At 42.8% G+C, this 72,089-nt stretch overlaps 1 long non-coding RNA gene across 1 annotated transcript; it reads left to right on the top strand.

Annotated features, from left to right (window-relative positions):
• Positions 1-22,641: 22,641 nt before the first annotated feature.
• Positions 22,642-57,951, top strand: LOC123372941. Its single transcript, XR_006580489.1, has 5 exons — positions 22,642-22,741; positions 25,408-25,506; positions 32,289-32,384; positions 32,683-32,840; positions 57,834-57,951. It is a non-coding gene; the product is annotated as an uncharacterized LOC123372941 (long non-coding RNA).
• The last annotated feature ends 14,138 nt before the right edge of the window (positions 57,952-72,089 follow it).

Raw genomic sequence — 72,089 nt, 5'->3', positions numbered from 1 at the left:
CCAGAGGTCCCTTCTCCGCTTTCAAGGTCCGGGAGCCCACCTTGGGTGGGTTGAGAAGGTACTGGCTCCAGGGTGATAAACAGTTCCTGGCTGTCTGGGAAAACAGTTTCTCCGCTTGCTTGTAGTGTGCTATCTTCAACCTCCTTCTCCTCATCATCTTCCTTGTCCCCAAAATCTGCATCCCTGTGGCGTGAGAATCCATTGACAGAGTCCACACACAGGGGTGGGGTAGTTGTAGGGGCACCCCCTAGAATGGCATGCAGCTCATCATAGAAGCGGCATATCTGGGGCTCTGACCCGGAGCGGCCGTTTGCCTATCTGGTTCTTTGGTAGGCTTGCCTGAGCTCCTTAATTTTCACGTGGCACTGCTGCGGGTCCCTGTTATAGCCTCTGTCCTTCATGCCCTTGGAGATTTTTTCAAATATTCCGGCATTTTGTCTTTTGGAACAGAGTTCTGATAGCACAGATTCCTCTCCCCATACAGCGATCAGACCCAGTACCTCCTGTTTGGTCCAGGGTGGAGCTCTTTTGCGATTCTGGGACTCCATGGTCACCTGTGCTGATCAGCTCATCACACTGGCCAAACAGGAAATGAAATTCAAAAGTTTGCAAGACTTTTCCTGTCTACCTGGCCAGTGCATCTGAGTTGAGAGCGCTCTCCAGAGCAGTCACAATGGAGCACTCTGGGATAGCTCCTGGAGGCCAATACTGTCGAATTGCATCCACACTACCCCAAATTCAACCCAGGAGGATCGATTTCAGCGTTAATCCCCTCATCGGAGAGGAGTACAGAAATCGATTTTAAGAGCTCTTTAAGTCAACAAAAATGGCTTCGTCATGTGGATGGGTGCAGGGTTAAATTGATCTAACGCTGCTAAATTCAACATAAACGCGTAGTATAGACCAGGGCTGAGTAATCTCCATCTGAGGAGAAACAAGCTGGGCTGGACTTATAAAGACAGGAAGCAGACGGGGCTTCAGGGAAGTAGTCTGCAGTCACTCACTGGGAGAAGGGAGGTATGTTTGGGGCTATAGTGATAGGTAGCCTACAGTTACTTCCTGGGAGGAGAGAGTTTAGGCTGGCAAACCTGGGGAGGAAAGCCAGGAAAATAGGAAAGGCTCAGGGGAAAAGCCGCAAAGTGTGGGGTAGGGTCAGGAGTGAAAGTAAGATGGCATGGGCCGGTACGGTGTACCGGTAAAAAGTAGCTGCCAGTACCATCAGTGCCGTAACAAGGGTGAGGTGAGTGAGGCACTTGCCTCAGGCGTGCAAAGCGGAGGGGCGCAGCTTTACCGTGATCAGCGATGCTTCAGCGGCAGCTCTACTGTCGCCGCTTCTTTGGCAGCAATTCAGTGGTGGGTTCCTGAGTCCCTCTCGGAGGGAAGGACCTGCCAGCGAATTGCCGCCGCTGCTTCATTCATTCTTCGGCGGCAATTTGGCGGTGGGTCCTTCTCGCCAAGAGGGACTCAGGGACCTGCTGCCAAATTGCCGCCAAAGAAGCGGCAGCGCTAGAGCTGCCGCCGAAGCGCCGCCAAATGCATTAAAGCTGCGCCCCTCCGCTTTGCGTGCCCGAGGCAAGGGACACGCCGCTGAATTACCGCCGAAGAATGAACGAAGCGGCGGCAGCAATTTGGCGGCAGGTCTTTCCCTCTGACAAGGACTCAGGGACCCGCTGCCAAATTGTTGCCGAAGAGCCTGGAGCTGACCCTTGCCTTTGGCACAAAAATTCCTTGTTACAGCTCTAAGTACCAGCCGTACCGCTTTAACATCACTGCCCCTTTTGCGCCCCCCATCGGCGGCCCTGCTTGGTACGTATCGGCAGGGCCGCTGATAGGGAGGCACAAAAAGGGCAGCGATGATCTAGCAGGGCCGCCGATGGGGGGCGCAAAAGGGACAGCGCTTTAAAGTCAGGGGGAAAAAGTAGCTGGGGGGGAGGGGGGAAAAGTAGCTGTCCCGGGGCCATGATTTCAAAGGGCCCAGGGCTCTGGCTGCCACTACTGTGATCCCTTTAAATCGCTGCTGGAGCCCTGGACGGTGCGGTCCAGGCACATGTGGCCCTTCCCCTTCGGAGGGGGAGGGAGCTAGAGCTGGCCCTGTACCGGTAAGAGCTCCATTTTACTTTCACCCCTGGGTAGGATAGAAATTGGCTGCTGAAGTGAGGGCCCCTGAGCTGGAACCCAGAGTAGAGGGTGGGCCTGGGTTCCCCTACTAGCCACTGGGGAAATGGTGTGGACCAGACAGCGAAGAATGGACTGCCTGGGACAGTTTGCCATGGAAGACTTTGATAACCTGGAAGGAGAGGACCATAGAGACCCAGCCAGAGGGCCAAGGTGCAAAGAGTAAACTGCAGCTCCTGGAGTGGGGTGGGGAGGGGAGAAAGAGGACCAGGGTAGAGGTTCACCAGAGGAGGGTGCAGCATCTGGAAGGAAGGAACTAATCCTCAGAGTGGTTAGGAAGAAGTGCCCCTGGCGGTGAGTGGACTCTGTTGACAGTGTATTATGATTATTTTCTTAATTTATACTGCAAAGATATATTAAAATATCTAAAATTAAATTAAGAAGGTGACTTTCAAGACCATTTTATATATTTGTTTCTTGGTGTCTCTTAAATCAAACAGATGTATTGTATATTCTTCTATCTGAAAAGAGAGTTTACTGAAAGGGAGACAATTGCTTCAGTTTTAATATATAGCACAATTAAAATACAAAATCCCCACTTCAGGCTATGAGATAAAAAAAACTATGTGGCACACATGTTGCAGAGACTATGTAGAAATTGGGGAATTCCTTATAAATGACCCAGATAATCACCAGATGGATCAAATTATTTGGTTGCTTCAGGAAGGAATGATCAAAATATTATCTTCTGACTTTTCTTCCGTCATTTATCCATGGATCACTGATGATCACGTAAGTTACACATCTGAGTTGTTGCTTTAAGGTTCAGATCCAAAACACATGGCCCTGAATGGGTTTTGTATCAGGCCTTAAATATTTTACAGAAAGTATGTATTTTCTTTATGCTTATGGGTCAGGTTTGCCTAAGGATTATAGTTATTGACAAATACATTTTGGTTTTTCTTCTTTTACTGCTTATACTGTTATATCCATGTCTTTTTACAATGGGTATAATAATCTACATTTCCTTTTTCTTTTCAATGAAGAAACTTTATTGAGAATGTGAGGAATTGAAGAACTTTTAATGAACTTGTGATATTAAAGCTGTAATGATGAATTTGTCCTTTTCACTCTTTTTTGTAATTTATTTACAGTTGAACCCTGTTATGTCGCCGGCCTAGGGGTTTGCCAAAAAGCGTCGAGATAACCGATGATCGAGATAAACCCCTATCCACCCCCCCACCCCTGAACTCCCCTGCCCTCTCTCCAACACCCCCTCCCTGCCCCCTTACCGCGGTGCCTGCACGTGGCAGGATCCAGCGCAGCGGGACGGGGAAGCGGGGCCGGGCGGCCGTGGACGGGGACCCGGAGCCGGGCAGCCAAAGAAGCGGGACCCGGTAAGCGGGCCGGGCGGCAGGCGAAGTGGGACCGGGTAAGCGGGCCGGGCGGGCGGGCGGCAGGCGAAGCGGGGACCAGGTATGCGGGGCCGGGCGGGCGGGCGGGCGGGGACGGGCAGGGACCGGGTATGCCGGGCGGGCGGCGAAGCGGAGCCGGGCGGACGGGCGGGCGGCGAAGCGGGGACCGGCGAAGTGGAGCCGGGCGGGCGGGCGGCAGGCGAAGCGGGGACCAGGTATGCGGGGCCGGGCGGTGACGGGCAGGGACTGGGTATGCGGGCCGGGCGGGCGGGGACGGGCAGGGACCGGGTATGCGGGCCGGGCGGGCGGCGAAGCGGAGCCGGGCGGGCGGGCGGCGAAGCGGGGACCGGCGAAGCGGAGCCGGGCGGACGGGCGGGCGGCGAAGCGGGGACCGGCGAAGCGGAGCCGGGCGGGCGGGCGGCAGGCGAAGCGGGGACCAGGTATGCGGGGCCGGGCGGGGACGGGCAGGGACCGGGTATGCAGGGCCGGGCGGCTGGGGACACGGTGGGTCGGGGACGCGGGGAGCCGGGGGGCTGGGGACGCGGGGAGCGGGCGGCTGGGGAACCGCGCGGCTGGAGAGCCGGGGAGCGGGCGGCTGGGGACACGGTGGGTCGGGGACGCGGGGAGCCGGGCTCGAGATATTAGGGTTCGGCGAATCGACATAACGGATGAGAAACCCATAAGACAAAGAGGGAGTTTGGCGGTTCCACTTGTAAAACGTCGACTTAATAGGATTGGCAAGTTAACCGAGGTCGAGATAAATGGGTTCGACTGTATTTTGATGTAATGGGATGTTATAGTTTGTTTTTCAATAAACTGAAACTACAACATATATGACAGTTGTTGTCTGTTTACATCATCTTCTTCAACATATTGTCATGTGTTGGACTGTATAATGTATTAGTTTGTTACAACTTCAAGAGTAATAAATGTATTGTCAACTTGTACCAGAACATCTTTATTTGGATATTCAAGCCAGAAGAGGGCAATGTTAATCTTAATAAAAAATTATGCTTTGATTTCATTTGTATCTTTTTTTCCCCTTGAACATTTACATTTGTTGCCTAAAAGTCTGTGATAACTTTAGGACAATCCTACAAATATATAAGGATGTGACTGATGTCATTTGCGTGAGTTCAATGGAACTACTCACTGAAGCATGTTAGTATCTTTACTCATGCAGGATTGGGCCCTTTTAACTGGATTTTTAGAGATTTGACGTGTAATAAAATATTTTATTACAGGTTTAAATTGAAAATTGCAATGTTGGGTTTCAAACAATATAAACAATTTTAAAAAAATGGCCTCGTGGGAATTGTGATTTTTTTTCTTCTAGAAACCTGACTTTGAAAGTTATGTATGCATGTATTGGAAATTATACATTCAAAAACTGGGGGTGAAATCCTGGCCTCCATTGATTTCAATGAGTGTTGCCATTGATTTCAGTGGGGCCAGGAGTTTGCCCCAGATTAACATCCAGAAATCAGGCATTTAAGGGCACATACACACTGAATGGAGTTTAATTGTTCGTTCTGACTGGGGGGGGAAGGGAGCCCTAGGAATTGTGTGCACTCATTTTATAGTATTTGTGTATGCAAAGATATGCATACAGTTGCCCATGTCTAAATGAAAATCTGTCCCTACCTTAAAATAATTCATATCAATGTCAGCCCTGTTACTCACTTTCCTTTCTACTGGAAGTCCACAAGCACTTAAGTATCTAGCTGCATCAAGGCCTTTAGTAGTTTTCATTCTAGCAATAATGTAGGTTCAAGGTGGAAAAGATTGTCACACTAAGTTTTCTAAAAGGAGATGCAATGTTACAGGAAGAGATTGTGTAACACCATAGCAAAATTCTGTACTTGAAGATCACACAATACAACAAAAAAACCTCCTTATTTAAATACTGTATATTAACTTTACTACTTACGATGCTCCTGGGAATAAAGGCTGCATATTTGGGCTGCCAGTTTGAGCCTACTTGTCTGAGGAAGGAACAAGTTAATATTTTTGACATTGTAATCTGGAATATACTGAAAATAGATGCTGAAAAAAGAGCTCTGCCCACCCATGCAAACTACAGATGGATTAGTGAAGATATAACTGCTTCAGCCTTCTGTTTAGGACAGTTGCTTCATCTCTCTTATTTTAATTTAAATTATTTTACTGTAAATACTCATGCTAATAGTTATTTCCATAATCTGGTATTATATTTTTATCCCACTGTAGGTTAATTGTAGAACTTCAGCCAAAAGAGATTTATACATAATAAACTCTGTGGGCACAATAAAATAAAAATAAAGAATATATTGCATCTTCCACCAAGGTTCCCAAAATGCTTTGCAAGCACTAAGAAGCTGAGCCTGTAACACCCCTGTCAGATAGTTAGGTAAGTATTTACATTCTTTCCCAAACACACACAGCAACACTGTGGCAGAGTCAGGAAACCAAAGGTAAAACTTGACTCTACTGCATTAAATGGGAATTTTGTCATTGGCTTCAGTGGGGTCAGGATTTCATCCTACATCTCTTGACTCCTGCCTTAAACACCGAGCAGGCCATTCTTCCTTCCAGTTGGATTTAAAATCATATAAAAACAGGACATTCAAAGATGAGGCTGCCTCACTCTTACAATCTTCCTTTCTTTCATGCCCTCCTAGGCTATTTCTACACTTACAGTGGTCTGTAGAGAACATACACTGCATATCTCTATAGTGTACATATAAAAAGCTTTGTAGACAGTGAGGAACTGCTTAGGACAGTAGAGTTAAAAACATGCCCAAACCTTCAGGTGTATATACGCTACATGTGTCTCTCTACTTGCCCAAGCCATGCCTTCTATGTCTGCACTGCTATTTTTAGCAGTGTAATTTCCTGCTGTCTCCCTGATGCTGGCCCTTATTCCCACTGGAAAGAGTCCAGCAGTGGGTGAAAGGCTCCAGCAGCTCCTCACTGCTGGAACCTCTCCCTGCTGCATGGAGCCTCTCCCTGCTGCATGGAGCTGCCAGAGCTTTCACTGTCACATATAACTACACACTACAGCATGGATTCAACCCCCTGTTCACTGCGGCATGTAGCAACATCTATACTACATGCTGCTGCCAGTGTAGAGAAGGCCATATTCTGTTATCCATCCCACTTATCTAGGTTTTTCATCTCAATTTATTACTACCTGATGTAAGCAGAGTCTGAATGAACTCTCCCAAACAGCTATCTGAGAGTGGGAGAGATTTCAGGAGCAAACTGTATTTACATGAACACACTTACTCTGATTAGATAGCCAGGAGATAGAGCAGTGTTGCTTAAAAATAATTAACTTTGGCTGGTGTTGGGTTTACAAATCACTTTAGTACTGAACTTAGGGGTAGTGAAATGCTGTTATCAATGTTGTCTTTATTGTATGAATAAAGGGGAGAAGAATTGTGCTTAACTTATCTCAAATGAGGGGGTCACCCTCATCTGAAAGGACCTCATTAAGCCAGGGGCTCGAATGCCAGACCCCTGTGAAAGTAAGAGGAGTGGAGACAAGTGTCCCAGCCAGGAGGTGTGGACTTTCCCTAAGGGTCCCTGATTTGGTTTAGCTTGTTCCTCCCCACTGTTCAAAGAGCGGCTCCTAATGAAGCCTGTCCAGCTTTTTTTGTTATGTTAAATACTCAGCGAGAGCTGAAATCACTGTGGTGGGACAGTGTTTCTGCCCAGCCTGCTGAGAGCTAAAAATCACTAAGAGACTGACCTACAGAAGTCATAGCAGAAGGACAGGTGGCAGCAGGAGATGACTGACGTGGCTGGCAGAAGCGACCAGTGAAAGTGGCGAGCAGTCAGCTGGCAGGGCGGCTAGGCAGCAAGGAACAGTGGCTGGCAGGGTGGCCAACAGAGAGGAACAGCGGCTGGTGAGGCAGCTAGCCAGAACTAGTGCTCAAATGGCAGAGTAAGCCAGGTGTCTTCTTCCCTGGATGGGAGCTGAACTCACACAGATGCACTTCTGAAACCTGGGTCTTCACTAACTAAGGACAACCACTATGAGTGGGGTATGGTGAGGAAGCGAGGGTGGGCACAGTAAAGGAATTTTTGGTTGTAGAACTCAAGAACATGAGGCAGAAGACTCTGCCCCATGCACTCCGGGGTGTGTGTCCTGCTCACAGTTTTAAGTTTATGAATCCTGCTTGTGGCATTTTACCTAATTAATGTCAGTTGACTTCTCTCCTTTCATTAAAAGTTTATTTTCTACACTCAGACTCTGTGTTTGTGCGTGGGGATGTATTTCTTCTCAGAGGTGCCCAGGAGTGGTGTATAACTTTCCCAGGGTGATGGTTCAAGCTGGTTCTATATTGTATTTTTGAAAAGGAACTCCTAGATATTGAACCCAGCCCTGGTTGCTGCCAGGTGGGGGTTACACTCATATTACTTTGTAGACCTTTTGTGATGTCAAAAATGATATGAAGATGTATTAGCAGACCAGTGTCCCCACCAAGATCTCTGCTCTAATCCAAAGAGTATATGGTGGTAGAGATCCTGATCCTTTTGGCAGAGTATTTAATGGAGCTATACCATATAGCTGAAATCAGAATTAAGTGCAATAAGTAGGAAAAGTGGGATAACAAAGTGAAAGTTATTGTCAGATGCGTGTGAGGTGGGGAGGACTTAATCAAAGACATTAAATTGGTTCATTTTTAGTGTTTAACCTTAGCAAAAAAATCTGGTAATATCCACAAAAATTGTCTCATGTAAGGACCTATTTAAATAATGGTATGGATGTGGAAAAATGCTAGAGGTGTAAATACATCTTCATTGCTTTCATTGAAATGATATTTGTATGCCATGCTTCCTGAATCTTGACCCTTAAATTTCTCTGCACAAGAGAAGGTAAAATCTTTTCTTATCCTTTCAGAAAATAGTGTCTTCCTTTTTTCTGGTATGTCTCTGTTTCAAACAACTATGATAACGAATTACAGAACCAGTTGCTTTTTCTAACACTGAATGAGATAATTTACTAGAGTAAGGAAAACAATATTATCCGTACAGCTTCTCTTTTCATGCTTCACTGTAGAACATCTGGCCAGAACTGTCTTTTGCCTGGCCTTCTGCCACTTTTAAATAAATAGCAGATATCCTTACAAGTTTCTTCTCCCCCACCCCTTGAAAACTTCTGCAGCTTCTCCTATGCATATTCCATTAGTACTGCAACCATTTTAGAAAAGTGCTTGCTTCTGAGTGAATGCAGTAAGGATTATTCTAGCATAGCCCTGTTTGGATTTGAGTAGGGGAAGCCAAATACTGTAGGATATGAAGAGGATGCAGTGGCAGTGGTGGGGAATGAAAGGGAGGAAATATGAAGTGTACATAGTATAGTCTTGGATGACAGACTCCTGCAGAGGCACGAACTTAAGGTTTAAATTATCAAGAGAAGGGACCACCACACTTGCAGGCACCCTTTTTGATTTTTCTCCACAGAGGAAGCAAGTACCATGGCTGTTTCTGAAGCTACAATATGCATATCTTTCACTGGGGAGAGCCTAGTTCAGCACGGCTATCAGGTCAAAAATGTTTCCAACTTATCTTATGTTTGCTTGTGTAGTATCCTCTTTATAGATAGGCATATGATCAACACCAGTATTCGAAGAGGTTGCTGTCAGATGTATTCTGATCCATTTTATGGTTAGTTCATTCCAATCATGGCCAATCCTGTCCACATCTAATTCTTTTGGTCTTGTCTTTTTCTTTAGCTTGTTCTTATTCAAACAGTTGAAGACAGTGCTCTGATTCTAGCATCTTCAGTCTTTGCTAAAATCCATATTAAATTTTAAAATGATAACTGTTATTAACCTTATGAGTGACTACAAATCAGATAGAAATCTGTGTAATAGTTGGATTCCAAAACCAAACTAGAATCTCTAAAGGAACTGAAGTTTATCACAGAGCTGTAGAAACCCTAGTTAAGAGTGTTATTTTCTTTAGCTAAAGGTTTAAGATGGGTGATTGAATAAACCATTTTACAATGAGATGCAATAAGATGACTTCTGTGACATCTCTTCCATGCAATTTCAGCCTCTGCAACCTAGAACTAATTGAAAAAAGAAAATCTTTATCTTGCAGGGCTTCTTTCATAAAGCATGGCAATCTGTGTATACAATTAAGTCAATCATTTTTAAACCTATAAATAATTTGTGGTCATTACAATGAAAAGCCCATGTCTACTTTGCATATGAAAAACCGTCTGTCATTGTAGAGATTTCTAATGGAGATGAATAATGGCCTGTTAAAATAATTGTGAAAAAAACTTTAATGTAATGTTGCAATGAAGCAAAGAAATACTAAAGTCATTTCATTTTCCTTTGAATAGCTATCCTGCATCCGTTCCCTTCTCAAGGTATATGCACTCTACAAACAAAAAAATCCTTCAGTTTGTTTCCAGAACCTGTAACTCTCAGTAGAATCAATAGCCAAATCATGGCTAACTTTGTATTAATGATCTTCCTCTGCTGACTAGGGACTTGTAGAGCTAGTGGTCACATAGCTTCTCTTAAAAGCAGTTTCAAGAGTACTATCGACCTTATGTGGCAGAGTTCCAGAGATAATTACAGTCATGTAATCTGCCCTATTACTAATGCAGAAATATCGTCTGTAAAATATTTTATAGTCCTTCGCACAATCAAAAAATATAGCTCCCACCACATCCCTTGAAAGACTATTCTGCATAAATCTAATAAATCGCTATACCAATTGCTGATTCCCCCATCAGGAATGGGAAAACTCAGCTGCCCCTTCAGGCACGGGGTAGATTCTGTCTTACTTATCGTTCATGTATCTTAAATTACATGGCTGCCATAGATTTCATTTTGAACCATCATAAACTGTTTTACAAATCGTTATACAAACTATGCAGAGGAAGCACTTTATCCACCAGTGAAATAAAACATTTTGATGGTAAAGTAAAGCATCTATTTAACGGGGGTCCTCTACATTTGCTGACAGTTTAGGTTAGGAATTAATCCAATCCAGCTGAAATTGCACACAAATTTGGGCAAGCAAAATATAAAGACCCCAATTGGAATTTAATCCAGGTAACGTGACTATTACCTCTATTGCAAAAAACTTCCCTACTTGTATGTCATATCTGACAGGCAGCACTTCCTGCAGCACAGTTCCCACTCCTAACTCCACGATGGGGCATTGTTTCAGTAGTGACCCAAGGGCAATTTGGTGCTGACTGAATCACCATGAAGGATCCAAAACCGAGCCCCATCTAATGCCATATGTGATTATGATATGTGACTGGATTACAGCACAAGTTGTGTTGGCTGCAAGTATCTAGGAGTACTGGCGGAGGGCAGGCACTAGGACCCTGCACCCTAATCCTCAACCCCAGCCAGAGCCCTCATCCCCCCACACCCTAATCCTCTAGCCCTGAGCGCCCCCACATCATGAACCCCTCATCCCCCTGCACCCTAATCCTCTCCCATAGCGCTTCCCTCCCCCCCCCCCCCCGCCCGGCCCGGCGGGTCCCGCTTTCCCCCCCCGGGAAGAGCTCCGCGGGCCGCATGTTTGAGACCCCTGATCTAGGCATTTGAAAACATTTCAAGTAATGATGGTGTGACAGAGGGCCTGTCAGTAATGTATTTTTCCTGACAAAGGAAAATTTGTGAGATTTAAAGTGAATCAAAATCCTGTTCCTGTTGTGATTAGCTAAAATAGAAACAGGATATGTACAGCATAAACCTGGCACATAAACCAAGGAACAAACCTCTGTGTAGACACCTTTAAAAGGAGTTGTAAACTGGCAATATCAGTTTAGCTTGCCCTTCTAAATGTAAACAGTTTAAAAGCATACCTGTAGTTAAAATGGTGACATTTGTGTACTGACCAAACCTAAGATCTTAAAAATAATAGAATTAGAGACAGAAATGTGAGAGAACCTCCCAGATGTCATGAGGGGGCAGTAGTCCCTGTGGAGAAATTTTTTTTTGATGTTTACTTGAGGAGGTACTTCTGATCAAACACACCTTTATGGAATTGTTGATGTAACCTGCCCCTGATATGAGGGGATGTTAAGGAGGGGCTGCCCCACATAGGATTGAAAGGGGTTAAGGTTGCTAAGCAGGCCAATTAGCTCCATCAGGTGCACCTGGAGAATGAGCCAGGCAGCATGCCACTAATTAGAATTAGGCTCAGCTGGGCAGGAACAGGCAGGGCCAGAATAAAGCCCAGAAGCAGCAATGAGGCTAGAGGAAGGCAGGGAAGTAGGCTGTAGTAACTCTCTGAGTGGAGAGAGTTAGGACGCTGGCAAGCCAGAGTAGGATGAAGCCCAGGGAAACAGCAGCAAGGGGATAGACCATGCAGAGACTTCGGCTGCTTGTTATACGGGTCCCTAGAATCTAGTGTAGAGCGTGGGCCTGAGTTCTCCTGCCAGCCACTGGGAAGTGGCAAGGACATTGGAGATGCCAGACAGTGGGTCTGGAGGGACTTTGAGTTCTCTGGAAGGGGAGGACCTCTGTGACCTAGTTGGAGGGCCAACCCACAAAGAGGAGACATATCTGAGAGTGAGCAGGGCTACAAAGTGAGACAGGATGGGGGAAGATACCACTGGAGGAAAAGCACAAGTCTGCCAGATCTAATTCCTAGGGTGGCCAGCAAGAGGCATCGCTGGCAGTTGTACCCCATGACTGGGGATATATGGAGACACTATGTAAGTTCTGATCAGGAAATGATCAGCTAGAACTGATTTTCAGACATGCAAGATCTTTTCTCTGTAACTAAGCCAAAAGAAGCTGCAATAATGCACTGGTCCTGGATCACATGTATATCACATTGTGCCTGTGCTAAGGCTGGCTGTGGCAGGGCAGCCTGTTATATCTTTGCCTCTTCCATGAATATACACCACTTTTAGAATTTCTTGTTTGTCCACACCATTGTGTAGTTTATTTATAATATTTTAATCCCTCCACCAATACATGTCAGTGTTTCCCCCCTTTCACACTGTATCTTGGCTTTCTAACCTCTTCTTCAAAAGTGGAGGGTAAGGTGTCTCTACTCAGAACTCCTATTGTCAGGCTTTCCTTCTCTCCCCTCTTACCCACCCTCCCCGAAATGTGCCTTGTCCCCTTTTATACACTTCTCTCTGAATAGGCTAATTGGTTCATTGACTCCCTAGCCTAAACCTGGTCTAGTGGTGTTGGGGCATTTAATTAGTACCAATAGTGACCAGGGTGCTGGTTCAAGTGCTAGCCCTTACCACTCTGTCACAATGGCCCTTTAAGGAATTCACTTCCAAATTGAGGTGTAAGAAGGAACAGGACAGTCATGTGACTAAGTAGACAGGCCTGCTGGGAGGTATAAAGGAAACCTGTGATAGATTTGAGAAAAGCACTAGACAGGTCAGGGTTGATACAATTTTCCATACATTTAGGGAAAGAAACCTGCAAGGAGAAGGAGCATGTTGGAGGAAAACCTGTCTGTAAGACCTGTAGGAAGGAGGCCCAGAGAGGAACAAGTCTTATCTGTGAAGAGCTTTAAAGGACTGGGAAGCTATGGAAGGAGGATGAAATCCTGGTAAAGGACTGAGGGTGATTTGGGTGGTGTTGGATGATGCCAGTGACCTCAGAAAGGGAGTGACCCATTCTGATTTGCAAGGAATTTCTGAGGAGGAGTTCCAAGGGGGAGGAACAAGCCTGTTCAGCCACCGTCTTCAAAAAATGAAGAAAAAGAAGTTTTGCTGCCGGCTTCAAACCATTGCTTTCCTGTCGTGGCTGTTGGCTTCTGGCCTCTAGCCATGCAATGCTTGACAAAGATGTCCATAGTTCTTCCAGCCTCCTGGTGATGACAAGGGATAGGAGTCCATTATTATGCAATGTCTAAGAGTCTGCATCTATAAGCAAGTGACCTCCAATCAAGCAAGTCCGTTGATGTTAAAACAATGAAACTACCAACTAATCTTTTCAAGCATGCCCCTTTTCCTGAGGCTGAATGAATGAGGTAACTATACTGAATAAGCATCAATCTCTTTGATTTCTATTTTTTTAAAAATGTTTATTATAGAGACACCTTTACCTCAGCATTCTTGCAATTGTTTTTAACTCCAGCAGATCATTGGTAGTAAGCCTGTATGTGTGTGCGTGCAAACGCACAGGAGTGTGTGTGGATAGAATCCACAGAATTTGAGAACTGTGCCTATAGAATAGTTCCTCAAATACCTAAAACAGCCTTAGGCTAAACAATTTTGCTGTCTGATATAACACACCCCCAGCCACACATGCATATTTCAAGGTTTAGGAGTTGTATATTTAATCCTGAGAAATCGTGCGTGTTTTTTTTTTCCATCTAGATTGTCATTTGAATATTAAATGTAACAAGCAGTGTCATCTTGAAAGGTATTTGAATGTTTCATGTAACCCTATGCTGAGGGTGGAGGGGAAGAGATTGGTTATTGCCTAGCAACCACTAATTTGGGCAGGCAGCCTTGATTGGCATCAAACTTGTAGTTTTAACATTAGCCTCAACCAAATCTGACCCTCCATGTATCAGCTATTTGGCTGGAACATAAATAAATCAGTTGATGCTGAGATTGATAATGCCCTGTTACTTTAAGGGCAGATAACTAAATGAGCCTGCTGCCTTCTCAAGTATTACACAGAGCTTATAAGGAATTTTTGGTCTATTTGATATGGTTTAATCTACCTTATAATATCAAATTAATCTAATTACATTAAAAGAAAGTGGGTTACATATTTTATGCTTTTGCTTAGATGTTCAGTTTAGTTAATAAAACTGGAAATGTGTGTGGTTCAGAGATTTCTTCCCCAGATGTTGGGGTTCCAGACCTGAGTCCCCAGGAAAATAAAATGCAATTATATGACCCACCTAGTAACACTCCAAAGACCTTCTCATAACTGGTGCCCAAACAGGAGCAGCTTTAAGAGTTAGCTTTAGAGGAAAGTTGATTAATGTGTTGATCATTTCTTTCAATAAGCAACATAGACTCCAGAACCTTTGAGGGCCTGGGGTGATACATACCAGCCAGTCAATCAACAGGCTGACCAGTTCCCAATACTAAGCTTATATTCTTCACATGTGTTATGCTGTGAATAGGACCATTGAAGTGCCTAATATGACATATGACAGCCCTAAATTGAACACTCGCTCATCTAACCGGTAAATAAACTAAATGAATGTGTGTCAAAGTGGTGGCAGGAAGGTCTCACCTCATGCATCTGGGTCTGTCTTAAACAATTGTCTTATACTCTAGATCATCTACAAGTGTTGCAATTGTGGCATGCACAAGCACATTCTTACTGTCAAGTACAATGCTGGAGGAAAAACTGTAACTCTCTTCCTCTGGGTACAGCCCTCCTTAGTATCATTGCCCTGGGCTACTGGATTGTATACACTTAGCAGCCCTTTCCCTGGACTGCTGAGATAGAGTATAGTAAACCCAATGGCTAAAAGACCAAGGTGTCTGTATTGGGGAGAAAAACCAGCACTGGCCAGCTTCATTTACATGAATTATGCTTATCCAAAATTCAGACTATTGATTTTTGTTGTTTGGTATGGAATTTCTTTTCATGTGCAAATGCTTTAATAGGTTATCATTCCTACACTCAAGAAAGGGCATAGAATTGTGCAGGAGATGCAATAGATGAGGTGTCATTATCCATTTATGAGAAATGGTCTTTGGCTCGGTAAAAAAGCTCAGGCTCAGCAGCCAGGTGTAATGGATTCTGTCTTGAAAAATGAAGAGCTCTATCACAGGGAGTTTGTCCAATGGTCTGGTCCTGTTCTGGGCTTCCCGTCTGGAGAGTCTGCACCTTGTGTGGTGAAATCTATAGAACTGGACTGGCAGGAGCAGAACTGATTCTCCAAAGCTGAGGACTGACAGATGGAATAGAGTGGGACCTGATAAAGCAGTTCTCTCAGGACTTGAGCAGACCACTGGAGGAGAGTCACTTGATTATGACTCGGACCAACTTGACTTGTAGGTTAGGTTTGTAGTGAGACAGTTTTGGATCTCCATTTGAATCTTTTGTTATAGGGGACTTGAGGGTTGACCAAGCTCTTCACATAGCAATTTGGGTGCTGGTGTCTTATATGCAAATATATATGGGGTTTTCATGTATATTTTGACTGTTTTCCCCAAATAAAAATATTTCCCGTGTTCATGTTCCCAAAAGATTCTTAGGTGCTTGTGAGAGTGTGTGTGGGAAAATGCCTGCAAAAGTGATGAGAGAGGTTTTAGTTACATTTCCTTGTCAGAAATGAGTGATTCTGGGTGGGGGCTCAAGTCATAGTTTGGAAAACAACTGCTAGACGTATTGGACCCAGCCCTAGTTGTTTCTGCTGTTGACACCTAGAAGAAGTTACTTATAGAAGCGTGACTCAGTCTCCCTCCCTGCTGTATTGCCTTTACATGTGATCTGATCAGGAGGGCAAACATGTGGACTGCTTGCTCTCCCTGACTTTCCAAGCATGCATGGGCTAAGTCCATCCCACTACCTCTCTCAGGCACAAAGGATCCTTGAGAACAACAATGCAACCTCTCTAGGACATTTGACTTGACATTCCAGAACACACAGAGGATAATCTACACAGATTGTCCAGGGGTGGTGGGGTGGTATCAGCCTGGGTCTATGCCTCAGAGTTATTCAAACACTTGCTGGACCAGAGAACCTGTAACAATGGAAAGCGGCAGGTTCCTATAAGGGATAGAGGAACAGGAGTGCACTGTTATGTGGACTGGTTATTGGCATGGAAGATATAGCAATGGAGAAGTATATGAAAACTGCATTCCATGTGGGGTATTTTTATTTATAGGAATTTGGGGATAAGCTTCTTGCAGAGACCAGCTGCAACTCTGGGCTTGGAGGCAATATTTTTTCCTCTTAAAAAGAGAAGATAAGAGAAATCTGCCTCCTTTCTGATCAGTGATGAGTGGGTTTGAGATTGAAGCATCTCTAGTTTATATAGAGACCAATACATACCTAAGCCTTGCCTCAGGTTTTAAAATGTAAGCACCCACCTCACTGGGTGAGAAGTCTTTCCTGGCCAGTCAGGCAGGAGGAAGAAAATGCTAATGAAGTGACATCAGACACTCATTACCAAAATTGGATAGTGGTATGTAAAATAAATATATGAAAATTAGCCTTTTCAGCAGACCCATTCTGTCCATATCTCAGCAATGATCAAAATGGCAACATCCAGGTCTGAATGTGCTCTGTCAGCAGCAGGGTGCTAGAGGAAATGGGGGCAGGCTCACAACAGGGAAATTCTTGCTAACACTAGGAGATGGTTATTAGTGATTTTATGCATGAGCATGCCTCTATCTTAATGGTGCCAGAATAAATTGCCTGTCTTTTGCAGGACAGGAGCTGGGAGAAACTGGCTGATGAGGGTTAATGCTGTGGCTGGGCATGGATGTGGACTACAAGACACAAAGTGGAGAGTGCCGGGAGAATCAGAAAAGAGGATGTTGCCTGAAATTTCACTGGGGAAGGAGAGAGGAGTTATGAGTGAGACGCATGGATAGTGCAGCTTCCTCTGCAATGAAAGACAGCAAGGCTACTAGTTCTGGCAGAATCATTATGGGTGAAAAAAGCCTGAACACTTCCGATATGTGGAGAAAACCAAACAATAAGTTAAATCTGCAGTATGTACTGCACAAGCGAACACAATGGGTATACAAAATTAACATAGTTTAATATTACTGCACACATTCACTTGAGTCAGGTTTTATTATTAGGTACAAAAATCAGTTATAAGACTTCTTGCATGCTGTCTGAAGTTTTTTTGTTTTTGGATTTTAGTCTAAACTGTTGCAGTCATATCATTTAAACAATCCAGTCACTACTCTCAGGCCCATCCACTCCCTGTCCTATGAGAGCAGTGTGAAAGAAGTTATGTTGCCTGCTACTCCACAAGACTCAAGTGCAGGTCCAGAGATTTACTTAAAGGATCCGAGGCTCAGATCCAGTAGTACTGGGTGTAAGATCATACAGGTAGATTAATAGTATTTTTTTTTCATACTTAGGCCAAAGCCCAAGAAAATACTCATCTCCTGATGGAGTTCTGAGAACAGTAGTGCTGAAAGACCAAGTGCAGCAGAAGACTTCGGGAGGAGGATGGATACCATGACCAGCCTGGTACTTCCTCCTCCAGTTATAGCTGCTTACTACCAGCACACCATCTACCTGTGCACATAGTGCAGGGCAACAACTCAACACAAGACAGCTGGTACCTCCAAGAAATTCTCCCCAATAACAGCCCTGTTGGGCTTCTCTTGAAAGACTTGGCATGCCTGTCCCACTTTCTAGGCCTGAGAGGCCCATTGAGCCTCTGCCTCTTGCATCTGGATCATATGAAAGTAAACAATGTACCACCTAGGCAGAAAGAATTAATGCAGGTCCAGGTTACCCCAAATGAGCCTATAGTGCAGGAGTCATCACAACTAAGATGGGAGTATGAAAAAAGTAGCTGGCTGTATGGATAATTCCAATATGAGCTGCACATGATGTGCTGAGCTGAGTAGGGTAAAATCAATTTCTGCTTTGAGAAGCAGGACAGGCAGTTGTGACTGAAATAGCAGATTGCAGTAATGCAAGAGTAAAACACTCATGTTACTATTCATGAGGGTTAATGTGTCACTTGGAGGGGCACTGTCGTGGCATGAGCTATAATTATTGTAGAATACGGAGTGTAGCTACATGGGTTCTTCTGACTGAGGAAGAAGATGCACTTCTTACCTAGTAGCCAGCCCTGTGATGAAATGACTGGGAAGGTCAGGTACTGATCAGATGGAGGAGGCATGAAGTGTCCTTGGACACAGCAGACAATTATCATGTTCACTGAGTAGGTCCAGTGTCTGTTGATGTAGGTGCTTGGCTATCTGCCTGGGTCCTGGAAGTCAATATGCATACCTGCCACAGCTCCCAGGACTGATGGGAAATTTGCTATTTGATACATTCACTCAGAAGAACAGGAGGGATTTCTGTCAATGGGGAAACATATGTAGTTACCTTTCCTCTTCTAATTCTACATACCTGCAAAAAAAAGTGTGCTGTGCGTCAACATGGATGTTCCTAAAAATACATTTCTAAAAGAAACTTTGGAACAAGAAACAAGATAAAGTTTCAAAGATGTATTGTAAAGTGTAATGTTAACTAGTATAACAATTTCCCAGTTCTCGTGACAAAAAACAGTGCCTAACATGGGATGGATGGATTGTTCAGAAATCCTAATTTCTTTGCCTGCTGATTGAAAGAAAATTAGTCATTAACTACTCAGCTGTCTATTAAGAACATTTCCAGCAATGCAAAATATGTAGATGAAATCCAAGGGTGCAAAGAATAATTGTTTTAAATACTCATCGTGTGTCGTTTCAACAAATGTTAGGCCATTTTGGTTTATTAAATCCCTTGTGGACTAGCTGTCTTGCTGTGCACAAGTGCTTATTTTCAAAAATAGGCACTTGCACAGCACAGCTGGAGACCAAGTAGAAAAAAGACTTTAAAGTCCCAAACAAGCTAAAATTTCTTGCCTATGGCTTTGTGAACATTTATGACAATCACAGGCTTGATTGTTGGATTTTGTATGATTTCTGATGTAGTTACACCACATGAAATATGGCAGTGTGAATGTGATTTATAATAAACCAAGATTATTTTTCCCCATTATTGGGGTAAACAGGATTTGTTAGAAAGTAAATTGCTGTGTTTGATTAAAGCTTGTTAAGGGTCACATTAGGGATAAAAATGAAGGATATATTTGCTATTAATTTTGAGATGATTCTAGGCTTTATACCAAAAAACCTTTATTAAAGGTTTATTATAAACCTTATTAAATCAGCTGCAGTATCATCATAGATGATACTGCAGCTGATTTAATAAGCGTTATAATAAGCTTCCCACATGACCGTGTGTAAATCAAGAATTGGGTTTCCCTTTCTACTACAGAAAGTATGAAGGCTTCTCCTACTATAAACTTCCTTTGAAATGGGATGCAAGGAATGAAGACGTGTAGTAGGCTACGTTAATCAGCTGAACATGATCATCCTGTTAAGTATTTCCTAGCTGGCTTCTTTTCATTAGTGATGAAGAAATCTCTAGTAGTTACATTACAAGTTTGGATAATTGTTCTAATTTTATTCACTTGCTCAGAGGCTGCCTAGCAGATTGGATCCGATTCAAAATCTGACTAGAGGAGATGGCAGCTGCATTAAATTGTAGCCATTTTAACCCAGTAGTTAGAGCACTTATGTGGGAGACCCAGGTTCAATTCTCTCCCTCCCCCCACATCAGAGAGGGAGAAAGGATTTGAAGAGGGGTCTCCCAAGTCTCAGAAGGGTGCCCTAACTACAGTCTCTCTCTCTTTCTCTCCCTGGCCAAGTGACTAGTTAAGTATTTATCCACAGTGGAACAGTCATTGGGCTGGAGAGAGCGAGAATGACTCTGTATCCAGTGGTTAGGGCTGTAGTCCTGTGATATTCTAGGCACCTAAATGTTAATGTGAGCTCAGCATTGGAATGTGGGAGAGCAGGATGTAAATGTTTTGTACAGCAGGTAGGGAGTCATGGGTGGGAGATCAGAAATGTTGAAATCTTTCTAGACTAAACTAGGACAGCTTCCGCTTTCATGGAACCACAGAAATTAGAAATAAAAAAGGACTCTCAGGTCACTTTGTCTACCTCCTGCCAATGCCAGGCTGTTCCCTAACGTATACTTGATTTTGACTGCTCTCTCACATCTAGCTGGAAATGATTTAAGTGACAAAGCTCTCATCTCTTCCTTTGGGAGATAATTGATCTCACTGTGAGAAAATTACTTCTTAGAGTACAGGAAGTGGTGCTTAGAATGTGACCTGGTAACTAGTAGAGATTTGCATAAAACTTCACAAAGAAAGCAAAACTGATTAATGTAGTTTTGCAAATTCACTAGCAATTTTACATGTTTGTTTCATATTCACAGGGAGCTGAAAGCCAACACATAAATTTAGCTTGCTCTGTTACCTCGTGTGGTCTGTAATATCTTCTTACTCAATAGTCAGTAACATTCCCTTTCACAATAGGTAGAGGTACCATGTCGTTGAGGTGCAGAGGTGTACGTCCCTCCATTTAGGCTCCCTACTGGGACTAGGCAACTGCATGCTGTTAAATTTGGAACTTAACTCGACTCTCACATAAAGAAAAGAACACATTCCGCTTCAAGTCAGTGTCAATCCTTTATAGAAAAGTCCTACAGAATTTAAAAGGGCTGAAGCCCAATAGGGTTCTATAGAAATCACTCTGAAAACAGATATGTCTATAATTCTCTATTAAATTCTGCTACAGAATTGTATAGAAGGGTTTAAAAATTCTGTGGAAAGATTCTTCCCCTGTTAGAAATTCTACTTGGCTATCAGAGGGGTAGCCGTATTAGTCTGGATCTGTAAAAGCAGCAAAGAGTCCTGTGGCACCTTATAGACTAACAGACGTATTGGAGCATGAGCTTTCGTGGGTGCATCCGACGAAGTGGGTATTCACCCACGAAAGCTCATGCTCCAATATGTCTGTTAGTCTATAAGGTGCCACAGGACTCTTTGCTACTTGGCTATTACATGCGTAGTTGTGCATGCATTGGGGACAAGCGGCTGAGAGGGTTCAAGGAGCCTTATGTAGCCCAGGGGTAGGGAGAAATTCCCACTCACAGGAATGGAGGAGGCTATTTGGATTCCTATGGGGGTTTTGTTCATTGGGCCCTAGAAAAAGCAGTACTGGATGTGTGGAGTAGCTGCTGTTGCTTTGTAGGGATGTGTGTGTGTCTGCAGTGACCAAACATCATCCTTTCTGGAGGGTGAAATTCTGGGCTGTAAACAATACCAGCTGCTAGTATCTGTTGTGGTGGAGTTTTATGTGACATTTCATTTAAAATATTTTTTGTTAAATACTACTCCATCTGTGCCTTCAAGTAGCCTGCACTGGCCTTTGTGATACAGCAGGACCAGAGGACAGCAGGGGAATGATAGATGGGAGGTATATAAGCCCCAGAATGATCAGGGCCTTATTCCCTGTGGACTGAGGCCCTATTAGAGACCGAATTAACACCTCCCCCCATTCAGTCAGACAGTAGAATGGATGGAGAGTGGACTGTAGCTTGGAGGAGTACTGCTGCTAACCAAAGGATCAGAGTACGAGGGGAAGAGAAACCCTGCCCAAGCAGAGCAGAGGGACTCCCCAGGAACAGAGGACTGGCAGAAACCCTGCCCAAGGGGAAAGAGGGTAAGAAGCCCATGAAGTTGAAGGGGCTGGGATCTGGAGTAGGGGGTGGAGTCAGGCCTCTTCCCCACTCCCCTTCTCTCCCCTGCCAGGGCACTAGTGGAGCTGTTGGTGACCAAGAATAGGGAAATGGGTGGTGCCCTGACCCACCACACCAAGGAAAAGTGTGGGACCCACCACAATAGCTTCAGTCATTTGCCACACCTTATACAAAGGGATCATTTTTGTTTGATACATCACACTGTATATGACTTTTCCTCAGTGTTAGGGGGCATGAAACCCCACTCTCAGCTGTCAAGTGTACCAGTCTGAGACCTGCCAGTGAGAAGCGTTATTTTGTCTTTTAAGTCCATTCATTCTGTTTAGACACTTACTCTCCTATCCAGAGTTTGATCACTCTCCAGTTGTTTAGAAATCTATGTAAAAACCTTCTGGTTTTTTTTCACTAATTAAATCAATGAGTCACCTGCTGCCTACAAGGCTTTATTTAGCACAGAGATGCAGGGTCTAGTTTTTGAAGATGCAGTTTGACAAAACGAGTAGAATTCCCCAAATCATAAAACAAAAAATAAGGCGGGAGAAGTAAAAGTATCTTAAACCAGTCACTCTATGGCTAAAGAGACTATTAGGTTTCAGGGGTGCATATCTTTTCCACTGACTTCACTGGGGATGGATCCAGTCCTATAGTATGTATGCAGTGACATACAGCTTAATGTATTAGTTGAATGATACTGTTGTAGTTTTAATCCGTTTTTAATGTAGTGTTAAAACAGTCTTTCCTTGATGAGCTATTTATAGCTTTTTCATCAGACTCTCATGATCACAGTATTTACATCCTCTCTATGCAGAAACTGGACAGCCAACGTAATCTGCCCAGAACTTCACCCATCTCCATATGGGACTGTGAATGAGTCATAAAGAGAAGCCCTGTGAGGGTATCTTTCCGCTGGGAAGTGACTGCCATCAACTAACCTTGAATGTAAGTTCTTTAAAGCATACTTTCTGCATTTGGCTATCTGCCATTTCTCAAGTATGTACACCTTCAGCATAATGCTTTGAAGATAGGGAAAGCTTTCAGACAATGTAATGTGGACCTCCCATGTGCTTTGCTAACACACTGCTGGTCTGCATCAATAGTCCTTCATTATGTCAAGCCTCTGTGCAAAAACTAGGTGTGATCAGCGGGAAGCTGGTCTGTTGTTTCAAACATTCTCCTCTGCCTTTTCCAACTTATACCAATTACAAATAGGCCTTACCATGAACCATGATTCAATTTCAAGACAGAACTCAATGTACAGTATTATATCCTGGAAAACCTGATGGAATGCATACAGGCTGTGATTCAATATTTGTCTGAGAAGACAAAAATTCAGGTGCCAGCCTCAGTACACTGGAGCTTGACACCGTGTGATTCAAATTTGTGTAGTCCTTTGAGAAATCAGTTCAAAAGATCAGCTCAGATGCTTGTATTTCTGTTATGATAGCAGCTGTTGGGGCTTCACAGTGTACCTTAGCAGTTGGATGCTTTGCACTGCCACTTAACACATGAGAAAAATATCTATAGCTCTATATCTAATCAAGTGAGTGATGCTGATTCTGAGAAGTCTGCTCTGTACGTGTGTGTTGCATTCTTGAATCAATCTATTCTTGTTCCAGTCTGAATTGTAATGGGATAGTTTCAAAGCTGAAGTATATGGTAGAATACCAGAAAAATAAAATCAGTAGCAGAAAAGCCAAAAATTAAAACTGATCCGGCATACACTTAAGAAAAATCACTTTGAATATTCAAGTGTGTGCAGCTGTTAGGGAAAGATCTAAACTGAGTTTGAGTACAGTTACTACAAATACCATCGAGACAGACAGCAGTATACTTCACTGAGCCCACCATTCTGCTCAGGGGACACAATGTCAAATTTGGAAATGTAGGATTTCCATCTCTTGTAGCCATGGCTCTTCTTTCTCTTAAGTTCCACCCAGTAGTGTAGGTTCATCAGGAACAGAAGATGTTCATCTGAATTGAAAATGTGATGTCTTGGAATAGATGCAGTTTGTACCCGCTTCCCCCTCCAATTCACTCTCTCTCCCACTTCCCAAAACAAACACCTCCACCCTATGCTGCCTAGAGCTCAGAAAATAGTGAGGGAATTTTTTCCCCCTTAATGTTGGATTGAATTGAAAAGCAAAATGTGATTTGACTGTGTTTGCCACTATAAAGGCATGGACCATCCCCCCAACTTCATTGCAGCCTGGTTTGGCACTGCAGGTGTGCCCGACCTTAATTTCTCCCAGCTGTAGCGGCAATAGCTTCACTTTAATAACACTGGGCAAAGAAAAGCCAGTGGCCACAAACAAAATAGCATGCCCTCTTTTACTAAGGTTTCAGGACATGGGAAATTACAATAAACAATTCATAAGGTCCTCACCTCAAGATCCTGGTTCAGAACTTCCAAATGTAAAGATCATAAAACATAGTCACTGAATCTGGTTAGGTTGGTTTCCTAGGGTCTTTTCCCCTTAGTTATTTTTCCAATGGAACATCACCTACTAGATCTCTGAGTTTGTTTAAAGTTTGCTTTTTTTATAAGTCTATTCCCCTTATTCTGCTGTTCACGTCTTCCTTTCCTTAGAATCATTAAGCCTATCATTTAATGATCACTGTTGCCCAAGTTGCTTTCCATCTTCAGATTCACAACCAATATCTCCCTGTTAGAAATGGCTGCCCTCCTGGTCATTTCCTCCACATTTTGAAACAAGAAGTTGTCCCCAACGCAGTTCAAGAATTTACTGGAAATGTTGTGTTTTGCCATATTACTTTTCCAGCAGATATCTGGTTAGTTAAAGTCTCCCATTAGCAACAGGTCTTGTGTTTTGGATAGTTCTGTTATTTTTTCTAGAAATGCCTTATACCCCTCCTCCTGATTTCATGGTCTATAGTAGACCTCTGCCATTATGTCACACTTGCTTTCTTCCCCCTTTTATTTTAATCTAGAGGCTTTCAACTGGTCTGCTTCACCTCCTTCTGAACCTCATAACAAGTGTATACATTCTTAATTTATCGTGCACCACACCACCACCTCCATTTTTCTTTGCACGCCCATTCTGAGCAAGCTATACCCCTCTATACCAATGTTCCAGTCATGAGATTTACCCACCAAGTCTCTGTGATACCAGTTGAATCATAGCTGTGTTTGTGTGCTAAGATTTATATTTCTTCTGGTTTATTCTTGTATATAGACAGCTAAGATGTTGAGCAGATCTGTTTCCCCTGTTGTTGCGCCTACAACTCTATTGTAATTTTCCATTTCTATCACTAATTCCAGCTCTCTGTCACCATTTTTATACTTGTGACATATACTGCAATCCCAAGCATTATCTCTGGGGACCACTGTATTTAATTTATGAATGGTTTATGCATGATTGTGTTCTCCTCCATGGGGGAATGTTACCACAACTCCTTTAGGAACTAAAAACAGTGGGCGGTGATTAAGTCAAGTCACTGAGACTACACAATTATGGAGAGGTATCACTCCTTGGGGAGGCTTGCATTTACTGCTTCAAACTAGGTTTTCCACAGACTCAAACAAAGAAAGGGCTTTTGGTATAAGAAGGCTGAGTTTAAACTGACAGGGTGTTCTTTCTGATCAGCAAATGCACATCAATTTTTGTCAGAGGGACCCAATACTGCTAAAGGATTGGAAGGACTTGGGCCTACTAGGGCCCCATTAGACTGATGGATGACTCCAGGTATGTATAGAGTGTGTGTTAAATCTGTTTTTATTATGTTTTCTTTGCAATGCTTTAACCTTAAGAATAAATATAATTTCCTAGAAAGAAAAGTTTGGATTAATGATAAATTACATCTGTCAAAGACGTTGGAGAGAAAGTAATGCACAAGCATTGGCCGTTTGGCAGATTGGCTTGCTGGTGATATCACAGTGTAAGGCAGGGGGCTGTGCAATCTTAAAATCTTGGGTGAGAAGGGAGTGGGACAAGGATCCCTACTCAGATACATGGGATGGCAGAAGTCCTGAGACCTGACAAGGCACTCCTGAAGTGGATCATGGAGGAGAGATACAAGTGTAGTTTACCTCGAAACTGTGGGCTTTTGTCACCTGGCCCTTTTCAAGCTAGTTGAAAGCCCTCCTCACTAGGTTATCTGGTTGGTGTCCCAAGATGCTCCTCACCTTCTTGGTCAGGTGGATCTGTCTCTTTCCAGCAATCCTTCATGGAACATCACCCATGGTCAAGCAAGCCAATGTCCTCCTCTTAACACCATCTGCACAGCCATGCATTCTTCTTCAGGATGCAAATGTTCCTGCCTGGATCCTTACCCTCAGCCAGCAGGATGGATGGGAACACAGCCTGCACCCCTGGCTCCTTCACCCTCACTCCCTGTAGTCACTGCTGATCTGCTCAAGGTCCTACCTGTCATTAGTGCCCACATAGGTGAGCAGCATAGGGTAGTGGTCAAAGGACCGGATGAGCCTTGGCTGCCTTTTTTTAACATTTCAGATACAGGTAGGCAGCACACCTCCTATGATGTTAGGTCAAGATGGTGGATGGATGCCTCTGTACCGCTCTCAAGGGAATCCCTGACTACTACCACCCTTTGTCTCCTCCTTTTGGGGGTGGTGACTATGAACATCCCAACCCTGGGGGGCAGGTTGCTCTTCTTCCCTCAACCATTGAGTTTTAGAATAATAGAATCATAGAATCTCAGGGTTGGAAGGGACCTCAGGAGGTCATCTAGTCCAACCCCCTGCTCAAAGCAGGACCAAACCCAACTAAATCATCCCAGCCAGGGCTTTGTCAAGCCTGACCTTAAAAACCTCTAAGGAAGGAGATTCCACTACCTCCCTAGGTAACCCATTCCAGTTCTTCACCACCCTACTAGTGAAAAAGTTTTTCCTAATATCCAGCCTAAACCTCCCCCTCTGCAACTTGAGACCATTACTCCTTGTTCTGTCATCTTCTACCACTGAGAACAGTCTAGATCCATCCTCTTTGGAACCCCCTTTCAGGTAGTTGAAAGCAGCTATCAAATCCCCCCTCATTCTTCTCTTCTGCAGACTAAACAATCCCAGTTCCCTCAGCCTCTCCTCTACTCCTGTTGCCAGTACAGCACACCAGTTCTTGACCTCAGTGGATGGGGGTGGGGGGTGAAATACTGTCTGCTGGCTGAGGTGGCTAGTTGCCAGTCTCCTTCCTGTACAGCAACACCTGGTTCTCTTTTCTCCCCTGGTGCTGCTCCTTCATCCTGCATATCTCCAAGTGCATCCTGTCAATGAAGTTCTCATACTCCTGTATGTTGTGCAGACAAACCACCTTCTCCTGCAGCTCTCTAACCTGATTCTTGAGGGACTCCGCCAACAGGCACCTCTAACATCAAATGGTTCCCTCCTCTGCCTTTCTTCAGCAGGGACATGCAGGCCACATTCCCAGCAAATCAAGACCAGGACCTGGGTAGAAATCTCCAGGGTCAGGATACCTGTCTGACCAGGGCATCTACAAGTGCAGGCAGCGGACGTGCTAGCAGTGGTATTGATAGCATGTTGTGGAGTACTTGCAGGTTGAAGGGAAAGCTACTTCCCTGCCTTACTCTGCTGGTGAAGTCAGCTGGCTCACCCTTGAGTCTCCCAGCTGCCTTTGTCTCACCAGCAGTGTGTGTAATAGAATCTCTTCCTACAGTGCACCATAATGCAAGCAGCTGAGCCATCAGCTCTTATATTCAGGTGTTTTGTTTTCACTTTTTTGATAATATATACTAGAAATATAAAAACAACAAAATGAATATTATGAGGGCTTTCCTAAATGGCAGCTCAGAATGCATAATATTAGCTGCCATGTTTTGTTTATTTTGCTGAAAAAAAACATTTGATTCCTGTTTCCCTTATATTATACATTTTGAAAGGTATACACAGAGTATAAATAGGAAGCTGTGACTATAGGAGAGGGTCTTTTTCTTCCAGCACTTTTCTTCATGGACATCACTTTCTAGCACTGGACCTTACACTTCCCCCTGTGGCAGAAGCATTTAGTTATGTTGAGTGATCATAGGATCTAAAGGGCAGATGTAGAATTCTAACCTCCTTGCTGAATAAGAGGATGTTGACATTTGTTAAAAGTAGTCTTTGTGCATAACACACCACCTAGGCTTGGGTAGTTAGTTGCGTTGAATGATAACAGGATCAAGAGGGAAGAGGCACAATTCTAATCTTCTCAATAGAACCTCTCTACAAGGCATTAGAACTGTTCATGTTAATTGGGTTACATGCAAACAGGACCTCATAGATACACTTCCTTTATAGACAGTGCATGGCTTTTTGTCAAGTGAGATAAAAATAGGATAGGGGGAACAAGGAGCAGCCCACTTGTAATTTGGCTTTAAAAAAAAAATAAACCAAAACATATTCATTGCTGTGTTGGATTTTTCAGATTTACTTGTGTATGCATCGGACCAAAGCTTGAGAACCAGCATTTGAAATTGTGCTTACACATGTTGCATATGCAAAGAAGCATTGGATAGATAAATTGTCACTGATCTTGAGACCTTTTCTTAAAGTATTTTTTTCACACTCTTACTGTACTTCCTTTTACATTTAGTTCTCTTCTCCAAATTTCCTTAATATTGCCTCAGCTATGCTACAAGAGTGAACAATAATGCACCCTTAGATCTTAGCAGTAAAATTATCTGACCATCTGCTTCTCTTCCAGCAACAACTATTTTACTTGTGAATGTTCATTTTGGGAGTATAGTTGCAAATTTTTCCTGAGTTGTGTGACTTTATTAATCTAGATTATTACAGGAAACTTTTTGAAACCTAGTAGCCAGCCTGGTTAATGTTGTTGTGTTAATTGATTATGTATTTATATTACACTAACACCCCGCAATCAAGATCAAGACCTACTGCTGTACAAACACAAAATAAAAAACAGGACCTGCTCCAAATACTTTGTACCCTGGAAATATCAGATTAATTCTGGTGATTGCTTCCATTAGTATTTTATTAAATAAGACAAAAGGTTTAACCCCTTGTGTTTAAATCTTACAAAAGAAAGCAACCGAATGTTGTAGTTCCATCCTTTCCAATCCCTAAGGTTTATTATGGGAGGGTCATTTGTACTCCCTTTGGACAGTCACTGGAGCTAATCATATTTCAGGAATGGAAGCATGATAGCTTTAAAAAGCATACATCAGCTGGTCACAATGAAAATGTCAGATTTGCATTTTGAAAGCAGATCATGGCAGCAGATCTAATCACAGCAGATCAGAAATACCTTCTGATCTTCTACTGTGATCTGGCAGCATTAGCTACTTCCCTCTGAAGGTCACAGAGAAAAATGTAGAGATAGAATCTGCTTCCATCTAAAGAAGTGAAAGATGTGGCTGGAGTCCTGAAGACAAATTGATCTTAGAGATCCATTAGGAGAAGGAAAGTCTTAGAAGAATAGCTTGTAGTAGCAGTATTGTCAGGCAACTTTGAAAAGCAACAGAGCCATGAGCTATCTCTTCCCAGAGCTATTCTGTACAGTGGTTGAAGCAGCAGGAACAAGAAGGGGACTCTTGCATTATTTGGCATATTTTGTACTTGAGATTTACACTCAGTTTTTACCTCCCTGAACATTAAAATGATTACATCACTAAAAGTAAAGCTAGGGTTGTGGCCACACATTGGAGGGCAGGGCCACATAACCAAAGTCTGAGTTTACAGTGCAGAAAAATCTAGTCTGCATGTTTTTTGACAAATAAAAAATGAGTGTATGTTAACTCCTGTATGTATGCTGTGGACCAGATGCTATTGTCAAAGCAGAGTTTTAGGTCTCTGAAATAGGTCTTTATTTAAGGGGGCTCTAATTATCTTTGTAGTTAAGGGAATGATATTTTGCTCCCATCACCCCAAAATGAATATCCAGCTTTTGTCTTGTTTGTCTTCACAGAGCCCTAAACTGTGTTGCTAAGAGAGATAGTGGGACCAGGAACAAATGATCAGGGACACATATCAAGGGACAGATATCTATTGGAAAATAATATGGCAAAAATTCCAATAAATTATTGATTTCAAAATATATATTAAGAAGTAAGCAAGGGGCAGCCATTTTTTACTTGATTCTGACTAACAAGGAGGAGTTGGTTGTGAATCTGAAGATGGAAGTCAACTAGGGTGAAAGTGATCATGAAATGAAAGATCATGCATGATTCTAAGGAAAGGAAAGAATGAAAACAGGAGAATAAGAACCATAACAACAAGCTCAGTAAGTCTAACGGAAACAGGAACTCAGGAGAGCTGGCAGTTTCTCAGAGATAATATTAAAGGAACAACAACAAACTATTCCAATGTGAAGGAATGATCTGAAGGATAGTAAGATGTTTCACTGTCAAACAGGAGGATATACCTAGTGGGGTCCTGAAGGGGTCTGTCTTTGGTCCAATACTAGTCAATATTTTCATTAATGACATGGATAACAGAATGGAGAAAGTGCTTATAAAAGTTGTGCATGACCACCAAGCTGGGAAGGTTTGAAACACTTTGGAGTACAGGTTTAGAATTCAAAATGACCTTGGTAAATTGGAATATTGATCTGAAATCAACACAATTAAATTCAACAAAGACAAGTGCAAAGTACTACATGGTGGCAGGAAAAATCAAATGCATACCTATGTAACCCACACACCTTCTAGATGTGATGTTCTGTCCCATATAGTGGCACCGAGACCACTTAGAGAGAGTTAAATGAGTCTGCTCTACAGCCTTAGCGAACAGCCACCTGGCTTTTTGCTCATGCGGTAAGGCTCATGCACTAAGCTCCAGAGGTCCCCAGTTCAATCCTGCCTGCTAACAACCAGGGTCTGTCAGTATTCCAAATGGGAGCTTGTCTGGGATTTCAATAGGGAAGTCGCTGAAGCTCAGGATGCACTTCTTCAGCTAGGAGAAGTATGTAACTACATACCTTCTAGATGTGGTGTCCTGACCCATCTAGTGGTACCAAGACCACTTAGAGAGAGTTAAATGAGTCTGCTTTACAGCCTTAGCAAACAGTCAGCTGACTTTTAGCTCATGCAGTAGAGGTTCATGTACTAAGCTGCAGAGCTCCCTGGTTCGATACTACCCAGTCGTCGGCATAACAAGCTCTGGAGCTTAGAGCATAAGCTAAAAGCCAACTGACTGTTAGATAAGGCTGTAGATCAGACTCATTGTATATCTCTCTTCCTACGTGGTCTCGGTGCCACTAGATGGGACAGAACATCACACTGAGGAGGTGTATGGGTTACACCTACAAAATGGGGAATAACTGGCTGGATGATAGTACTGCTAAAAGGATCTGGAGGTTATAGTTTATCACATTGAATAGGAATATATAGAGTAAATTTTAACCTTCATTCATTTCTCTTCATTTCCATGTTTCTTTCTGTGTGTATCACAGTATGGATAAGATTTGTTTTTAAATGTGGGTCTAATCTTCCATTGTCAATGGAGCACTGTAAACAGAAACTTAACTTCAAGTAGGCTGAATTTTCAAAACATTGCAACTGCAACATTTGTACCCACATTTTGTACCTGGAGTTCAACTATAGGGGCAACAATTAGATTGCAGGTGCCAATCAGGTAGTCTGAGTAGCATCTCTAGTTCATTCTGTGTGTGCGGAAAAATGCAGATGCAAATTGTGCCAAAGAAAATTTCATGGTAGTAAAACCCTTTTAAAATATAGCTTTATATTATAACAGTAGGCCCCATAGTGTGTATTTGTTTGTATTTTTCATTTGTCTTCCCTTTTGTCCCTTTCCTGCCATACTTGTATTTTTTCACTCTTTCACCCTCATTCCCTCTTTCTAAATTTAGGATATTCTTCAGATTCAATGTAGGGGGAGAGTTGCCCCTTTCTCCCTTCCACTTCTCCCTACTGCCTCAGAGTGGAATGATCCAAAAGTGGGAGGAAATCAGAGAAAACAGCACTAATTTATACAATACCCTCAGACAGAGGTGGATCTAAAAAGAAAAAAAATGATCTTAGCGTAATTTTCACCTTTCCTGAAGTAACTTCTGGTCTTGAGAGTTCTCAGATGCATAATCAGTGCTAAAGCTTTCTGGATAAAATTGATTTTACACATCTGTTGGCTACATATAAGATCTTACATCTGGGAACATGGATCTGGGTCACTCCCTTGTGGTCTTTCAGTCCATAAATCAAAGAAAATGTTTTTGAAACAATATATATGTTTTCATCTTGTTCCAATTTTGTTTCTTGTTTAGATTAAAATGGTATCAATTTGCCACAAACAGAGTGTCTGAAACTTCTAAAGATAAGTGCCTCTCAGCATGAATCTATTGAGCTTTGGAAAATGGCATTATCATTTGGAATTGCAGACCTCTAGGAAGAGCAAAATGTTTTTCTCTTTTATGTAGTTATTACAAGATATAGAAAGAGGTGGTGAGGTGGAACTGTATGATAACATATTTACAAAGCCAACAAACTATAACTCAACAAGAAAGATTGTGGTTAGGAGCTTTTGTTTGTTTGTTTACAGATACAAAGGACAAACCCACCAGAGCTATCTGATACAGACCACCAGGACCATAGCAGAGCAAGAGAGAAAAATCCTTGGACCAACACTAAAGATAGTGTAAGTGTCTAGATTCTGTACTCAAAAGGAACTTAAACAACCTATTTTTAATATCTATTGGTTAATAAATACAGCCAGACATGCATGGTTTATTATTATTGGAGATATACCAATCTCCTAGAACTGGAAGGGACCTTGAAAGGTCATTGAGTCCAGCCCCCTGCCTTCACTTGCAGGACCAATTTTTGCCCCAGTTCCCTAAGTGGCCTCCTCAAGAATTGAACTCACAACCTTGGGTTTAGCAGGCCAATGCTCAAACCACTGAGCTATCCCTCCCCCCATATCCCTCTTTATGTAGAAGATTGTTCTGATTCAAACAAGAGATGCTCCAGTCAGAGATGGAACCATCAGAAACAATAACTACTAAAGATGATGCCAGAAAATGTGAAGAGGTTAGAATCAGAGGACACAAACTACTTGAATACAGCACATGGATTCACAGACTGCAGCAACCTAGTAAGTGTTTTAGGAAAGCAAATTTTGGGAGTTTACAACATTTAGAGCCAAATCCTGTATTGCTTGTTCAGAATTTACTCAGGGGGAAGGAAAAACCTCTCCCAATGATGCAATTGGGAGAAAGTATTAAAAGCACAAGGAAAAGGTTGCAGGAATACTACAGAGTATCATAAATAAGTAATGAAAGATTATAATTCCTTTGAAGAAAGATGATGCAAGACCTAAGAAATGGCTAATGTGGCTTTAAAGTTGAGGTCAATAAAATATTATACTGAATATAGAAAAGTGGAAAGGCAACCAAAAAGAGGCCATATTGTCCCCTCTTGCAGAAAAAACTCATGACAGGGTTTTGTGAGAGGGAAAACTCCATGAGGGTCCCTTTGCTGAGTTTCCTCCAATTCTCAGGAACAGATGTCTCAGTACTTGTCTACACTATGGGGGTAAACCGATCTAAACTACACAATTTGAGTTACATTAGTAGCATAACTCAAGTCGATGTAGCTTAAATCTACTTACCGTGGTGTCCACACTGTGTTATGTCAACAGGAGATGCTCTCCTGTCAACTCCACTTACTCTTCTCATTCCAGTGGAGTACCGGAGTCAACAGGAGAGCGATCTGTGGTTGATTTTTAGTTGGTTTTCACTAGACACACTAAATCGATCCCAGGTGCATCTATTGCCACAGCATCAATCTTCCAGTAAGTGTAGACAAACCCTCCGAGCCCACTGCACTGATTCTGTGGGTCCCCTGTCCAACTCTCTGGTGCTAAATAGAGATTTCTGGATTCAGAACCATTTTGTCATTGATCCAGGCAGAGACCTTGTTTAGGATTAACTTTGAGATAAATACAGCCTTCTTACAGGATGTTTACTGAGGGGGAGAGGGAAGAACTTTTGGTTTAATACAGCTTTCTGACTGGTCTGTGGCTGTTGGGGGTATGCCTTCTTGTTAAAATCAAATGTGGCCTTCTGACTGGCTGGTATCATATAATGAATAAGGTAGGTATACCTAGCCTACTAACCATTAGTTTATTTTGGTTTTGGCAGCCTATTCCGTTATAAATATAACTCTGCAAGGCCTTGGAATTATTAAATTTCTTAATGCCTCAGAGGAATAAAAAGAGAGGCAGCTGGTAGCTCCTCCAGATATTTCAGTTCAGAAAAAAATACTAGTGCATGAGTTTTTATCTGCTAATTAATCTTCTCTACCTTTGTGTAAGGGGCCTGTTATCCCCTCAATAACATTCAGTGGGGTGTTTTGGTTGGCTAGCTCTCAGCACCAAAAGGAGAAGGGTCGATGGGACTGACAGTCCCCAGGGGCAATGGGGAGAGGTCAATGCTCCAGATCAGCCTGATTGACAGGACGGGCAGGCTAATCAAGGAGTCAGGAAGCAATGGGGTCCCGTCCTCTGTGTGAGCTGCAATTGCCTGGGTCAGACAGAGTGGGGCCAAGCTAAGGAGAAAGCAGGGGCCCAAGCTGAGCTGGGAGCAGAGCTGCAGCCCCAAAGCCAGAGCACAGCCCAGAGTGAGCAGACCTGCCCTGGGAGCAGAGCTGCAGCAACCAGAGCCAGAGGGGCCAGAGAAGCAGCCCAGGGAGCTGGAGGCAGAGCAGCAGCAGCAGCGCTGAGGCAGAGTGGAACTGGAACTGGGGCTGTTCGGAGCGGGGTGCCGTGAGCAGCTGGGGAGAGCGAGGGGAACCCTGGGCAGCGAGCCCAGCACAGGGAGATGCCTCAGCCAAGAGGCTCTGCAAGCCAGACTTGGAGGTGGATCATAACCCTGACAGGGCGGGGGTGACGCTGGGAAGAAGGGTCCTGCCACCTAGAGCCTGAGAGCGTGTGGCCACCGCCAGAGAAAGTGTCCAACCTGCAGCGTCCCTGCAGCACAGCCAGGGCCTGAGAAGGAGGCCTGGGACCTACAAGAAACAGACTGTGAACTGCCCTGACATTCCAGAGACACTGTTTATGATGTTCCCTGCCACAGAGCGGGGTGATGTGTTTCCTTCAACCTTTCCCATTTTTCCTTATTCCTTTTTAAACTAATTGTTAATTAAATAAACTGTATTTGCTTTAAATCATATGTAATGATCAGTGGGTCAGAAAAGCATCCAGTGGCAGAGAGAGTACCCTGGAGTGGGGACACCCTAGCCCCTGACCTAGGTGACCACAGCAAGGTTGGGGGTCGAGCCCCCCAGGAATCCTGGGCCCAGCCTTGTTGGGGTTACGAGGACTCTGCCAGATAGAAGAGTGGAAGGGGAGTCCTCCAGGGCAGGGAAGCCTCTGGGTAAAGGAAGTGGGAGCGAGGACTCAGATCCTTCCGCTAGCCCATTTCACCGGGGTAGTGCAGAAGCCAGGAAAGTTCCCCACAATAGCGGGACCATTCCCCCACTTACATTTGCATGCCCTTTTAGAAATCTGGAGGTACAGTGAAAACTCAAGGGATATTTCCTCTTGCAATATTTGACTAATAAGGTACATATTAAGGGTCCCGCTGTACCCAAACATGGCAATAATTCATGAAGGGAAGGGAAACACTACACAACATTGCAATATCACTTGTGTGGTTCTTTGGACCACTGTGTAGAATACAATATTAATTTGTTGATTTATAAGGGCAGATTCAGATATGGCTAAAATGATCATGTGATTCTGAGTTTGGATGGATTTCACACATCATTAAACAATTTCCATGGACTGATCTGCAAAAGACAATCTGATCTGTGAAAGTCAAGGGGTAAGATCTGGTAGAAAACAGAGACATGTACACAGACACTTTCATCTTAAGCACTTTTTTTTCCTTCCAAAGGGCAGCATCTGTATGTTTACATCTTCATTGCAAATTGTGGTTCTAGGTATTCTGTGCTGGCATTCATCATTTCAAGTACAAGGGTAAACATCCAAGCAGCGTTATGGGAGTTCCGTACATACACCTTATTAACATTAAAAAGAACATCTGTAACACATTTTCAAAGCAAAATATGAGGTATCTCCTATGTCATCTTGTGCCATTGACTTCACACAATATGACACATTAAACATTTTAAACAAGAAATGCGAAAAGTAGGAGAAGGCTGTGTGTTGGTATATTTGAGACTACTGCCAAATGTTCAAAATGTTTGCAAGACATTTGGTTATGATAAGCTCACTGAACATGAAGTAAATTCTTAATAGGGAGAGGTTTGAACATTAGCCTTAGGGAAATGACTATATGTACTTTGCAGGCTATGAGGAATAAACTGCAGGTAAATTTCTAAAACAGGTTACCATTCAACCTGATCATTCAATCTGTGTATGTTTTTACACTATTCCAATCACCAGGGAATCCAATTATTGGATGTTTTCTGGGGATCACAAACTCTGTCCTATTCCCAGAGCCATCATCTCCATCCAAGAGTCACCAAATCCAGATTCATTTGAGGTGGTTGTCAAAGGCAGTTCGCAGAGAACCAATACCACTTCCTTTGCCCTACTAGGAGCTGGCTCAAAGGATGCTTCAGCTAAATAACATCAGAATGTGATGATAAAATTTCTGACTTTGGGAATGGATGTCAAGACTTGATGTTCAGAAATGTCTTCTCTACACCATTTACTATTTGCAAGTATTTTGGTTGATGTGCAGCTCTGTCACATTGTCGTTACTAAGCAAGTTTAATCTCTGATCTCCTAAGAGCTATTCTTAGGTACGCAGTTATAGGGGTTGTCTTCACTGGAACCTAGCTCATATTCACACACAAAACCCTCTATGAGTTTAATGGTTTATATGACTAAATGAGATAGTTTAAAATGTTATCTTGAGTTTGTAGCTGAATTGGTTCCCTGTATGTGCACCACCTGTTATAATTTGTCATATGCTTCATTAGCAACATTTTTGGCTTGCCTAGGATTCTCACCTCCTGCTTAGCTGGTTTATCAACCTGAACTAAACAGGTTGCTATGGCGTGGAAGAGGCAGTTGCCTCTCCCCCAGACCTTGATTTGTGCCCCGCTAACTTTTTACAGTTCAGTGCTAGCCAGCACAGTGGTGCTCCCCTAGGCCTGTAAGGCCCACTTTGGGGAGGGCTGGGTCTGGCTGGGACTCCTATTGCCACATTGTCAGTGCCGTCCCCCTCTCCACACAGGCTGGACAGGAAGCAGGAGCAATGGCCTGATCTGAAGATAAGCACGGAGCAAGCCAAGCCCTGGTCCTTGTCCTGTGCCAACTGTTGGTGAGACATTCCTCCTCCCAGTCAGTTGCTCCCCACTCCTGCACTCCCAGGGGTAGAACCATTCTGTCACCTCCCCTCCGGCCTCCATGATAGGACTGGTCTGCTAACCCCCATGAGAAGCCATGACCTCAGTAGAGAGGTGGAGGTATGGATGCTCGCCAACTTTGTCCTCCCAGAATTTTTTTGAAATGAGGCCATGGAAGTAAAAAATTTCCTTGGTGATTGCAGATAGTTCCAGTGCACGTATTGTTCAGCAGTGACTGCTGGAAGCTACACTGCAGAGATAGGAATATCAGCAACTTAGACGTAAAAGGAAAAATTTACAGTGTGACTTTATAGAGATTTACAGTTCAGAGTGATATATCTATGGTATGATAACCCCTGTTATTCCTGCAAATAGGCCAGAGATGTAGCCAGACGTGATCTCTGGAAGGAATCACTCAGGGTGACAAATAGGTATTTCAGTCATTATCTCTCTCTTAATCGGAGTTACCACAGACAGCTCACATCTTCAGTTCAGGTCAAGCTCGAAGGAACTCCTCATGCCTGCCTCTAGTGCTCCTAATACTGGTAGGACCCATAACTAAAGCTGAACTATACAGTATGATACATGGTCTTTTCAGACAATTATCTAGAGCTGTGTCAGATTCATCTGATTTTGAGTTTTGTTACAATCCTTAAGGCTGGGCCAGTTTTGGCAAAAACATTTATGAATCTTTCTGCAAATGTCAGATTTTTTTCACCAAATGTGGGCTGAGTTTTGGATTCTGAGGATTTATTGTTTTTGTGTTCAAAACAAACAAAACCTCACTCTGTTACCCAGACCCCAAATGGACAAAAAGGAGCACTTTCAGCTTGGGTTTACTCTGAGATTGTGAGTTTATTCAAACCTAAAACAATTAGTTTGTGAGCTCTTCATGCCAAGGCACATGTTATATTTGTACAGCACGCAGCACAATAGGGCCTATGAACCTTATTTTGGCCTGTGAGCACTAATATAATGTAAATCAATAAGAATGCAACAAAACGTATGTGTGGGCTTGGCAGAAGTCAATTTTTAAAAATAATTTAGATGGATAATATATTTTTATTATTATTTTTAAGCAGTTTTTTTAGATTTTCATTGATTTAAATTTTCACATTTATGGGGAATTATGGTGGGGTCAAACAATAGGAGGGGACAGACACCAATTATTTAATGACAGTAGACATTGAGGTCCAAAAAGTGAAAGCTTTGTAACTGTTACAACATAAAGAGTCCTGTGGCACCTTATAGACAGACAGATGTATTGGAGCATAAGCTTTCTTGGGTGAATACCCACTTGGTCAGACAAATGATCAACATGACATGTCAGAATATACAAAGTAAATCTTTCAAACACTAATAAATTCTTAAATAGCATTATTCTTACTTTGTTCATCTGTATTTTTTTATTACCGGTATTATCAATTGAATTTTTTTTGTCAGTTTGAGTGTGTATGGAGACATCAAAGTTTACTGACATTTAGCAATAAACATCTAATCCTTCCAAGCCAGCATATGGGAGGAGTTTGGGTTGAGTTAAACTGAACTGAGCGAATAAAACCATTTTCATGAAACCCTTCCAGACTGAAACCAACAAATTTTACATAACTTTGCTATTATCAAATGGTGAACTATTACCAGAATGATTAAAAATTTACAGGCATGCTCACCAGGGGCGGCTCTAGGAATTTCGCCGCCCCAAGCACAGCGTCATGCCGCGGGGGGCGCTCTGGCAGTCGCCGGTCCCGCGGCTCCGGTGGACCTCCTGCAGACGTGCCTGCAGAGGGTCCACTGGTCCCGCGGCTCCGGTGGAGCTCCGCAGGCACGCCTGCGGGAGGTCCACCAGAGCCACCTGCCGCCCTCCCGGCGACAGGCAGAGTGCCCCCCGCGGCATGCCGCCTCAAGCACGCGCTTGGCATGCTGGGGTCTGGAGCCGGCCCTGATGCTCACATAGAGACAAATGATCCTGTAGAAACACCACAAGCCTCTGAACATGCACACTGCTGTCTCTCTTTAGGCATCCAAACACCTATTTCCCATCGAAGCCCCAGAGTGGTTCACAAATTGTGGGAGGACAGGTATTCAGCTGCTTAAGTCTCATTCAGGACCCAGTCCAGTAGGTGAGCTCAGAGCAGACATGCCAAACCCGTGGAAAAAATGCAGAAATTGTTTTAGCTTAATTGGCTTGTGAGTTGCTTGTTGGCTAGTTTTTGGCTTGTTGCTTGTTTGGCTTGTAGCTTGTTGCTTCTTTTTTTTGATCGGCTCCCAGCAAGCAGGGGTAAGCGGGGAGAGAGTCAGGGGTGCACAGCAGGCCCACCCCAGGCCCAGACTGCACACTGGGGGGATCTAGTCACATAGAGTGTTGGGGTTCTTAGGGGATTGGCTTGTTTTGGCCTTGTTTTGAAATGGGATTAGCTTGATTTTGGGCTTATTGTGAAAGTCGGGGTGCTTATTTACCATGTGAAAGTTGTCAGCTGTGGCTAAGAGGCCACCTACTCATGCAGGTCCCCTTCAAAGGGCAGAGGAGGAGTTGCCCATCTTATAGTCCAGTGGTTAGGGCTCTCATCTGAAATGAGTGAGCTCTAGGTTCAATTTCTTCCTCTGCTGCGGGAGGGCAGAAAGGATTTGGAAAATGGGAGCGGTCTTCTACCTCTCAGGACAGTCCGCTAATCCAGTGCTGCACAAACTTTTCCATCCCTCCCCCACTTACCATTAATGGAATCTGTCTGCACTCACCCCGCCTCCTTTACTACCCAGCCAAGGCTTCCTCTGCAGCGGGCTGCTTCTACCTTGCAGCCAAGCTGCAGCACTAGGGCAGGGCCAATACCTGCCCCTCTGCTCCTCCCGCTTTGGGTTTTCAGGGTGGGGGAAGGTACATGCTATGGTCTTTGGGGGCAGAGCCAGTGCTCGGCACAGAGGCTGCTGGGAGCAGAAATCAGTGTGGCACCTGATTCACAGGCTGTGTGGCCTGCTAAGGTGAGTTGGGGTGAAAGTGGCACTTCTTGTCACCCCCCGCACCATGGGGTCTGGCCTAGGCTTCACTCTGTAGGGCTGGCACTAGCCACCTGGCATTGCCACTCGCCCCCTGAACATTCCTCCATGTCCCATTAGGGAGTGTGCCTCACAGTTTGCGCACCACTGCTCTAACCATTGAGATGTGCAATATTCTGATGGGGGCTTCCTCAGTCTCTCCTGCTGAAGCTTTTCCATTGTGGATAAATAATGAAAGGGGATGGAAGCAGGAGTACTGGACCCTGGGTCTCCTACTTCCCAGGGGGTGCTTTACCCAGTGGGCTATAAAGCATTCCTCCTTCTTACCCTGTGACTATTCCACTGTGGATACATACTTAAATAGTCATTGGGCCAGAGACAGAGTGTATGAGAGTGACTCTACAGCCTAGTGATTATAGCACCTAGCTGGGAGGTAGGAGACCCAGGTTCCAGTCACTCTTTCATTGTTTATTCACAACAGGAGAGCCTGTGGGAGCCCCTGCATCAGAATATCCCAAGGTTAAGCAGTTAGACCTCTCAGCTGAGAGGCCAGAGACCCCCCCGCCTTTATTTAAATCCTTTCTGACCCTCTGGTAGAGATGGTGACTCAAACCTGGGTCTCTCACATCCCACCTGAGTGCTCTAACCCTTGGGCTAAAAGTTTTAAGGTGGGCACTACCTCCTGCTCCCATTTTGTATGAGCGAGGTGGGCACTAATCATTCCCACAAGAAACCCCTAAGACACCGGACTTCAGATGGCCGGTTCCCATTTGTGGGCCTCCCCGAAGCTCACTTAGGTGCCTTTCTCTAAGGGAGGGGCAGGGCTTAGCATACCTCCCTCTCTATGGTATCTTTCATTGGCTGGCTGAGTGGTTCCAGGACTAGCATGCTGGCTTTGTGGATCACATTATTGGGCACTTTTTCCCCTTCATTCATTGTATAGGAAGCCTGGGAGCCTAATTTGGCTTTGTGGACTGTAGTGTGATTCCTGTGATTTTTTTCTAGACACCTAAAAGTTAGACTTTGCAATGCTGAACGTCATGATGCCTAAGTCCCTTTGTGGATCCCACCCCCAAATCTCCCTATCTACAGGTTATAACCTAGTGCTCTGCCAGTCAATAACATTTTACCCTATATTTGCCTTTGATGCATATCTGTGACCGTGTGTATTGATCTGACCCTAGCAAGGGAGGAAGGGGTTAATAAACTTCTATGAAAGCCAGGGACAGTACCTGCCACACTCCAAGGGATTGCATAAATTGTCAGCCCTGAAGGAAAGGGCTGACAGCTGTGCCTCATTAGGGAAGTAGTCTATTTTTTAAAGGTGGGGGGAGGGGCTCTAGTAGAGCTTTTTGCTCCTGGGGGAGAATGTTCTCTGTCTGGATCCTAGCCCTACAGTGCTTCATGTAGAACATCATGGTGAGTGAGGGCTCTGGGATTTTAGAGTGTGATGGGACTCTTGTTATTATTGTTGTACTTTTTAGGGAACCAGGAATATCTTGTGTTAAGAGCCATTCTAGAGATTAATATTAAAAATGTTTAAGTCCTATAGTCATGATACATCTTGGGGTTTGAGCCCCCACATTGGTTAAACACTGGTGTTTCTGGCTGAGGTTGCTACAATAAAATTATACTTTTATACTTTTCTTTATACCACTTCATGTTTTCACTTAATCTTTTTCATAGTTAGAGCGTTGGTGTTACTGAATGCAGATGGCATGATACTTGCTCTAGGTGTGGTAATTATTTTAGAAGCTGAGCACCAGATTTGAATTTCTGCTGTTAACTGACAGGTCAGGTATAAATTGACTACTCTGTATGTAACTGTTACCAGTGGGTGATATGGATTTTTTATTCTGGCCCAAACTATTTGCAGTTGTTTTTTGAGCTTACTGATAAGTTTCCATCAGATAATGCCAGGTGACAATCTTTAAGACAGCAGTGTTAAAATGTGAAAGGCATATCTGATAAATAGGCAGTTATGAATGTCTGGTAATCTTTACTAAAGACAGCTTGGCAGGAGGTGTAGCAATTTAGAAATCAGAAGATGTGAAAACAAGTGCATCTTCCTGTGAATATTAATTCTCTAAATTAGGTAACTTCCTAAAAATTCAAGATGTTTACATGTTTTACTAAGAATACTACATCTACGCTTTTACTTTACTTCTGAATACTGACAATTTCTAAAAAGCGTGTGTGTGTGTAATATATAATGTTTTACACACACACAATCTTACATCAGCACTATGACACTGGACAGTCTTTTTGATCTATTTATTTACGTTGAAAGGAGTTTAGCTTTACACTAATAAGTTAATTAGGTTTGGGAATTCTACCTAGAATGCTGACTTACACTGTGAATTACAAAATTCACTTATTGGTTTGCCAAGTGGAAGAGGGCTATCTCTGAATCTATTTGAAGGGTCAGTAGCAAAATAACCAGATCATCTGTAGTAGTAACTACCTACATGACCTCCAGATATCTACCCACATCCCTGTGAACACTGGAACATTGCCATGGTGGTGCCAGCTGGAAAAAATGGAGCAGTAGTTCATGGATATTCCTGAGGTTTGATGATTCAAACTTTTCTTCAACCAGACCCAAGAAAATTTTGGCTAAGCTTCCTGCCCATCTCTAACATGTTTTCAGAAGTTCATTAGAGTTGGTCAGGAACTGAAATTTTTTTCATGGGAAATTCCATTATTTCTAATGTTTTTATTCCAAATAATAAAACATCACATTGAAAATTTCCCATGAAACAGAAATAACTTTTTTTTTAAAAATTATTTTATGTTTTTATTTCTAAGCCCTCATCGCTGACATCAGATTTAAAAAAGGGAAAAACAGCATGGCCAAATTCTCCCTTATCTACTGCATAATACATAAGGATTCTAGTTCTGGAATCAGATGAATAAGCAGAACTGAATATCAGAATGTCAGTGTTTTGGGGTAATCTAGTGCTGGTCTAATATATTTAGGACTAACTCATGACACTGAAGAATTAAAATTCAACAACATTGATCTGCTAATCATCTGTTATTAGCAAAGAACATTATATTGGCAGGGAGCTTAGCTAAGCAGTGATAAATGTGCAACTGAAACTAATGATCTGTCTTGGTCTGTGTTCAACTGTCTAATATTCACTCTTCATAAGAAATTAAACTGGAAATAATATTGTGACATTAAATTGCTTTATTTGGTTTTATTTGCCAGTTCCATGCTATTTACAGTTGGAAACTAGTAAAACTTCAATTTAACTGTAATTCAGACACTTGAGTTTGATGCTGTTAAGGTCAACATTTCACAGTGTCAATCACCATTCCTTTCTGTTCAAACAATTGAGAAAAATCTCAGTATCTCAAACTACTGTGTGGTAGTAATTCACACTGTGGACTCTTTAATAGTAACAACTATATAATAGTTGACGGTAATTTTTCATCTGCAGAAGAAATTACCGTACTGTGTAATACTCCACCTTTCCTTAAAGAAGAAGATGCTTGAAGGATATGAAGTTCTTACACAAACTTTTTGGGAGGAAGAATTATAGTCTGTTTTCACATTTTGAATGAAAAAGCCTAAAATATTTATTACTTAAAGGCTGAGCAAAACTGAAAACCAGGATTGATGGAGGCAAACAATTGGGGTAAAACACATCTTAAGATAAGAGACTTTTGAATCTGGGAATAGTGTAGTGAATGGTAATTTGTGATCTAGACTTAACAAAGAGCTTTCAACTTCTCTTGTCAACAAGTAGACAGGAAAGATAGTCCAGTGGTCAGGATGCTAGTCTGAAACTTTGGGGCACATTGGTTCAATTCCTTGCTCTGCAACAGATTTCCTGTATGACATTAGGCAGTTACTCAAGCCTTGTCTATAATGGTGGTGGCATGTACAGTACATGTAGCTTCATACTCAAGTAAAAAGCAGGTTGTGTCCACACTGTAGCATGAAGCTATATGCTACAGTGAAAGGCTGTGGTGGGAGAAGTCTTGGAAGCCTTTCTCTGTGTTGACAAAATCCTTTGGCAGTGGCATACTAACTGCTAAAAATAGCAGTGTAGATGGTGGAAGCACTGTTCGTGTATGTAAAAAGCCATGTAATGTATATAACCTAAAGTTCTGAAGAGGCTTTTCTTGCCTAAGCAGTGTCTCACTGTGTATGCTATTTACACCCATGCTAGGGGTATGTGTGTAGTGTATGTACTCTTCATAAGTGTGGACATAGCCTCAGTCTCTGTGGCTCCACTCCTTATCTGTAAAATGGGCATAATACTTCTCTACCTCACGGGGTGTTGTAAGCATAAACATACTAAAGGTTGTGATGCACCCAGATATTACAGTGAAGAGATCAGTGTCAGTCTCTTAAGAGTAATGCAGTGATGTCTTAGTAATACTTATTTTTTCAAGTTATTGAATACTCCTTAATTCTAGGTTTATGATGTGAGGATCTGTCAGCTTTGCTTTGCTCACCAGGAGGGAGGCAGCAGGCAAAGGAAGCCTGCCAAAAGGAAGGAAGGGAGGGAGGCGTAATCTTGCATAATAAACTAAACTAACAGTAGTAGGTAAACAGAACTGTCTGTCAACACAAAACATCACAGAGGACTCAAGCCTTGTGGGATCCTGACTGTCAAAAGAGCTGAGTGAGATTAATTTATGTATTTTTGCATCATAAAAACTTGAGTTGACAGGCTGATCAATGTTAAGATAATGATGTATTTTAGAAAAATATTGTTGCATACTGAGTAATTTTAATTGAAAAGCAACTTTTTTCAAGATAAACTTCTTGAAACTTTTAAGTCTTTGTTTTTTGTCTCAGTCTGTTCAAAATGTGCAATCTGTTTCATAATTAGTCTTAGGCAGCCTATAATACATTGGAGCTGATACTGCTAGAAAGTACAGAGCGCACAGATGTTAGTTAGCAATTTCATCACTGTAGTTAATATATTCAATTAACTATTGGAATGTACATATCTCCTCCAGCCACAGTATATGCAGATAAAGAATGAAATTGTTTAAAATATGAAATAATAAAAAGCAATATATAAGAAGAGATGGCTGACTTCTTTTTCTGATAAAGATTTTGTATTTATAATTCCAAATATTTCTTGTTTCCGAGCTCACTTGTTCTTCACTGTTTGGGGTAAATTCTATTGACTCCTAAATATATTGTTTTAAAATAAGAGAACCAAACTATAGCAAATCACATTATTTCATACCATGATGGTGCATCCTGTATTCTCTATATCCTTGTTTTTGTGCAAAAGCATTGAGAGTGAAAGAAGGAATATGCTTGAAGGGCTTGCTTTTCTTATGAAGTGGTAGTCATATCCAGCATTGTTATCTAAGCAAACTAGCGGGATATCTAAACTGTAGCACTTCTATGGTAACTGTACAGTCCACAGCATTTCAGTTTTGGGGGGAAAAAAGCCAAATTTGGAAAAAAAGATATTTCAGATGCATAACGATTGTAAATGAAAATGGGCCTGATACTGTTTATTTGTGTGCACCCAGAGGTCCCTTTGGATAGAGATTTTGTTTGCACAAAGAATGGAAAATCAGGCTCCTACTGAGCTATGTAAGAAAAAGGTTACCTATTTAAATAGTCAAATGAGTCCTAATTGGGGCTAAACTGACTCTCTCAACAGAAGGGTTGTTAACTGGGTAGAGGGGATCAAGGCAAGTCTTTCTTGCTAGCTACTATCTTTAACAGGCTAGTTTGTTTAATTAGCATACTATTGCTGAACTGTTCTGTCTCTAACTTGGCTTTTGCCCTTTATGAAAATAAAATTAATGATTGCACTGATGGCAAAGTGTACTGGATTATTTTCATTAATATTTCTATCAGCATAAATGAGAAAAATCAGCCATCAGACAGAACTTTACAGTTCCAAGAATATTTAGCTAATCTATTGAATGTTGGTATTGTAAGCTGTGGTGACTAAGAGCCCAACTGGAAGGGACAGGTTTATACTGAGGAAGTTAGGGGGTAATTGCTGGAGTTCAAAGTGTTAGTGTATGTGTGATGTGAATACATAGCACCCTTGATAATACATTTATAAACAAATTTCACAATTTACAGTGTCCGGGGAGCAGGGGAGGGAACAGACAGAACAGTACACCACGTATTGGTTCTTCTGCCAAAATAATTGTTAAAATATTTTGTTTTTCTCCCCTATAATGTGTTTCTCATTTTGAGATCATAAAGAGAATAAAGTCTTGAAAAAGCAGTAATCAGTTTGGCACACAGATGGAAAAAGTATCTTAAAAAAATAAAACCATAACTGAATTTCAATTCTAGCCACCTGGATTTCCTCTTGTTTATACCAGTCTAAAACCAATGTAAGTTGGGGTGGCTGGAGGGGGTAAATCAGGTCCCAAATCTTGGAAATGGATAACAGGCCACACATATATTGATTTATAATAGTTGGCACTTACAGGTACAATTGATTATTTTGGTAACTGAAAGAAGTTTTTATATTGTTCCATCGATACAATAGAAACCTACTGAAAATTATAAATAAATATCGGAATATAAGGAATATTGAGTTACAAATACTTATTTAGTGCATAGCAGTATTTATCCGTAAACTTCCTCTGAATCAGACCTAATTTATTGTCTCGTTTGCTCTTTTACTAAAAGAAAAGAGAGGATAGAAGTAGAATTTTTCCTGCAAGGTGAGCTAGCTTTTGTGCCCAAGAAGTTGTTTTTCCATTATTTTCAGTGGAAGCAGAATCAGGCCCATGTGACAAATACCCTGGGTTTAGTGTAACTACTTCTGAAATAATTGCTACAGAACTGGATTGTGAATTTCTCCACAAAGGCCACATTTATTTTATTTGTTTGAATTGCTTATATTTAAATGTTTGTTTTTAATTTACTAACCCGTTTTAAAAAAAACCCACAAAAACCAAACTTTTAGTGCATGTTACTATTAAAAAGAAGAGTGGTTTTGTATTGTGGACATTGTTGGGTTTTTTTTTTTGGTTTTGCAACTTTTCTTTGGAATCATTCTGGTGACTCTCTTAATGTTGATATACCTTAATCCATATAACCATGAAATTTGTATGTAATTCTTTACAAACAAGACTAATTCAAAAATTATATACCGTACTAATAAAAATAGAAATTATAGAATGTTAACTTGTGATAAAATTTTATTTTTCACTTGTCATAGCTGAAAGAGAACATACAATATCTCTGGCATTACTTTCAGATTAAAAATTAACATAATGGATTTCAATATGCTGCAGTTTCCATAAAGGGAAGATAGATTTGAAATCCATTGAGCTAGTGGAAGTTGAAGTTTTGTGCAGTCTTGAAGCTCTTATTAATCCTCACACAGGCAAAATACTCTCAGAAGTCAATAGATTTTTTGCCTAAATAATGACTTTGAGATTGTGCCCTTTGCTGTGCCATAAAAAGGTATACTCAGAACACATGAATGAGAACATTTTTCCAAAGAGAACATTTTCCAAGAGCAATATTGCACCCATGTTTTTTCATCTGCAATTCAATTGTGGCCGCATCTCTAACTTATCTGATGGCAGGCAAAAATTGGCTAAAGGATGCATCTAATCAGATGTGCCTCTGCCATTCATTTTGATGGAAAAAATCTCCTTATAAACCAAAGCCCCACCCAGCTGAAAAATTGTGTATTTTACATAATAATAGCCATACTGGGTCAGAACAATGGTCTATCTAGCCCAGGATCCTGTTTTCTGACAGTGCCCAATGCCAGGTGCTTCAGATGGAATGAACAGAACACGGCAATTATTGAGTGATCCATCCCCTGTCATCCAGTTCCAGCTTCTGGCAGTCAGAGGTTTAGGGGTTGCATCCCGGACCATCTTGGCTAATAGCCATTGATGGACCTATCCTATCCTATCCATCCATTGATGAACTTACCTAATTCATTTTTTTTAACCCAGTTATACTTTTGGCGATCACAACATCCACTGGCAACAAATTTCCCAGGTTGACTCTGTGTTGTGTGAAGTAGTACTTCCTGTCTTTATTTTAAACATGTTGTCTGTTAATTTCATAGGTGACCTTTTGATCTTGTTTTAGTTAAGGGGTAAATATATTCTCCACACCATTCATAATTTTACAGACCTCTCTCTCTCTCTCATATCCTCCCTTAGTTGCCTCTTTTCTAAACTGAACAGTCCCAGTCTCTTTAATCTCTCCTCATATGGAAGCTGTTCCATACCCCTGATTTTGTTGCCCTTCTCTGTAGCTTTACCAGTTCCAATATCCCTTTTTTGAGATGAAGTGACCAGAACTACATGCAATAGTCAAGATATGGTTGTACCATGGATTTATATAGTGGCATTATGATATTATCTACTTTGATTCCATCTTTCCCAATGATTCCTAACATGCTGTTAGCTTTTTTGATTGCCACTGTACAATGAACAGGTGTTTTCAAAGAACTATCCACAATGACACCAAGATCTTTCTTGAGTGGTAACAGCTAATTTGAACCTCATCATTTTGTATGTGTAGTTGGAATTGTTTCCCAATGTGCATTACTTTTACATTTCTCAAGATTGGATTTCAACTGCCATTTTGTTGCCCAGTCACCCAGTTTAGTGAGATCCGTTTGTAACTCTTTGCAGTCAGCTTTGCACTTAACTATTGTTGGCACACCTATTTGAGGAGCCTCTGAATCCTTTAGACCAGTGGTCACCAACCAGTTGATCGCATTTGACTGGGAGATCCTAGAGGATCTCTCAGTCGATTGTGATCTCTGGCAGCAAAGTGGGGCTGCTGCTAAGACAGGCTCCCTGCCTGCCATGGCTCCACACCGCTCCCGGATGTGGCCAGTGCACCCCGTGGCTGCGGAGGCGAGGGGGCAGGGGTCTCCCTCTGCGCACTGCTCCTGCCTGCAAGCACCACCCCCGCAGCTCCCATTGGCAGGGACCAATGGCCAATGGGAGCTGTGGGGGCAGTGCTTGCAGAGAGGGGCAGTGCACGGAGCCACATGCTGCCCGCCCACCACAGGCGCATGTTAGCCCCTTCTGGGAGCGGCCTTAGCCTTGCTGCACTGCCGACCAGGAGTTGCTAGAGGTAAGTGCTGCTGGCAGGAGGCCGCACCCCAGCCCTGAGCCCCCTCCTAGGGCCAGCACCCTGACACTCTGCCCCAGCTCAGAGCCCCTTCATGCACCCAAACTCCATCCCGGATCTTGCATCCCTTGCCCCATCCTGCACCCCAACCCCTACCCCAGGCCAGCCCAGAACCCCCTCTCACACTGTGAACCCCTCCACCCCAGCCCAGAGCCAGAACCCCTTCCTGAACCCCTACCCCAGCTCGGTGAAAGTGAGTGAGGGTGGGGTAGAGTGAATGATGGGGGGGGGGATGGAGTGAGTGGGGCAGGGCTTTGGGGAAGGGGTGGGACTTCGGGAAAGGGGCTGGGTAGATCCTGGGTTGCCCTTAAATTCAAAACGTGATCTTGGGCATAAAAAGGTTGGAGACCACTGCTTTAGACAAACCTATGTACTGTATGCTGGCTTTGAAGGTCTCCAAGTCCCATGATGCAGTGGTGGGTACCCTCTGGGGCTGGACTGAACTTCCTGAGTCAGAGACTGCTGCAGGGGGTCAGCAGCCTTCATTTTGTGGGTAGGGAGGGCTGCTGCTCCCATTTGGGTCTGGGCTGAGGAGATGCTGTGATGGAGTCCTGTGGTTGAGTTGCTAGGGTTGAAGATACATGATTGTGGTTAAGACTACACTACTGTTGACTACTTTTTAGTGCTGAGCCCTAGCTCATGAACTCCTTCACAGCTAGGCATTGATGGTGGAAGCTGGAGCCTGTCAGTTGGGCAGCAGATCTGAATTTGGCTTACAGACAATTGAGGAAAGAATAAGTTACATTAGAGAGAAATAGCCTGGGAATAAAAACTGTTACTGCAAGTTAACATTGTGCAACCTAAACTGGTCACAATGCCAAACTTCCTCAATCCTTGTTTCACCTAAACTGCCTTGGGAGGACTCACAAAGTGCTGGTGTGATCTCCTGCTCACCCAGTGTGCTAATGCAAGAGAGGCAGGGGCGGCTCCAGGCAGCAGCGCAGCAAGCATGTGCCTGGGACGGCAAGCCGTGGGGGTGGCCTGCTGGTTGCTGTGAGGGCCGCAGGCAGGTGGCTTTTGGCAGCGCACCTACGGGAGGTCCACTAGTCCCGCAGCTTTAGCGGCAATTCGGCAGTGGAGACACCGATGGCGAGCACCGGCAGACCTCTCGCAGGCATGCCACCGAATCCGTGTGACCAGCGGACCTCCCGCAGGCGCGCTGCCAAAAGCCGCTGTGCTTGGGGTGGCAAAAAACATAGAGCCGCCCCCTGAAGAGAGGGCCCAGGGCTATACGCTTAAAGGAGAGTAGATTCTTGGGTATGGGATCTGTATATAATGGCAAGAGTGTTGGTTAGGTTTGTATTACAACTTGCTGTTGAAACCTGCAGCCATTAGTTGAGCTATTGCAGTACCACCTACTGATCTAGTGTTGACATAACTTAATCTATATTAATCTGTTGCATTTTCTATTGTATGTTAAAATAACTTGTAAGTAAAATTGTGTTGGTTTATAATTTATTCCTGGAGGCAACTGAAGTACACCTATTGTACATGCATACAATACTTGTCCAGGTGGAGGGCACCGCCAGCCATAAATATTCACAGGAGTAAGAGGACTACTGCAGAGGGGTGACTAGAGGATTTCCACTTAATTTCCAATTCAGCTGGGACCCCTAGGATTTCCATTACCCTTAATGATGTAAGAGACCCAGGCAACAGGTGAGTGTTGCCTGCTCCCAAGTAACCTGAGAAGGAAACAGGAGTTACACTATCTTGAGTAACTTTGTATCATTTTCAAATTTTGCCACCTCACTGTTTACCCCTTTTTCTAGATTGTTTATGAATATGTTGAACAGCACTGGTCCCAATACAGATCCCGGGGGGACACCACTATTTACTTCTCTCCATTCTGAAAACAGACCATTTATTCCTACCCTTTGTTTCCTGTCTTTTAACCAGTTACTAATTCATGAGAAGACTTTGCCTCTTATCTCTTAAAATGATTATTTAAACTTACAGTAAGAATTATTGGGGGTGGAGGAGCGAAAACAACCACCTCCCCCCCAAAACTAATAAGAACCAAAGAATCAGTTTGGTTGTCTTTCTCCAGGGAATACAGTATATAGCATATAACATGAGAAATACCGTAAGTCAATCTATCAAGATTGACATTGTAATTACAGCAAATGTCTTATTAGGAAGCCTCAATTAATTCTTATCCATAGGGTCTGTTCTTTCTTCAGTCTCATTTGTCAAGTTGGCAACTCTGAAGAACCTTCACATATTTCAAGACTCAGCTTCTACTAAAACCCCAAGTGTGAGCCTGATCCCATGCCCATTGCAGTCGATGATGCAGGCTCAGACCTATAGGCTTCACCCTACTGTGGGCTCAATCCAGCAATGTCCTTGAGCAAATGCTTAACTTTAGGCACATGCATAGTGTAATTTACATTCATGACCTTTTAGGCTCAAGCCCTCTATGAATGGTTGCCACTTTGACAGCTCAGTGAAAACAGTATTTGATACAGATATTACAATACAGGGGCATAAAACATAGATTGTCCTTTGGGGGGGAAATTAACCCACTATAATATGACTATAAATCCTTTAATATAATTTCAGCACTATAAAGAGAACATGTAACACCTTCCTCTAAATCTCATTCTTCCCTAATGTCTCATTATTAATTTGATCTGTAATAATGAAATATCATTTTGGTTCACATTTGTCTCTGTGCTACTTATATAAAAACCTGCTTCTTTGGATGCAGCAATTGCCTGTGTATGACTTGTAGAGGAGGTACATAAATGGAACAAACATTGATAAAAGTAGTAGTTATTGAACTAAAAATAGTAATAAGGGTATTTGTATTCCTGGATTACCTTTGGTAAATTCAATAAATAAAATCTAGCAACCAAACATTAGGAATATGAAAAACCAATATAATCTGAGTCTGTGTTGCCTAGTGGAAAAGGCACTGGACTGGGAGTCAAGTGATCCGGATTCTCTTCCCCCTAACTGCCATTGACCAGCTGTGTGACCTTGGATGAGTCACTTCATTTCCTTTTTGTGTGTTTTTCTCTCACCCTTTTTGTATTGTCTATTTAGATTGTAAGTGTGTTGTGGCAAGGGTCTAGGCGTTACTCAGGTACTACTGCTAATCATAAATACATTTTTTTTTAGAAGTGCTGTAATGCAATGGCCTATTACTTACTAGACTACCACATATTTGACACACCTAATATAAACACTTGTAGAAATTTTTTCTGGCTTGGCTCAGAGCACACACAATTCCCTTGCCCCATTTGAGAAAATGAATCAGAGAAAATGAATTCAACTAAACCTCTTGACCACACGAGGTAAACTCAGTCAGGGAATTAATTTTATGATATATGTGACCAGTTGCAACCATCCAACCCAGCTCTATTTTAAAAAATAAAAAAATAAAAGGTGTGTTCAGTCATCCAAAATTAAAGAGAATTTTCAAAGAAAATAACACAAAATAACTCCAATGTTGCAAGTATTTTGTGAAATTTAAAACAGGCAATCTATAACAAAATAAAATGTAGTCCTTGATATTTCACCCATGTCTACTAGTGACTTGCTACTTTGGCAAGATGTGAAGAAGGGACTGTTGCTGTAGCTGTCCTTTCCAGATTTGATATAAAACTGAATTTCTAGTATTTTGTTAAACACTCCAAGAACTTTTCACATGAGTAGGAGTGTTAATACCAGTGCTGGCTAAATTCCAACTCAGATGATTTTTAGCCTGCTTCATTTCTCCAGGACTTTTACTTTGGGCCCATACTGTGAAGTGTTTGAGCTTCCTAAATGCCCTCTGAACTCAATGGGTGTTAGGAATGTTCAGCGCTTGACAGGATTAGGCCCTTCCTGTTCAAAAGTGTAACAGTAATGCTATGTATTAAGCAATTGCTGTGTTTCACCAAAGGTAATTTTATTTCAGTGATGGATTATGTGTACTGTGCATTCTGGTTAAATTTCTAAATTATTGGGACCTTTGAGATTAGGCATCATAAGTGTAGGAAATTATTTTACTCTTCGAACTCAGGGATTTAGTTACCCTCTGACTTCATTAGCTAACCAACCATGCATGAGTACCTGGGGGTTTCTGTAATGAAAATTCATAGGATATTGACTTTTCTGAGCAATGTCAGCCTGAGAAGAACATTGACACATTCAGGCATTCTTTTCAACTAACATTGCTAATTCAGACAGGTTTGGGCCTTTATAAGAGAGTTCAGGATGAACTCATTTTTGCAGGTGCTTCAGGTCTAAAATTAGGGGATACACTCTGTTAATGTAGATTTCAGGCTTCCATTGTGTTATGTACAATTTCATGGGCTGATCCAATAAGAGGAAACAAAAATCTGGAGACTAATTAGAAGCTTACTTCCCCTGGGTTCAAGATGCATAGTAATAAAATTAGCTCAATTCCTCATTGCTACAGAGAAAACATTTCTCCAGAAAGTGACATTATTGCAAGCGGGAGAATCTCAGCCATAAAAACTATTGAGATATTTACATTAGCTATGGGTTGCGAGTTGCAATCAATTGGGGATTGAATACCATGGGGTTGAATGATAGGTTCTGTTAATGCCAAAGCACAAATCTGCTAAATAAGCACACTGTCTCATTAAATTCTGACTTGATATTATATATCCAGTAAAAACTCCATCTTCCAATGAAGTTGCTTGGTCTATTTAACAGTTTTGTGTTGTTAAATCATCCAACTTTGATTTGGAAAGAGGAAAAATGACAGGGAGGAAACTTATTTTTTCCCACGTGTTTTTTTTTTAATTAGATCTCAGTCTGATGGCACTAGGTCCCATAACTACTGTATCTGAGATCTACATACATTTATCTGTAAGGTTGGACTTTATCACCCAGATAGAAAAGTGCCAGTGCTGCCTCACTGTTTAGAGCTGGCTGAACCACTTTTGCAGAGGGCTGGAATGTAGGAAATGTAATACCTATATTTAAGAGAGGCTCTCGAGTGATCTGGGGAATTGTAGGTGAGGAGGCCTTATACTTGTACCTGGAAAATTGGATGACGCATTTAATTAAAAATAGCATAACACCTGAAAGATCACAATAAGATAAGGTCTAAGGAAAAGATAAGCTCAAAGGAAAAGAATCATGTCTCACTAATCTTAGAATTTTTTGAATGTGTCAAAGTAGTGGATCAAGGAGAACCAGGTGGTGATTCTTTTAGACTTCCAGAAGGTCTTTTGTCAGGGTAGTTACTTAGCTTCTTTAGTAGCCTTTTGTGCTGTAGGTGAGAAGCTAAGTACAGTAAATCCATGTTATCTGGCACTTTATCAGCTAGAAAGTTTTATTAAACGGCATTTCTGATATCGCCCAATACACCTCTTCAATCTAGTAACCGGGACTATTATACTGCCCAGGAGGTTATGCAATTGCACATTCTTCACTCTACTTTTAATGCAAAAGAGGCAGAAAACAAGTAAGCAAGCAGATATCAGGGATTTATTCAAAAAAGCTGCTTCCAGGATGTGTCATAGGGTCATTATAGATTTAGCCCAATCTCTTTTACCTTCTATATCTACAATGATGATTGATGTTGATAATGATGACCCTGAGGCACTGCAAGATCCTGAAGTACCTTCTCAAGCATCCAAGAAAGATTAAATTTTGTTCAGTATAGTTTTAGTGTTAAGTGTATTTTTAGTGATCTGGGTGTACGCCATGCACTGATCATGCACTGACACATGTTGTGTCATAAGATAGCCTACGGTATAGAAAACTTTACCTGAATACACCCAAGTACTTCAAGAAACCAACCACTCTGCAGTGCAGTACTACTACTGGATTGGTGACTACCTGTATACTATTTTAGACTTTATTCATTTTACTGTATTCTAATTCTTTGAAAAATCGCATTCCATTGATAAGTATAACTCTTAGTTAACTGGAATTTTTGACTAACTGGCACTGCCCATTTCCCCAACATGCCAGATAGCAAAGCATTTACTGTATTGTAATGGATCAGAAACTGTCTAAAAAAGCAGAGTAGATTTAAATGGTCAGTTTTCATCATGGCAAAAGTTTAACAGCGGGATGCCTCAAGTTTCATACTAGGTGCTGTTTGTACATTAATGACTGGCCTGGAAAAGGGGATGAGTAGTGAGTCTGCAAAATTTTCAGACAAAGTTTTTTATTTAGGTTTGTCAGGATCAGAGAAGACTGAGAAACTTTAGAGAGATGACGACAGACTGTTTATCTCAAGGAAATAGATGTCTGATACCATTGGCACTTCCCCATTTGGTTGGACTTTAATTATTGTTGCTGTTATAATTTCTGTTATGAAAACATGCTTCCAGCACATTGACCACTACTTCAGGAGTAGACTGCTCCAGTTCTGCACATTTTCCAGGACTCAGCCTGGTCATAATGCCAACAGGCATTCAACAGAGCTGTGGTTTTTTCCATTGCATCTGGCAAACAGACAATGTTTCCTCCCTTTGGATCAGACCATGGCACAACCCACAAGTTTACCATCACCCACCAACTGCGAGGAACTGTCAAAGGAACAGTAGAGCAGACACAAGAAACTAGATACCAGATGTCTATTACCTATGCATGGGCCTGAGTCAAGCAGCACAAAGGTATATGAACTAAAACTAATCTTGATCAACACACGAGTTATTGCCAACTAACAATGCACAAAGCCATCAGTGAAGAAACACCCAATATAGCCCGCATCAGAGAGACATGGCTTGACACTGCGAGCTCTGTGTATAACTTTTGAAGTGTGAATGGAGCTTGGGCCCAGGCCTCCTCACATTGGTGGACTCTCAGGACACCTGTCTATCCCACAATTCCAGGGACAAGTGCTCCTATCCTTTCTATCCCAAGACCAGCCAATAGACTTTCAGGAAAAAGAGGCAAGCCCCTGGTTCAAGTGCAGCTGCTTTGCTTTTAAACTTTCCCTTTTATTCTGACTGCTGAGCTGCAAATAGAGTGAACAGTCTCCTGCGTTGGCTATGGCCACCACCAAGAAATCTTGCCATGTGTGTTTGCTACCTGGTCACAAGATCAAAGTCAGATTCTGGTAAATCTGTAGTACAAGGCAAGCAAGATGCTCCACTTCTGCAAAAGTACCAGAAATGACCATGTGTACCAAGAAACAGCAGACAAGTTGGCAGCATTGTAGATTCAGTGGACCAGTGATCAGTGAAGGGAGCAGATTAAGAAGCTCAAAAGCAACTACTAAAAGGCCAAGGATGAGAACTGCACTTCTGGGAACTCCCCATCATCCTGCCTCTTTTACAAGGACTCTGACCAGATCCTGGGAACTGTGCCAAGCACTGAGCCCCTGGTGGTTCATGGCAGCCTGGTGAGCTGGAATGGTGATCTTCTGACCCCGAATTTAGTATAGGGTCAGAGGGGAGCCAGTGGATGCCACATCAGGCTAGTGAAACGACTCTGGACACTGGCTGCCCGAGCAGCTGCATTATGTCCTGGGTCCATAGTCAGAGGATCTTTCTGATGTCCCCTCCCCCTGAAAGGAACAGCCCACCAAGAACTGGCAGTGGAAACAAGAAAAGGCAGAAATAGCTCCCGAGTCTGGTAAGTATTTTGGCTCTGGTGGTTGTTAATATACAATGAGATGGATTTCCGGTTTAAAATGGAGACAAGGAAGAGTAAACTGTTAAACATAACATTTGTACTAGATACTCATACATTCTTACAAAGGACTGCTGGGGTGTTAAAAGTCAGAATTGTATATTGCCTTCCCTTTTAGCATGCTGCACTGTACAAATTGGCCACACCACAGCATACTGAGCTGCCTGTAAACAGTAAACTATATGGGGGAATAGAGGGGGGAAATGTAGAACATGGATGACAAAATCGAAGTCCAAAATATAGCACAGGCTATATAGTCCAGAAACATGATGGGTGAGGGGGAGCAATCTGTGCTGCTCTTTGAGAGTTTGTATTATTACATGTGTTTGCATGTAGGTAGAAGTAGTCAGAACAGGCTGTATTGTGAGCTGTAAGGAGTCAATAATCCATGTGGACACTAACACAGCATCTTGTTGATTCTCCCATGAATTTTGACTCAATCCCAGGTGCAGATAGCTGCAATGCTTCTGGTAGTAGAAACCTCCAGATATTCACATTTCAGGGAAGTGTGTATTTTCTGAGCCCTCCTCGATAGGATACCAGCCCACTTCGCTCAGACATGTTTATGGTGACTGGGAAATTTGAAAACCTCTGTGACATACATGGCTGTCTCACCACTGGTTGCTTGAAATAGAATGTCCCTTTGCCATTCAGGATCTTCCAGGATTATGTACTCCAGAATGTGGAATGCCTGAAAGGATTGTGAAACCTTGGATAGTAAACCACAGCATCTCTCCCTCCACCCCACCCCTGCCAGCCCATGTGGTCTACAATATTTAGGCATGCAGTATTTGCAAATTTCACCTTACTATTTTGTGTGCACTCTTCACTGTGCTGAATTCAGTTATATCCATGGAGCTTCTGGAAACCAAAGCAGTTCTCTGAGAATATATTGAAAGTGAGTTTTACAAAGTATCACTTTTTGGCTTTGAGATTCCACAGACACTTTTTCTCTGAGGATGCACTGAACCTTTTTTTTTTTTTTTTTTTTTTTAAGTAAAGTACTGACACAATAATTTTCTGTTTGATGTCTGCTTTCAGACCCTTCCAGCCTGGGATTTAAAACTATCGTGGAGCAGTCAGAGGAAGCATTTATGTGATTATGTTGGATGTTCTGGGCAGGGCCAACAAGCAGGTACAGTTCAAAAGGGAAGAGGATTCATGGCAAATGGAAAGGTACAGATAGGTTGCAGTGTGCAAGGCAATTTCTGGAGCAGGAATGTTTGAGGGTGGAAGATAAACAGCTCTTTCTGCTGAGCTCTGATAGGCTACTTGTACTAATAGCCACAAGAAGTCAGGCTCCTGCTGCACCCACACCATGTTCTGAGTTCCCTTCAGGGTACCATGTCCTACAGACCAGAAATGGATAGGACAATACCATGGTTGGGTGGTCCATGCAACCAGGACTGAATGCTAGTTGGATAGGACAAATGTACCCTCTGCAATCCTCCACCCTAAGAAGCCATGCCAAATGCATGCTAAATGTGCTAGGAAGAGGAAGGAGAACAGAGGACCAAGTGATGTGTAAAAGTAAGGGGTTTTTGTTTGTACTGATTTCACTGTTCACTCTTCAGTATTTGTGTACTTTATTTTATTACTGGTGTAATAGCAGTTGGCTGCCTAACAGTGCTTTAATATTGTTTATAATACAGCCATGTTTTCAAATAAACTTTAACAAAACAAAAGCTTGTATTACCATCACTGCATCACATCATACAGTGCATATTTTAAAGAATAAAGATAAAGGGACTGTGAGGTACAACTGGGAAGTTGTATCTAAACACAATGTCTCAATACATCTATTCAGATCAATCCACTATGAAAATCTACAATTCATGTAACTGAAACCACTGTCTTCTCCTCCCCCTCCTTTGCATAAGCAGTCATCTCATCCACAAGTTATACTTCATAACAATCACTGCACATTTGTAGTGTGTAGTGTACAGTGATGGTACTACTTTTACTGGACAATACATCTCTAAATGTACTGTTCTCTTACATTTGGTCCCTGCAAGTGCACAAAGCATCCATGACTTCTGTTGCCTATGTGCATCCTTTTTCAGCTGTGACGGGTGCAATTGCTGTGTACTAGTTAAGCAGTCCAGTTCTATCATAAATCCATTCGGGGCAAATGGCTCATCTTTGGATTCACACAGATTGTGAAGACCACAGCAAGCCACAATAATGTGGACAGCAGTGATTACACTGGAATCTAAATGGTTCTGTTAACTGTGCCATTAGGTTTTTAATCTGTTAAACACACATTCAGCCACCTTTCTATACCTTCTTTTTACAGAACCATTGAGATCAGGATACAGTTTCAGAAGCCAAAGCAAGATGGGATCCATGGGATAACTTGGGACAGTTAATCCATTTATCACTATCTTTGTGTGGTGATAGTGTCCCGGTCTATCCATGAAAGTAGACTCCTGATCGGTGGAAATCATGAACTTTTTCAGTGCAGCCCATGTTGGAGTCCATAAATCAGCCTCTGTGGTCCCCAAGAACCGAATAACAGCGGAGTAGTATCCTTTGTGGTTTATATGCTCCTCAAAGATGGCAAGCTGTGGGCATGTCAGTTCGGTCAATGGTCCCAGCATAGTTTGTCTCAAAACCAGCAATTACTTCAGGGAAATTGTTTATGCGCACCACGTTGGGTAAAACCCATGCCTGATTGCCTCAGAAACATCTGTTCCCAACCCCCTCACAGTTGACTTTCAAGCTTCAGAATGGACTTGTAGCAGTCTGTGGTAGCCAGTTTCCAGGTGGTTATAGTGACCTGCTTTTGGACTGGCACGGCTGCTCTCATGGGTGTGCTGTGATGCTGGAGGGTCAGGAAAAGCTGCTCACAAAACTCCAGAAGTATGATTTCATGCAAAAGTTCTGGAGTCACTGCTGGTCATCCCAATGTGATTTTTTTCCCCCCACAAGCTATGCTTGTGGCCTTTCTACAGAAGTGCTCACCTATAAACGGGGGGATCAGCAGCTATCATGCTGTGAGTTGCGAGCAGCCTCAGATCAAGTCTGCCATGTCTGCAGCCTCTTCCCTCCCTCCCTCTGACTGACGGGTGCCTTCAGTAGGTCAGAAAACACCACCAAACTATCCACCAATGTCTTATGTATCAGAGGGGTAGCTGTGTGAATCTGGATCTGTAAAAGCAGCAAAGAATCCTGTGGCACCTTATAGACTAACAGACGTATTGGAGCATGAGCTTTCGTGGGTGAATACCCACTTTGTCAGATGCAATGTCTTATGGATGCTCTGCCCATTTTCTGAAACAAGAGGAAAGCCCAAGCAAGAAAATTTCTTCAAACAGTGACTCGTGCATGTTGCTGGTGCTGGTTGCCAGGAGCATGCACACTCAAAAGATGCTTGAGTGGATGTGCTGGTGGGTTGCAACAACTTCCTGTGAAGTGCCATGGGATGGACAGGCAAATTTTCCTACAGGCTGAAGTGGCTATGGCTGGGGAGGTCACTAGGAAGCTGTGAGAGGCTGGTTTGACTCGGGTTTGGATCCAGAGATTCTAAATAGTTAGTATGGACCTCAGCCTGTGGCCTTGAGTCCCACAGATCCTGAGCTTACATTGCAGTGTATACGTATCTGTAGGAGTTCATTGTATTAAAAATCATAGAATATCAGTGCAAATGTGTATTATTGTCTGATAGGATGTAACGTGTCTAGGGGCTGGGCTGTTCTCCAGACCGATGGCCAGAATGCAGCATGCTCCAACACCCTCCTCTCCTCTGTTCTGTTTGTCACTGTTCAGGGCAACTGTACCTGTATTTCCTCTCCATTGTCCATCCAGGGCATCCATTCTAAGCTTCTGGCTCCTCAGCTTTCACCTTTCTGGGCAGAGATTTGTCTTCCCTCTCTCTTGATCAGGGATTGTCAGGCTGTGCACTGCCCTGCCCTGCCATGCCGACAGTATGAATTCCTCAGGAAGTCAGATTGCCTATGTAGGCCTGCTTTTGCTTTCTCCTCAGAAGCTACAAACAATGTAATTGCCCACAGGTAAAAGTTGGCACACAGCTTTTCCTAAGCAAGCACACTTATTCTTAAGGTGAAAGGCATTACAGAGAAAGCACATTAAGCCAAAACATGTATGCATGTTAATAAGCTTACCAGAGATCAGCCCATCTCCATCAAGAGCTTTAGTAGCAATCAGTCTTTCAAACTCCACCAAAGAGTTTTTCTGTGGTGATAAGCTCATTTCCCCGTGCCCCCTCCATTTGCTCTGAACAAGCACATACAAATCTGGAAGTCTTTTCTTTATACAGTTTGGGCCTCTGATCTTGTCCTCATCTATCAGGTGATCAGTAGACAAAGGTCCCCTCCTCATTATGAAACTTCAAAAGGCTAAGATTTTGTGAAACTGGAGGGGTACATTTGCATACACCTTCCCCTTGAGATTTCCTGGGAAACCTACAACTTTAAAATTTCATTCTTGTCTGTCCCATTGTTTCAAATGGTCCTTTGAAGCCCATAATGCTTCCCAGGGTTTACTCACATCTCCTTTATAGCAGCATATAAGCTGCTGTGGAGTATGGTAGAACTAACATGGAGGCGGCTCAAGGCTGAGTTTTAAATGTCTGTTTGACTGCTTTGCTTCTTAAACTGTTGTCAGCTATCTCACCTAGCATTCTTAAAGCAACTTAATGTGAGACACAAAGTGTCAGCAATGGACCACAGTGTATTGTAGATGACTTGCTTGTGGTCAGCCACTGTACTGAAATAATGAACCAGTGATTGGTGTTCAGGAGCCTGATTTAGCTCCTGTTAGTGAATGGCTGATGAATCGAGCCCAGAGTTAAATCAAGGCCAGATTTAACAAAATCTTTGCAAAAACTAAGAAATAAGTGATGTCAACCAACAATACTCCATATTGTCAATTGAAAATAACACCAGAAGAATGAACTGCTGGCCTCCATACATGAATATTATGGAAGTTCATAATTGCTTCTATTTCCTCATGCAGCTAAGTTAAAGATTTGGAGGTTACAGTGAAATGGCCTTACACTGACTGCCAAGGAATGGAATTGATTTCAGTAGATACAGCTACAGTGAACTGTGAACAATTACTGGGTCAGCTTGTTATAGTTTCTGATGTCTACCATCAGGTAAAGGAAGTAGTTCTGGCAAGGAAAGGAGACCTTACAATTAATATTCTACCACAGCACCCAATGTGCCTAACGATATTTGCTACTCTGCACCTATTGACAAACTTCCTTTCATGCAGTTATTTTGCATAATATTAAATTGCATGATGATTCTTATTTGCATTCTTCTTTACACCCACTAAACCTCACTGCAAAAATCTTAGATTATAATTGGTCAGTATTGCCTGAGAGAGGATTTGGTGCTTGTACTACAGTATTTATGCTGTTTCACAGAGTGCCCAAATCCAATGTACCATACATTGGTTCCTTTTTCAGGATCACATTATAGCCAGAGTTTTGGATGAATATTTTTTAAATAAATGACAGTGAATACATTTAACTGGAATGTGTACTTAATAGAGCTCATAAGAAAAACTGAATTTCTACAAACAATGCTAAAAAGTGACTATTTTTTGCATTTTTGACCACCTTTATTAGAGGAGGAACTCCTTTCATTGCACCTCCTTTAATTACGAACATGTGCCTTACAAATAGTAAGGTTCTAGTCACTTTGTGTGTGTAAGAGTATTGATGGAGCTTAACTTCTGATTGAAATAATAATTTCTACATGACAATGCTGCTTAACCTGAGGTAGTGCAGTCAAGAAAGTGTCATTTTAGTTTTCTCTGTAGAATAGTGACGTGTTGCATCTGACTTCCCCAAAACACTGGAAAAGAAGAACTTTCATTATAGGTAGATTACATTAATCAAATCAAGACACAGCAGGAAACACTGTTGTGATCTTCTTACTTATCTGCTTGGCTTGTACATGACAGATGAGCATTTGAGTAATTGGCTTTGTCTATTCAGCTCAAACAGAATGCTACTCTTTGCTTATCTGAACTGTTAATTTTTGCCAAATTTAGACCTTATCACAGAAATTCCTGTTTTATTTCTTCACATCTCGGGCTTTAAAACCTATTGCAATTGCTTCTCGTTGAAAGGCTGAAGGAAACGTGCTTCAAATATTTATGTAAATTTATTAATTGCATTTTATATTCCTTACCTATAACACTTGTATTTTTTTGCTACTTTAATTGATGGAATTTTCCTACATACTGAATTAACCCAGCTTCCAGTCAGACAAAGCAGTAGAATGCATTAAATGTTTGTTGTAGCCATGTGGTTGATATCTCTGCTAATGTGAGGAAAGATGCACGTGCGGGACATGTTTACACTGCCACACAGTTTGGACTCTGGGCCTGTGAATTGCAGCACATTGCGCATTGCAATGCACTCTCCTGGAGTCTGAAGTGTGAGGCAGTGTAGACATGCCCTTTTACTCTGTGGTTTAGCTCTCTTCCCAGTGGACCTGACATAAAGGTTTTGAACTTTACCTTTAAAGGTTTGTATGCAGAGGGGAAGAGATAAAACTCTGGAATAAGGACAATAAATCTTAGAGCAAAATAATATAAGGGATTTCACCTTTAGCTGTACTAAGATTCTAGCAATAGTTTTTCACAGAAGTTCAGTAAGTGATCTCTCTCTCCTGCCATCCATCTCCACCCTCGGACAAACAGATGCTAGGGACACCGTTCCTTACCCATCTGGCTAATAGCCATTAATGAACTTAACCTCCATGAATTTATCTAGTTCTCTTTTAAACCCTCTTATAGTCCTAGCCTTCACAACCTCCTCAGGCAAGGGGTTCCATGGTTGACTGTGTAATCCTTTGATTACTCAAAATGAGATGATGACTGAGTGTAATAAGATTCTAAAAAGGAACTTCAAGACTATTTACTAACCCAACTATTTTTAAGAGAACTTTGACCAAACTACATTCTGACATTTAAAGAAAATGAACCATTAATGTATTCAAATCAAACAACTGACAAACATGTTAGCAGTAAGGATTTCTCTCTGTTTTTTATCATTATTAGATCATATTAAGGCTCAGTTGTACAAATTCTTATGCACATGCTTAACTTTAATCAGTTGAGAGTAGTCCCATAAGAACATATTGATTATAAAATATTTCTTTAAAATAAACTTTTTTCTTTCTTGCATTTCAGCAAACAACCATCAACCAACTAAAGCAACCACCCTAACAAAAAGCCCAATTGGAAAGCAAGCAGCTTTTGACTCTTTAACTGAAACCCTATAAGCACCAATTTCAAACTGATCTGTAAAATATAATGTTCAAACCTAACTCCAAATTATTTTCTAGTTAGTTGACTCTGTGGGGAAATCTGCCTTGAATGTCTAGTTCTGGAGACAAAATTGCTCTTTTTTATTGTTAAGATTTTTGCAGAGAAAAGTTGGTGTACTGGATTTGTTAAGCAAACAAACGCATTTGCCCTGAACAGTTTATAGAGCTTGAGAATATTCAGTAATGGTTGTAATGAGTTCCTTAGGCATGTGCTTGACAGGTATAAGAAACTAGCAACTACTGAACATTTCTTACACTTGACATCATCTGTTAATGGCAGTTCCCTGAAGCTTAGCTGCTGAAAAGCCATCCACTGCAGGCAATATGAAATTCAACAATTCCTGATAGAAACCTAAATGAAGCCTTTAATACTAAAGCCTGACTTAGCTCAGCTATTATTGGATGCTGCATCTACTCTGATAAAATTTCATTTTGCAGTTTAGTCTCTCTTAAATATGGGCAGCCACTTTCAAAAATAGTGAATTTAGTGCTCATGAAAGATGCTGATTTGACAGTCTGGAGGTCAAAAGGCCAAGTTCTGCTTCATTACACAATGTATATTGCGAGTAACTCCATTGACTGTGGTATAACTGTGAAGAGTTTGGCCCTCAATTATTTTGCATAGCCACAGAATAGCTGCAGCATAGACAGGCCTGCATGGTAGGTGTGTAATTGGTTAATGTTAAGTCTCCTTACAGCTAGAAGTAGTGCTACTCTATTGATTTCAGGTTCTCTTCAATAAAGCACTTTTGCTGAAACTGCATTGGTCTCTTCTTGCTCCTTGCTTCTGCTTGCAACCCAATATGAATCAGCCTAGTTTTGGGACACCATTTCTATGTGTGAGAAAGTTGTTAGTGAAATAGGCAGGAAAAAAGATGAGACAGATGAAGATTCTGGGTTAAATAGTGTCCAGTGGAAGTGTGGTACAGATGAAGTCCAGCTTTCTCAGGACAACAGCTAAGTCTCTTAGCAATTGCAGGAGTTAATTGGAACCATGTAATTAGTGGGGTGGGTTCACAAGGCATAATTTTGGGATGGTCTTTCATTACTTTTACCAACACTTTCTGGAATAGCAAGAAAAGGGAAATGGATCATTATCATAGCTTATTGTCCAAAAATGCAGCCAAGATCTAGTGTTACCACTTACCTCAAATATTCCTCAGGAGTACAGGATGTTGACAGAGGGCACTATATTAGGCAGTGTTCAAGTGTTTGCCTAGGCTCTCCACATTCACATTTGGGATCAATCCTCAGCTTCCACTTGGTCATATTTCACCAACCTTTACAACCTCTGCTCTCGTTTTCATTTGAAGTCAGTGTCTGGAGGGACTTGTACTGAAGGAACCAGGTTCTTCAAGAACATGGGCATTTCCTGCATTTTTGTTACTCTAGCTTTCAGGATGGTATTTTGGAGTGAAGTATTTTTCAGAGGGAAAGCTCTTTCTAGATTTCTGCCTCTTGGGTAGAGTAACGTGCTCATGCAATGAGCATCTTGGATCATGAGCCTGTATTTGAGGCAAATGGGTATTGTGTTTGGGGATACTCCTAATGGACAGTGCAGGAGGATGGAATCTATTAGTATCAAAGCCCCATATGGATCAGAACACCTCTAAATTTTGGGGACATTTGAATCTGAATCCCAACTTTGCTGCCTAGGCCCATCTTTATCCCTATTGCAGTCTTGCATGACAATTTCATAAAGAATTTCATAGTCTTGTGCTTTAGAAGGGTAACAAGCATATCTAGCTCTCAATTTCCATGGAGATGGAAGTTTTTGAAAATAATCTCTGGACTCAGTGAAGCTTCCTGCACCTGCTTTTGTTCCTTGACAAACTATTGGCTACCACCTTCCTTGTTCCCAAATCATGCTTAGAGACTTTGCATAGCATCCAAACTTTATGGGCAGATTAGTCCTCCATTCAGATATGAGTTCCCCATTTTGGTCAGGTTAAATCTGTATGGTACTGTTATGTGATAGAACCTGTGTGTGAGGGTTCTGTATTACCTCAGTGGGATGATAGCATCAGTAAAGTTTAAGGTTGCATAAGGTCTCCATTTTAAGAGGAGCTGAAAAAAATCTATAAAAAGATCTATAAAAAGTCTGTCTCGAATTAGAGGATCAGTTCAAATTTTTGTTATACTTCATGAACTATTTGTGTTTTCTATGGCAGTTCACACTGGGGCGGGGAGAACAAGGTTAATTATCACTGGTTTTAAAAGTTCCATAAAGAGATGTGTGTCAAATTAAATGTACCTCAAACTCTCTTATGCTAACAGATTGACACATCTGTTGCTTAGTCCATTCATTTGGAGAGTTATTCTGTTTTAACATTGCTGAGATCACCATTAAAGTTTTTCATGATAGAGCAAATTGGATGAGACGAAGTAAATGTTCCTTTCAAGTATGTGTTGGAGATGTAAGTGGATAATTTTTGAAGTGCATATCAACAGTGTTGTAGCTGATGTGAAAGTGGCAAGGAATGCTGAAGGCTTTTCCTTTAACTTGTGATTTCCATTATTTAAGTATTTGGGTTGGTGGGGCTGGTCCTGATGCAATGGTCACTGTCATTAAACGTAGCTGGCTGTTAATATATTGAGACTGTCCACAAGTTCTAGCTTGTTTGTGCTTAGTACAACCTCTGAAAATATTAACTACACTTCAACTAGTGAAAGGTTGCTTCCCAATTGTTCTCCTTGATTCTAGTAGGCACTTCTGGATGCCCTGTAATAAAGCATATTGTAGTGACAGCACAGTTTGTGACTGGTTTTGAGGCAATAATGGGATTATCTAAGGCCTGGTCTACATTAGGACTTTAATTCAAATTTAGCAGCGGTAATTCAAACTAACCGCTCAACTGTCCACACCAGGAAGCCATTTAATTCGAACTAGAGGGCTCGTTAGTTCGAATTCGGTACTCCACCCCGACAGGTGGAGTAACGCTAAATTCGACATGGCTAGCTCGAATTAGGCTAGGTGTGGATGCAAATCGAACTTAGTAGCTCCGGGAGCTATCCCACAGTGCACCACTCTGTTGACGCTCTGGGCAGCAGTCGGAGCTTGGATTCTCTGACCAGCCACACAGGAAATGACCCGGGAAAATTTGAATTCATTTTCCTGTCTGGGCACTTTGAATCTGACGTCCTGGCTGGACATCGGGGGGAGCTCCGCAGCACCTGCAACGATGCAGAGCTCTCCAGCAGAGGAGTTCATGTTATCTGTGAATAGAAAGAGGGACCCAGCATAGACTGACTGGGAACTCTTCGATCTGATCGGTGTGTGGGGCGAGGAGTCTGTGCTTTCGGAGCTGCGCTCCAAAACACGGAATGCGAAGACCTACGAGAAGGTCTCCAAAGCCATGAGAGACAGAGGATACAGGCGGGATGCAACGCAGCGCCACGTGAAAATCAAGGACCCCAGACAAGGCTACCAAAAAATCAAAGCGGCAAACGGACGCTACGGAGCCTGCCACCACTGCCCCACCAGTGACCGTGGACTCTGACGATGGGACAGTGTCGACGGCCAGTTCCTCGGTGATGTTCGCGGACGGGGAAGATGAGGAAGGGTTGTGGAGGATGAGGCAGGCGAGAGCACTTACAACGCTGGTTTCCCCGACAGCCAGGATCTATTCATCACCGTCACGGAGATCCCCCAACAACCCTCCCCGGCCATTAACCCGGACCCTGAATCAGGGGAAGGAGCAGTCGGTAAGTGCTTTAACCATGTTAACTTTTATTCTTAATATAACACGAATCTTAACTGTGAAAAGGAGGTCTGTCTAGATATGGGGATAGAACAGAAATCATCCTTGGAGATCTCCACGAAGCTCTCCTTGCGTTAATCGAAAAGCATCAGCAGGAGGTTCCTGGGGAGAGCTGCCTTATTCGGTGCTCCGTGATAGCACAGTTTTCCGCGCAAGGCTTTCATGAGGTACTCAGGGAGCACTGCCTCCCCGAGCACGGCTGCATCGGGCCCTGGTTCGTGCTAGCTTTCACGCAGCATGCGCTCTCTATCTCCTTCAGTGACCCTCCTCAGGGTGATCTCGCTCGGAGACTCCTGCATCTAATTAGGGTAATTACTGTAATTTTACGCCTGGTCCAAAGTATTTTTAAAAAATCTACGGACAGATGGCATAGCACAGACTCAGCACGCAGCTGCGTGACGAGCGTAACGGAAAGCCAAAGAATATAATGGACGCTCATGGAGGGATGGGGGAATGAGGACGCAAGGTATCCCACAGTTCCTGCTGTCTCCGAAAAGTATTTGCATTCTTGGATGAGCTCCAAATGCTTCTAGGGTCAAACACAGTGTCTGCGGTGGGTCAGGGCATAGTTCGGCAATTTGCGCACACACCCCACCCACCAACAGAAGTGAAAACAATCCTCTGTTGACTCTTTTACATGTCACCCTATCTTTACTGAATGCTGCAGATAGACGTGATGGTGCAGCACTCAACACCAACATCCTTGCTCCTCCCACGCTATGGATGGCTGATGGTACAAAAAGATGGGTATCCATCCTCAACATCAGCCTATTGGCACATGGGGCAGTGCAAAAGGACTGGTAACCATGCGTACTAGCATCTGTGAGGTTGATCAAGGGCGCCTGGCCCTAATTTTTCATGGTAGATGGTGCAGTATGGCTGTTAACCGTCCTCATCATTGCAACAGGGGGCTGAGCTCCATCAGCCCCCACCCTTCCTGTGTAAAGAAAAGATTGAATTGCCCCTGGACTAGCAGAGGGATGATGGGCTCCTTCATCCACAGTAATTAATGTCCTGCCTGGACTATCATTGCAGCTGGAGGCTTCCTTCCACTCATTTCTCACAAACAAGTCACTGTGTCTTATTCCTGCATTCTTTATTACTTCATCACACAAGTGGTGGGACAATGGTATGGTAGCCCAGGAAGGCTGTGGGAAGGCCGGAATGAACAGGTGTTGTTGTTGCAGGAGCACCCCCTGTGAATAGCATACAGCTCCAAATTTATGCAGGATCGGACACAGAGCAGCTGTGCTCTCTGGTTCTATGATACAGTGGTTCTCTAGTACACTTGCCCATAATCTAGGCAGGACTGATTCTATTTTTAGATACCAAAAAGGAGGGATTGACTCAGGGAGTCATTCCCAATTTTTGCTTTTGCGCCCCTGGCTGCTCGGCCGGGGCACTTATGACAGCACCAAATGGTGCAGTGCAAAAGGACAGGTAACCATGCCCATCTTATTACCATCTTATTACCAATTTATGGTATGGTACATGGTACAATATGGCTGGTAACCATCTCAGCTGTCATGCAAAAGCAAAAGCATGCTGCTGTGTAGCGCTGCTGGCCCGCCTCTGTCAGCGGCATCTAGTACACATACGGTGACATACACAAAAGGCAAAACAGTGTCCATGGTTGCCACGCTATGGCGTATGCCAGGGCAATTCTGGGAAAACGGGCTTGAAATGATTGTCTGCCGTTGCTTTCCCGGAGGAAGTAATGACTGGCGACATTTACCCAGAATCCACCGCGAAAATGATTTGTGCCCCAGCAGGCACAGGGGTCTCAACCCAGAATTCACAGACACAGGCTAGACTCAGTTAATTGTTCGCAAAAATGTATCTTTGCAAGGAATTCACTCCCTGTTTCCCATCTCACAGCTTCCACTGTCTCCAGACCTGACACAGCATCCCCCTCGCAGAGGCTGGCAAAGATTAGGCGGCGAAAGAAAAAGACAAGGGACAAGATGTTCGAGGAACGTATGGGCTGCTACCTAGCAGAGGCGGACCAGCAGAGCCAGTGGAGGGAGACCGTCTCTCTGTGGCAGCGCTCACACAGCGAACGGGAGGAGAGGTGGCGTGAGGAAGAGAAGCAGGCGACTGAAACGCTGCTTGGACTAGTGAGGGAGCAAATGGACACGCTCAGGCGCCTTGTGGATGTTCTGCAGGACCGCAGGAGGACAGAGACACCCTGCAGTGTATCTGCAACCGCACTCCCCCGCCACAAAGTCCCATACCCCCTTCCCCGAAAATAATCAGGAGGAGGGGCGGCCAGGGACATGAATACTGTCACTGCACCCCAGCAGAGTGCTCAAGTACCCAAAAACTCTCATACCGTACATTTGCCGAAGTCCTTCACTTCCAGACTCACAGTAGTCCCAATCCCAGTCCCATCCCCTAACTGTCTACTTAATAAAAATGCTTTGCTGTTAATTACTGTTTCCGTTATGTTTTTTCAAAGAAGACTGTGTTTGAATGGGGGGCGTGGGGAACGGGGTGGTTAATTGCATAGGACAGTCACCTTTCCCAGTGTACAGACACGGGGGCAGGATCAGCAGCGGGTCACACACACAGTGCAGTCAGTAGGCACCCTGGTCGGTATGGGAGGTGTTTTCCAGGATCTGTGTGGGCGGGGGAGATGTGACTTTGCAGCGGGGGAGGGCGGTTACAGATCTTATACAGCGGTCCTTGTCCTGGACCGCTGAGTCACGCAGCTGAGGAATCTGTATCCGTCCTCCTCCACCACAAGGTCACATATCCGCCCGCACACAGAATTCCATAAAGAGGGATGGCAGGCTCCGTTGAAAGAAGCATTCCGGCACTGCGGACCGCTCTAGGAGCAGGAGCCTGTCATTCCTTGAGTTTAGAGGCGGTCCTTACATCACCGCACACCCTACCCAGCACAGTCTGCGTCCCAGTTTCAACCCTTTCACGAAAAGCCATGAATAAAGAAACCTTTGTTAAGTAATAATGGGACATGTATTTTATTTTTACACGTGTGCTGGAAGTGGGGGTAACGGGGTGAACGGGGTATGTAACCGAAGAGGAGAGTCAACAGTCACTGGGTAAAGAAACAGGGGCAGGTTCAGCTTCTCTGTAAAGAAACTGAACAGTCACAGGTCACGCTGCTCGCTGGTATTTGAAGAGTTCCTTGTCGCTGTCCCAGGCGCCTGTATAGGGCTTCATGAGCAAGTGCATTAGCGGGCAGGCTGGGTCCCCGAGGATGACTATAGGCATCTGCACATCCACAACAGTTATTTCGTGGTCCGGGAAGAAACTACCTTCCTGCAGGCGTCTGAGCAGCCCACAGTTCCTGAAAACACACGCATCATGAACCTTGCCCGGCCACCCGACGTTGATGTTTGTAAAACGTCCCCTATGGTCCCCCAGTGCTTGCAGCACCATTGAAAAGTAGCCCAATTTCTCATCAGCTGACTGTGGAAGACGTGGACGATAAAGTGCGAGGAGGAGAAAACGGCGATGATCGCAGCGGGCTCCATGCTTGCAGTGCTGTGGCGTCCGCGCTGTCACTGACCAGAAAAGTGCACGAACAGATTGCCCGCAGGTGCTTTCAAGGAGGGAGGCAGGGAGGGAGGTTGTGATTGACGGTTCAATGACGACACTTACCCAAAACCACCCTCGACACATTTCTCCCCCCAGCAGGCATTGGGGGCTTTACCCAGCATTCCAATGGGCAGCGGGGACTGCGGGAACTGTGGGATAGCTTCCCACAGTGCACCGCTTCCAAAGTCGACGCTGGCCCCGTGAATGTGGACTCAGAAATTCGAATTAGTGTATTTAGTATGGATACACAAATTCGACTTCATAAGGTCGAATCCACAAATTCGAACTAAGTTGATTCGAAATAGTCTTGTAGTGTAGACAAGGCCTAAGTAAATATGCTTTTTTCATAGTCTGAGAATATTGATGAATTGGTGATTTCAATACCATGATAAATATGTTTGGGAGACTGATAAATAAGCTAAACACCATTATTTGCAACTGATACGATACTCTTTGGAAAAAGAAGAGTTGCAATTTTTGTAGTTTGGATGTATTGAATAATCAGACTTTTCTGAAGTCTGTTTTTGCAAGGGTATATCCTGTGTAAACATGGCATTTAAAGATCATTAGATTGGCTCAAGGGGTTATGACTAGAGCTGATTGATATGATCATATGTTAAGACTGTAGTTAAGATTGTGTAAGCATTTATTCCAACATGGAATGAAAA

The sequence above is a fragment of the Mauremys mutica genome, chromosome 6 (assembly GCF_020497125.1).
Source record: "Mauremys mutica isolate MM-2020 ecotype Southern chromosome 6, ASM2049712v1, whole genome shotgun sequence".
Classification (NCBI taxonomy): Eukaryota; Metazoa; Chordata; order Testudines; family Geoemydidae; genus Mauremys; species Mauremys mutica.
This window is presented reverse-complemented; position numbering and strand designations above follow the sequence as displayed.